Genomic DNA, 72,089 nt, shown 5'->3' with positions numbered 1-72,089 from the left:
ATATGTAACTGAGAGCATACAGTATTTGGTTTTCCATTCCTGAAGTTAGTTCATTTAGAATAATGGCCTTCAGCTTCATCCAGGTTGCTGCAAAATACATTATTTCATTATTTTTTATGGTTGAGTAGTATTCTATGGTTTATATACACCACATTTTCTTTATTCACTCACAGTTGATGGACACTGACATTAACCCTGTATCTTTGCAATTGTTAGTTGTGCTGCAATTAACATACATGGGCAGATATCTTTTTTATATAATAATTTCTTTTCCTTTGGGTAGATACCCAGTAATGCAATTGCTGGATCAAGTGGTTGATCTACTTTTAGTTCTTTTAAGAAATCTCCAAACTGTTTTCCATAGAAGTTGTACTAATTTACATCCTATCAGCAGCGTATAAGCATTTCCTTTTCCCTATGTCCACGCCAACATCTATTGTTTTTTGACTTTTAAAATAATGGTCATTCTGGGATAATGCGGTATCTTATTGTGGTTTTAATTTGCATTTCTCTGATAATTAGTGATGCTGAGCATTTGTATATCTTCTTGTGAGAATTGTATATTCATGTCATTTGCCCACTTTTTGATGGAATTATTTGTTTTTATCTTACTGATTTGTTTTAGTTTCTTGTAGATTCTGGATATTTTGGATTCTTTGTTGGATTCATAGTTTTCAAATATTTCCTCCCATTCTATGGGTTGTCTGTTTATTCTGCTAACCATTTTGTTTTGCAGAAGCTTCTTAGTTTAATTAGGTCCAATTTATTTGTTTTTGTTGTGTTTGTTTTTGGGGTCTTAGTCATAAATTCTTTACCTAGGCCGATGTCCAGAAGAGTTTCTCCTAGGTTTTCTTCTAGGATTTTTATGGTTTCAGATTTAAGTCTTTAATCTATCTTGAGTTCATTTTTGCATATGGTGAGAGAGAGGGATCCAGGTTCATTCTTCTACCTGTGGCTATACAGTTTTCTTAGCACCATTTATTGAGTAGAGTGTCCTTCCCCAATTTATGTTTTTGTATTTTTTGTCAAGGTCAGTTGATTGTTAAGTATTTGACTTTATTTCTGTTTTCTCTATTTTATTCTATCTGTGTATGTATCTACATTTATGCCAGTACCATGCTATTTTGGATACTGTAGCCTTGCAGTATAGTTTGAATTCAGATAATGTGATGCCTCCAGATTTGTTCTTTTTGCTTAGGATTACTTTGGCTATTCCACCCATTTTGGTTCCATATGAATTTCAAGATTTTTTTCCCCTAATTCTATGAAAAATGGTGTTGGTATTTTGATAGTAATTGGATTGAATCTGTAGACTGCTTTGGGCAGTACGGTCATTTTCATGATACTGATTCTTCCAATTCATGGGCGTGGAATGTGTTTGCATTACTGCCAGTTTCATAATTTCTGTAAACTGTGGCTCTTGTACCATTCATTCATTTAAAAGACCATTAGACCTTTGTCAACATAGGTGTATTATTGATTATCTCTTTATTAGCCAGTGTTTAAGTGGAGACCCTCTTTATTGGATGGGACATCATTGGACAAAGCCATATCCAGGTAAGAGGTAGAGGATAGGCATGTATGTGGGCAACTATCTAGTAAATAGACAAGGGAAATGTTTGCATGACAGACAGCACTTCCTCCTCTGGCCTGAAACCAGGGGAAACATGCATGATCAAATCCAAGTGCAAGAGTACCTGTGCCTTCACAAGTGTTGAACCCCACAGATAAGACACTTCTTTGAATAATTCTATATCCAACTATTGATGGCAGTCCTGAAGAAGAACATTTAGGAGTTGCCTAAATGTTTTGTAGGCATACTAGAATTGTTTTGTAGGTGCTGCTAGGAAAATGAAAGTTAGCTCTTAGAAAAGTCTAGTGCTAAAAATGTCAAAGTTAGAAGCACCCATTTTGCAGAAAGTACCTGTTACTCACAGAAGAGAGAGAAGACACCTAAGTGAACGAAATCACCATAATGACAGAAATATTAAACTAATGAGAAAGCCTCTAGCCTAATGCACATAATAAACTAACTTCAGGATTTCCAAATCTGTGCAGATAGGCTCTCTTCTGGGTAGATGGAAATGTTATTTGTTTATTTGGGTTTAATTCTGGGGAAAACAGGCCCTAAAACTGCCCATCTCAAAGAAAAGAAGAGAGCTTCAGCCTTTTGCTTAGCTGAATGAAGATTTTACCAAACACCAAAGAATATGCCACAGAAGAACAATAATATATCAGATATAAGGTGATATAACTGGATTAAAGCATTTATATCAGCATAGAAGACTGAAACAAAGGCAAAGTCAGGGTCAGAGACTCATACAGTAAATTAGCCTCCAAGAGTGAATGTGATGTTAATAAGAGGGCTATAATAAAATGAAGGATAATGGAGTGAGAAAAAATAAGCTATATTTTTCCAAATGAAACCAAAACTGTGTCTGTTTAGGAAATTATCCATTGAATAAACACTGCCAAACTGAGAAATTTACTTTTTAAAAAAGGAATACCAAATATTAACACCCAAATAAATTGTTTAAGTTCACTTGACTGACACATAAACTGAAAAACTGTTACTATGGCACTTTATTGCATGTTAATTAGACACAGCTAAGTAACAAAGACACAGTCAGTCATGGTATTCGGAATCATCTGGTATCTTTTGCATCCTATCCTGGGCTCTGGAGGGCAGACAGGGTTAAGTTCTGGGAACACTTGCTCTTTCATGCCCCATATAGCAAAATTCTTGGATCACTAATTTATAATGATTTTATAGTATAACTGAGCACAAGCAATTGACTGGAGACAGCATTAGCTAAGGGTTTCTTTACTGCTTCCTTTAAAAATATTTTCTCAACATAGAATTAAATTGCTTCTGCATGGAGAGAATCTTACATACAAAGTGAGCAAATCAGTTGTACAAGTGAAAGAAGATATTTCAGGATTTCATGATATCCAAGTCCTTGAGTCATAATTAGGAGTGACAGTTAATTATATTTGTTGTTAGAGATGCAGTGCTTTGTGGGTTAGATTTGAGTTAATCTGGGTACTGTATATGGCTGATTGATTTACCTTTCAAGTTGGTAATTAAATCAATTAATCCCTGAGTCTCAATTACTGAACATTCCATCCACCATAAACATGGATAAAGAATGCCAATGTTCTCAATCAAAGATCTACTTTTGTGCCATCAACCAACTGGCCAGGCTTTCAGGCATTTAAAATATTTAAGCAACTTAGAAGTAAGAAACGCTCAATATATTGTTCAGCCTGGAGACATACTGCCCTCTAGTTAAATGGGATAGTTCCTGGAAAACATCTTTGTTGGAACATGTAAATAAATATTCTGTTTCTGTAACAGACCATTACTCTTATACATCATAAATTACAAAATTCTGGCTTACCAGCTTGTCTCTCTCTTTGTCCAGATCTAGCAAAGGTTATGGATATACTCTTTCTTTTCATTTATTTCTCCTCTACTTTCTTCTCTATTTTCCATTTGTTTCTGGTTCTTCTAGTTTATCATTTATCTTTAGTATGGGAACTTCAATAAATGAGATTTTTTTTGCTTTTTAAATTTGTTTAAGGCAGTTTATACAGCAGAAGAACTTAATGAAAAAAATGAACCTGTGACATGCTACCATTTTCAGTAAAACTACATCTAATTTCAAGGAAAGGTAATTTTAATAAATGTTACATCTGACACACACAAATACACACATATACACATGCATACACATGATGGTATATATTTCCAAAATAAATACAATGATATTCTTTTGATGCATATTGTATAAATAGAACTAAAATGGAAGAAATAAACTATGTAATATAAGAAGTTGTTTAATTGTTCAAGTTAGAAACAAAGGTAGTATTTAGTTGTGGTGACTGTTTTTCAAGGCTTGACTTTGAAATCTGAAAATCCAAAATTTGACTAAATAATATTCCAGGACAACATAATATTTCCAATTAGGAGCAAACTTTTATGCTGACATAATAATACTTTATCTTATGAAGATCTCCTGGACCTAATACTTTAGAACTTAGGAAACCATGCTTGCAACCACATAAAGAGCAAGTATGCTGATTATAGAAATAGTCAGGTTATGACAAAGCCTAGTTAAACAATGCTCCCTTCTCAATAGAGAATACCTCTCTGAATACTTGTGTTCCTACATTACAGTGTGTCTCACTATTATTCATAGATGGGATCAATGAGTGAACAAATGATGACTCTGAAAGAACAAAATAGAAACTCTAAAAGTAAAATTCCTATTATCCAACTTGTGTTCTCCATGAATACTGTAAGATGTTTATCCATTATTATATTAGATATATTTCTATATAATTGATAAGATTACAGCTTTCTTTGGTTAAATAATTCTGTTCATCTTAATTTTACTAAAGGGATTCAAAAGTTCGTACAGATGCTTACACATAAGTCTTCTGTGTGTTTTGAAATTTTAGAAGATGACTTTATGATTTCTAAGGTCATGCAATTCTTTTACTAAATACAATGGTTAGAAATTTGTAATTAAGATATCAAAGCATTAGTTTAACTTGGACTGGAATGTAATTATATTAAAGTTATGTAGAATTTGTTTTTTAATTGATAAACATTGTCATTACGAAATGCTTTTAGAGCTCTTTTACTCAATAAGTCTTCTCAGGTAATGCAAATGTAACATTCCACTGGATACTTAATACAATTCTCACAAATTCTGAACTAATGAAGTGTTCAGAAGTAAGATTTAAATATATCATTTTCATTTTTCTCTAACAAACATAACTATATTTGAATTTTAACCATTTGGCTGTGCTCATCCTGGCTAAACAGCTTGAAAGAGGAATAAAGGCTGAAAAACTATAAGGCAATATATAGGTAAGAGTACAAAATACTAGTTCTTTGCAACAGATCAGTAGAATCTGGTGAAAAAGAAAAGCAGCAATCCATTTTGTATTTGCTGTGCAAGCTAAAATAAGGAAAGGGGCTAAAATACAGGATGGGCTCAGAATCAGCTATAGAAAAGAAATTACATCATGATTTACTAAACATGAAATGTAAAGAAAGGTAGAAATTTAGTAGGATCACCGCTTATCTATTTTAATTTTTTAATAAAAATTAACTGGCTAATCAAATAATGTATCTATAATTTGAGGTTAAAAATGGCAGCATCTTTAAAAAATGGAGAAAATTTGTTAGAACAGTTAAATATGTTCAAGTCCTATTGCATTAAGAATAATTAAACATAACTCCAAAAATAAAATCATTGTTGATTATAGGAAAATATTTGGAGAAGTTGAATGCAAATTAGGTAGCTGCAAATTAAATGGGCCCTATTTGTTTCAACTGCTACTATTTTGGATCTACAACTATGTTCTGGCCAAGGTCAACTTCACTTTGACTGCTCCTTGCCAATGACTGAAAATGGGAAGGTACTAGTGCCTTCTCATTCCAGCATTTCAAAGAATTCCTCAAACAGCATTTTTTTCTTGAGTTTACCCATTCTGCCTGGATGAGAGTTTCTTAAAGCCACTGATTCGGTTTGGATTGCTTCTATTGGCCTACCATTAAACAAACATATCATCTTTTTTCATTAGTGTCCAAGCTGCTATTAACCTTATCCAACAAAGTATTCATATCTGAATGTTTTATTTTTATTTCTATTTTTTCTATAGAAATTTTTCATTAAGTATACAAGAAACTTGAAGAATTTAGATAGTATAATTTCTTACTCCCTTATTACGATAATAGTGAAACTACTGTGTGTGTGTTTGTGTGTGTGTGTGTATCAGCAGCTTGTTTCTTTTTATTATTGAGGAGCATTCCATTACATGAATGCTTTATACTTTTTTTATAATTTCAACTTTTATTTTAGATTCATGGGACACATGTTCAGATTTGCTGCAAAGATAATAGTACATGATGCTGAGGTTTGAGGCATGAATGAGGTAGTGAGCATAGTATCCAAAAGGTAGTTTTTCAGCCTTTGCCCTCCTCCCTCTCTCTCACCTCTAGAAGTCCCCAGTGTCTATTGTTTCCATGTCTGTGTCCATGAGTATCCAATGTTTAGCTCTCACTTAAAAACGACAACAGGTAGTAGTTTGTTTTCTGTTCCTGCATTAATTCACTTGGAATGATGGCCTCTGGCTGCATTCATGATGCTCCAAAGGACATTATTGGCTTCTTTTTTATGGCTGTATAGCATTCCATGGTGTATATGTACCACATTTTCTTTATCCAATTCACCATTGATGGGCACCTGGGTTGATTCTGTGACTTTGTTATTGTGAATGGTGCTGTGATGAACATACAACTGCTGTATCTTCTTGGTAGAACAATTGATTTTCCTTTGGGTATATACCTAGTAATTGAATTGCTGGGTTTAGAATTTTCACATTTAGAATTTTCCACTTACTTCTTTTTGGAATTTCCATTTTGTTTTTTGAGATTCACTATCTATTCACTCACTGGTTTCTCTATTCCTTTAAGTAATTGAACATATTTACATTAAATTCTTTGTATCTTTATCAGCTAAATTGCAACATTAATCATTTCTGAATCAGTTTTATTGACATTTTTTTAGATCAACTTTTCCTGTTCTTTTCATGACTGAGTAACTTTCAAATTTTATTCTTAACATTGGAAATGCAGAATTGTTGAAAGTCTCTAATTTGTTGTCCTTCTTATATTGGGGTGGCAAATTTGTTAGTTACTACCTTTTTGTTTTATGCATTCATCGTGTTTCAACTTCACAAAGATAATCTTCATATTTTCTTTAAAAGCTTCTAAAGCTTTCTTCCCCTACATTTCACCTGAATTTGTTAAGTGTATATTGTGAAATAAGAATCTAAATTTATTTTATAAGTAAAATCATTTGCCAAGCAAAATTTATTCTATTAAAAACAATGTTAAAAATTAAGCAATTAAGCAAAAGACTGTGAGAAGATACTTGTAGTATATATAAGCACAAGCTTCACTATATTTAATTTAAAAACCCTCAATAATTGGGGACTTCAGCACCCAACTTTCAGCATTGGACAGATCATCTAGAACAGGGGTTCCCAAGCCCCAGGCTGCAGACCCTGGCCAGTTATGGTCCATGGCCTGTTTGTAATCCAGCTGCACAGCAGGAGGAGAGTGGCAGGGCAAGCAAGCATTATGGCCTGAGTTCCACCTCCTGTCAGATCAGCAGAAGCATTTGATTCTCACAGGAGCATGAACCTTACTGTGAACTGTGCATGCGAAGGATCTAGGTTGTGTTCTCCTTATGAGAATCTAACTGATATGTTTAGGCTTTGTGTCCCCACCCAAATCTCATCTTGAGTTACAGTCCCCATAATCACCACATATCAAGGGAGAGACCAGCTGGAGGTGACTGAATCATGGAGGCAGTTTCCGGCATGCTATTCTCATGATAGTGGGTGAGTTCTCATGAGATCTGATGGTTTTGTAAGTGTTCGATAGCTCCTCCTGTGTTCATTCTCCATCCTGCCACCTTGTAAAGAAGGTACCTTGCTTCTCCTTTGCCTTCCCCCATGATTGTAAGTTTTCTGAGGTCTCCCCAGCCATACTGAACTGTGAGTCAATTAAACCTCTTTCCTTTACAAATTTTCCAGTCTTGGGTAGCTCTTTGTAGCAGTGTGAAAATGGACTAATATACTAACTAATGCCCGATGATCTGAGATGGAACCATTTCATCCCAGAACCATCCTTTTCTGACTCCCTGGTCCATGGAAAAATTGTCTTCCATGAAACCAGTCCCTGGCACCAAAAAGGCTGAGTACCACTGATCTGGACAGAAAATCAACCAAGAAACACTGAAGTTAAATTGCACTGTAGATCAAATGAACCTTACAGACATTTACAGAACATTTAATCCAACAGCTACAGAATACACATTCTTCTCTTGATCACATGAATCATTGTTTAGGATAGACCACATGTTAGACCACATAGCAGGTCTCTACAAATATACAAAAATCATAATCATATCAAGTATGTTATCTGACCACAATTGAATAAAACTAACCATCAACAACAAAAGGAATATTAAAAAATATGCAAGTATATAAACATTAAACAACATGCAACTGAATGATCAGTGGGTAAAGGAAGAAATTAAAACTGAAATTTAAAAAATTCATTGAAACAAATGAAAATAGAAACATAACACACAAATGTCTATGGGACACAGCAATAGCAGTATTAAGAGGTGAGCTTAAAGCAATAAATGCCTATGCCCAAAAAGGAGAAAGATTTCAGTAAGTAACTTAAAGATGAATCTCAAAAAACTAGAGACACAAGAACAAACCACACCTAAAATTAGTTGAGGAAAAGAATTAATAAAGATGGCCAACCAGATGCAGCCAGGAAGCACTGCTCCCACCGGAGTCCAAAAATTTGAGTAAACAACATAATTTTAACAGATCTGCAAAGAGAAAATGTTAGGAATGGAGACATGATGCAGACACTAAGACTAAAGAGGGAGGAAGCTGGCAACCCTTCACGGGGTACCTGAATGCTAAAGCTAGTTCCTGGCTCCAAACAGCTCCTAGGGAAGTGGTGAGTTAAGGGACTGTCCACTCATGACACGGACCTCGGACAGATGGGCTACAGAGGACCTGATTTCCCCCATGTATGTTTGAACTGGCAGGAGGCTCCGCCTGGAGAGTAGACAGAGACATGGTTTCACCCGGCATGAAACTGAGGTACTCTCTGCCAATAGGTGCCCATCCCCCAGAGCTCCATATCTCCCTCTGGGAAGCTCTAGCCCCAGCTAAGCACTGGGTCAGGAGAAAACAGGGACAGCTCCCCTGTAGGACTGGGGTATCACTGTTCTGCAGGCCCTCCTGTCCGTCACTTCCTTCCAGGGCCCCTGCCTGGCCACTCCACAGGAACATGTGCACAGTGCAGCTTCTGCTGGCCAGTCTGGGTGCTTCTCTCCACCTGGTTACATTCCTCGTGGCCTGGCAGCACATCAGGGCACCTGGAACCTGATCTTGAGGGTCTGAAAGATGGAGCCACAAGCTGGTCCTGATTCTGTAGGACTGTGACACGTGTCTCAGGAGTGCTGAGCTGAGATCTGTGACTGGTACACAAACTGTAGAGTACACCATGCTTTCAGACACTGACAGAGGTGAGACATGTGGGTCCATGATCTGGCATGGAAGCAGGACATGCCTCTCCCTACAGGGCCAGTCCAGAAAGGGTGTGTCCTATCTGCTTGCCATGGCTGCTGCCCAAGGTCACCCTGTGGCCCAGAACACTTAACAAAAGAAATACCAGCTCAGTGCCAGTTATAGAAGGTGACTCTGCCAAGTCCCAGGAGCAGGCTTGGTGAAGGAGTCACCTCTCTTCCTCTTAAACCGAAGAGCATGGCTGAAAATCTGAGGAAATACAAAGGAGCTGCAAGGCTAAGAGCCTATCTACTGCCCATGACTCTTATGTGCCATCTACTGGATAGTAATACAAACTACAACACCAAAATATTTTGCTAACCCTCCCCTGTGAAACCAAGGGCATAATTCAGCCACAAATAAAGACCATGGACATACAGAGCCTTGGCCCTCTTAAAACATTTCAAAAATGAAGCCAACTGACTATACTCAACTTATAGCTGAGTTAAAGGAACACAAACCTACTGAGATGAGAATCAACACAAGAACTCTGGCAATTCAAAAACCCACAGTGTCCCCTTACCTCCAAATGAGTCCACTAGCTCCCAGCAATGATTTCTTTACTAGTTTAAAAATCTCAGAAACGACAGACACAGAATTCAGAATCCGGATGGCAAGGAAGCTCATCAGTACTCACTAGAAAGTTGAAACTCAATCAAAGGATATCAAGGAATGTAGTAAAATGATTCAAGAGCTGAAAGACAAAACAGTCATTTCAAGAAAGAACCAAATTGAACTTCTAGAGCTGAAAAATTCGCTACAAGAATTTCATAATACAATCAGCAGTATTAACAGCAGAATAGACCAAGCTGAGAAAATAATCTCAGTGCTTGAAGGTTACTTATTTGAATCAACTCAGTCAGACAAAAATAAGGTTAAAAAAAAATTTTAAAAATGAACAAATCCTCTCAAATCTATGGGATTATATTAAAAGACCAAATAAATAACTCATCGGAATTACTGGGAGAGGGGATAGAATAAACAACTTGGAAAATATATTTGTGGGTATATCCATGAAAATTTCTCTAATATCACTAGAGAGGTTAACATGCAAGTTTAAGAAATACAGAGAACCCCTGCTAGAAACTATAAAATAATGACCACCCCAAGGCACACAGTCATCAGCTTCACCAAGGTCAATGCAAAATAAAAAATCTTAGAGGCAGCTGGAAAGAAAGGTCAGGTCACCTACAGGGAAATCCCATCAGGTTAGCAGTGAACCTCTCAGTAGAAACCTTATAAGCCAGAAGAAATTGGGGGCCTACTTTTAGCATCCTTAAGATAAAGAAATTTCAACCCATAATTTCATGTGCCACCAAACAAAGCTGTATAAATGAAGGAGAAATAAAATCTTTTTCAGACACTCAAACACTGAAGGAATTTGTTTCAATTAGATCAGCCTTATAAGAGGGCCTTATTAGGATGCTAAATATGGAATTGGAAGAATGACATCTGCTACCATGAAAACATACCTAAGTACATAGCCCACAGGCACTATAAAACAACTAGACAATCAAGTCTATATAACAACCAGCTAAGAGCACAATGACAGATTCAAAATCTCACATATCAATACTAAGCCTGAATGTAAATGGGCTAAACACCCCAATTAAAATACATAACAATGGCAAGCTGGATAAAGACAATACCCAACTGTTTGCTGTCTTCAAGAGACCCACTTCACATGTAACGACACCCACAGGCTGAAAGAAAGGAAAGGAGAAAGATCTATCATGCAAATGGGAAACAAAAATGATCATGAGTCACTATTCTATATCATATAAAACCATTTAAAACAATAACAAAAAGGACAAAGAATACCATTTAAACCAATAACAAAGAAGAGCATTGGATAATGAAGAGTAAAATCCAACAAGAAGACTTAAATATCCTAAATATATACAAAGCCAGCATTGGAGCACACAGATTCATATAACACGTTTTTCTTGACCTACAAAAAAGAATTAAACAGACACATAACAATAGTGGGATAACTATGAAAACTCTCCACCCAAATTAGAAAATCTAGAGGAAATGAAAAAATTCCTAAAAATACTAAATCTCCCAAGATTGAACTGGGAAAAAAAAGGTGAAAACCTAAACAGACCAATAATGAGTTCCAAAATTGAATCAATAAAAAAATACCAACCCCAAACAACCTTGGACCAGTGAATTCATAGTCAATTTCTACCAGTTGTACAAAGAAGAACTGGTACGAATCCTACTGAAATCATTCCAAAATATAAAAACAGAAGGGGCTCCTCCCTAATTCACTCTGTAAAGCCAGCATCAGCCTGATACCAAAATCTGACAAAGATATAATGAAAAAAAAAATTTGGCCAACATACTTAATGAACCATAAACATAGACACAAAAATTCTGAATAAACTACTAACAAACCAAATTCAGCAGCACATCAAAAAGTTAATACACTATGATCAAATAGGCATTATTACTGGGCTGCAAGGCTGGTTCAACATAGGCAAATTAATAAGTTGATTCACCACATAAAGAGAATTAAAAGCAAAAGCCATCCGATTATCTCAATAGACACAAAAAAGAATTTCAACAAAATCCAACAAACGTTCAATAAAAGCTCTCAAAAGACCAGGCATCAAAGAAAAATATCTCAAAATAATGAGACATCCATGACAAATGCACAACCAATATCATATTGAATAGGCAAAAGCTGGAAATATTCCCCTTTGTAAACTGGAATAAGATAAGGATCCCCACTCTCACCACTCTTGTTTAACATCTTACTAGAAGTCCTAGCCAGAGTAATCAGGCAAGACAAAGAAATAAAAGGCAACCAAATAGGAAAATAAGAAGTCAAACTATTTATCTTCACTGACAATATGATTAAATATCTAGAAAACCGTAAATACTCTGCCAAAATCCTACAACTGATAAATGATTTTAGTAACGTTTCAGGATATAAAATCAATGTATAATAATTAGTAGCATTTTTATACACCAATGATGTCTAGGGTGAGAGTCAAAATTAAGTACACAGTTCCATTTGCAATACCCATAGAGATAATGAAATACTTGGGAATACAGCCACCCAAAAACATGAAAGATATCTGCAAGGAGAACTATAAAACACTGCTGAAAGATCAGAGAAAACACAAAGAAATGAAAAACAAACAAAACAAAACCATTTCATGCTCATGCATTGGAAGAATATTGTTAAAATGGCCATACAGCCCAAAACCATTTATATATTCAACATTACTCCTATTGAACTACCAATGTCATTCTTCACATAATTATAATAAACTATTCTAAAATTCTTATGCAAAAAAAATCCTCAATAACCAAAACAATCTTAAGTGAAAAGAACAAAGCTGGAGGCATCACACAACCCAACTTTGACTATACTATAGGGCTACTGTAACCAAAACAGCATGGTACTGGTACAAAAATAGTCACAGAAACCAATGGAACAGAATAGAAAACTTGGAAATAAAGAACTTAAAACAGTGCTACCATTTGACCTAGCAATCCCATTATTGTATACATACCTAAAGGAAAATATATCATTCTACCAAAAAGACACACGCAGTCATGTGTTCATTGCCACCTCATTCACTATAGCAAAGACATGGAAGCAACTTAGGTGACCATAAATGATGGATTGGATAAAGAAAATATGGCACATATATACCATGAAATACAATGCAGCCATAAGAAAGAAGAAAACCTTGTCCTCTTACAGCAACATGAGTAGAACTGGAGGCCATTATCCTAAGAGAATTAATGCAGACATGGAAAACCAAATACTGCATGTTCTCACTTATAAGTGAGAGCTAAACACTGAGCACACATGGATGTGAGCATGGGAACAATAGACACTGTGGACTAGTAGATGGGGAGGAAGACAGGGGGACATAGTTTGAAAAACTACCTATTGGGCACTATGCTGACTACCTGGGTGACGGGATCCATACTCCAAACCTCAACATCATGCAATATACCCATTTAACAAACTTGCATATATACCCTTTGTTTTTAAAATAAAAGTTGAAATTTGAAAGGAAAGAAATAATAAAGATCAAATAACTAAATAAATATAAGTAAAAAAATGGAAAAGATTAACAAAAAGTTGTTTTATTTGAAGACATAAACAAAATTGAAAAACTATGAGCTAGATGAATTAAGAAGACCAAAATAAACAAAATTGGATATGAAGAAGGAGACATTACAACTGATACTATAGAAATACAAAGGATAATTAGAGACTATTATACACCAACAAATTGGAAACCCTGGAGGGAATGGGTAAATTCTTGGGCCCATAAAATATACCAAGATTGAACTAGGAAGAAATAGAAAACTTGAACAAGCAATGACAAGTAATGAGTTTGAATCAGTAACAGAAAGTCACTCAACAAAAGAAAGCCCAGGACTGATGGCTTTACGGCTGAATTTTACCAATCTTTTTAAAAAAGAAGTAACACAAATTATTCTCAAACAATTTTCAAAAATTGAATAAGGAGGAATTATTCCTAACTCATTCCATGAGACTAGCATTACCCTGATACCTAAACCAGATAAGAACAGGACAAAAAAATAAATAAATAAATAAAAGGAAACTATAAGACAATATCCTTGATGAACATAGATGAAAATATCTATGCTACAAAATACAAACAAAACAACACATCAAAAAGATAATACACCATAATCAAATGGGATTTATCTCAGAGATGCAAGGATGGTTCAACATAAGAAAATCAATAAATGTGATAGATTGCATCAACAGAATGAAAAACAAAAACTATATGATCATCTCAATAGAGACAAAAAGCATTCAATAAAATTCAACATCCCTTCATGATAAAAACTCTCAACAAATTAGTTATTAAAGAAATATACCTCAACACAATAAAGGCCATATATGAGAAACTGACAGCTAAGTCACATTGAATGGAGAAAAGCGAAAACCTTTCCCCTAGTAACTGAAACAAGGATTCTCACTTTCACCACTGTTATTCAACATCGTATGAGAAATCCTAGCCAGAACAATTAGACCAGAGAAAGAAATAAAGGGCTAAGAATTTGGAAAAGATGTAGTCAAATTGTCCCTCTTCAAAAACTACATAATCTTATACATAGAAAAACCTTGAGACTCAACTAAAATACTCATAGAATGGTAAACAAATTCAGTAAAGATGCAGAATGCAAAATCAACATACAAAAATTAGTAGCATTTCTATACATCAATATTAACTAGCTAAAATATCAAGAAAGCAATCTCATTCACAACAGCTGCCAAAAAAAAAAAAAAAAAAAAATGAACCTAGAAATAGATATAACTAAGGAGATAAAAGATCTCTACAAGGTAAACTACAAAACACTGATAACAGAAGTTGAAGAGGACACAATATGGAAATATATCTCATGCTCATGAATTGGAAGAATTAAGATGGTTAAAGTCACTATACTTCCCAAAGTAATCTATAGATTCAAGGCAATTCCTGTTAAAATAGCATTGATATTCTTCACAGAAATAGGAAAACAAATGCTAAAATTCATATGGAACCATGAAAGATCCCAAATAGCCAAAGCAGTCCTGAGCAAAAGAACAAAACTGGAGGGATCACACTACCAGACTTCAAAATATGCTACAAAGCTCTAGTAATCAAACAGCATGGTGTTTGTATAAAAACAGACACATAGAGAAATGGAATACAATGAATAACCTGGAAATAAATTATTTTATTTACAGCCAACTGACATTTCACAATGGGGCCAAAAACATTAACTGGGAAAATTAACATTATCTCTTCAATAAATCGTTCTTGTAAAACTGGATATCCATATGCAGAAGAATAAAATGATACCCCTACCTCCCACCATATACAAAAATGAACTCAAAATTGGTTAAAGACTTAAATGTAAAATCCCAAAATATAAAACTATTAGAAGAAAGCATAGGAGAAATTCTTTAGGGTGTTGGTCTAGGCAAACATTTTATAATGAAGACTTCAAAAGCACAGGCAACAAAATTAAATTATACCAATGGGACCATATCAAAGTAAAAAGCTTCCTGACAAGCAAAGGAAACAGTCAATAGAGTGAAGAGACAACCTGTAGAATGGAAGAAAATACTTATAAACTAATTACCCAACAAGGAGCTAACATCTAGAATATGCAAGGACCTAAAAAAACCCCTAACAGCAAGGAAACAAATGGATTTAAAAACAGTCAAACCTTGTAGGGACATGGATGCAGCTGGAAACTATCATTCTCAGCAAACTATCACAAGAACAGAAAACCAAATACCGCATGTTCTCATTCATAGGTGGGAACTGAACAATGAGATCACTTGGACACAAGAAGAGGAACATCACACACCGGGTCCTATTGTGGGGAGTGGGGAGGGGGGAAGGATAGCATTAGGAGATATACCTTATGTAAATGACGAGTTAATGGATGCAGCACACCAACATGGCACATGTATACATATGTAACAAGCCTGCATGTTGTGCCCATGTACCCAAGAACTTAAAGTATAATTATTAAAAAATAGTCAAACAAAACACAAAAACTGCATACAAACATCCAACAAGTATATACTTTTTAAAAAGCTCAACATCACTAATAATCAGTGAAAGACAAATGAAAAGTACAATGAAATATCATCTCACTTGAGTTATAATGGCTATCATTAAAAAGACAAAAATATTCTTGTCAAAAAGGACAAAACTAACAAATGCTGGTTAGGATGTGAAGAAAAAGGGTATTCTTATAAACTGTTGGTGGAAGCACAAACTAGTATGCCATTATGGGAAACAGTATAAACATTCCTCAAAAAAAACAAAAATTGAACTACCACATGAACCAGCAATCCTACTACTGAATATTTATCCAAAGGAAGGGAAATTGGTATATTGAGGAGATAGCTGCATCTCCATGTTTATTGCAACTCTAGTCATAACTGCCAAGACATAGAATGAAACCAAACGTTCATCAACAGATGAATGGATAAAGAAATTGTTGTGTATATACAGAGGGGAATATTATTTAGCCAGAAAAAAATATAAAATACTGTTATTTGCAGCAACATGGTTAAGCCTGGAGGACAATATGTTAAGTGGAATAAGTCAAGTGCAGAAAGAGAAATGTTGCATGTTCTCTGATATATGTGGGAGGAGAGAGAGAGAGAGAGAGAGAAGGAAGGAAGGAAAGAGAGAGAGAATGAAGAAAGAAAGAGAAAGAAAGAAAAGAAGGAAAGAAAGAAAGAGAAGGAAAGAGAGAAAGAAAAAGAAAGAGAACAAAAGAAAGAGAAGAAAGAAAGAAAGAGAAGAAAGAAAACACGGAAGAAAAAGAATGAAAAAAGGTGGTCACAGAAATTGAGAGTAGAATAGTGGTTATTAGAGACTGCAAAGTGTAGGGAAGAGAGGACGATGGAAACAGGTTGGTTAATAAATATAAAATTACAGCTAGACAGGAGAAATAAGTTCTAGTGTTTTATAGCACTATAGGGTAATTATGGTTAGCCACAATTTAGCGTATATTTTCACAAAGCTGAACAAATGTTCGTAACAACAAAATGATAAATATTCAAGGTGATGGATATGCTAACTACCGTAATTTTATCATCACACGCTGTATATACAGGTATTAAAATATCAACCCTGGGCTGGTTGCAGTGGCTCACATCTGTAATCCCAGCACTTTGGTAGGCCAAGGTGGGCAGATCACTTGAAGTTAGGAGTTTGAGACCAACCTGGCCAACATGACAAAACCCAGTCTCTACTAAAAGTACAAAAATTAGCCAGACGTGGTGGTGCATGCCTGTAATCCCAACTTCCAGGAAAGCTGAAGCAGGAGAAACTCTTGAACCCAGGAGGCAGAGGTTGCAGTGAGCCAAGATCGCACCACTGCACTCCAGTCTGGGCGACAGAGTAAGACTCTGTCTCAAAAATGAAATAAATAAAATAAAATATTACTCTGTATCTCATAAATCAGTACAATTATTATGTGTCAATTAAAAATAAAAGGAATAGAAAAGGAAGTCTCAAAACAATAAAAATAATTTGCAATAGAACAATGTACAAAAGTTATAAAAGGCAGGCTATGTAAGAACATAACTCAATGCCAAGTCATAAAAATATGCTCAATCTCACTAGTAATCAGGAAAGTACACATTCCGACAATAATAAGCTATTTTATACATATGGTTGATTGGCATTAATTACAAGTCTGACAATCCTAAATGTTGATGAGAATATAGAGCAATTGCTGCTGATAAGAGGACACATTATATAAACAATTTGAAAATTAATGTTTCACAGTGTAATGAATTTGGAAATGAGAAGCCTCTATAACTGACCAATGTCTTTTCTAGCATCTGCTCTAGAAAAAATTCTCCACATGTGTACAAGGAGGCACAGATAAGAATGTTCTTTGTTTAGAGTAACAAAATATTGGATGCAACCTAAAAACCAGAGAATGGTAAGAAACATAATTTGTATTCTAGTTAGCAATACACAGCAGTTAAATTAACTGGAGCTATATGTATTGTCATAATTTTGAGCAATAAAGGAAGTACTGGATTCTGTGTATTATTTGGTATTCTATATATGCATGTGAGAGTATTTAAATGTGTAGAGCATCTGGTTTTCTAAGTATATATGTAGTAAAATTACAAAAATATACTAAGGAATGATAAAACTCAAAATGAGAATAGTGGTAACTTCTAGAGAGGGGGAAGGAAAGGAAATATGGACCAGTCATGGTACACCTGGAAAAAAAAGACAAAAAATTCCATCATTGCGAGGAAATTATTTTTGGTGATGAGTTTTTACTTATGTCACTGGGGGGTATGGTGTATTATAACTCTGTGCAAAACTAATATTGATTAAAACAGTTTTAAAATTGTTTTTCAAGTGATATTTGAGTGATACTTGGAAGATGTATGTATTCCAAAACATACCCCCATTGCCACAGTATCTAGGATGCTGTCCACTTTCTTTTCTCCTAAAGGCATCCTGTGGAAAATATGGAGTTTAAACTTGAAATATGAATATTTGAAGAGAAACTTCAGCTTATAGAAGGAAAATCCTATTTCCCAGTTTACCTCAGGTTAGTCTCTGAAATGGAGGTGAACTCATAACAAGCCCAGGCTGTGTTATTTAGCTCCTATCTGAAACACAAGGCAAATGACTTCCCCCGTGGCTCATCTGCTCCCATGGGACAAAGAATTGGTTCCTATATGTAGTTAGAGAAAGTTAAGAGTTTTATATGTCATCCCCCACTTCTGTGATTACTCATTCAACCTGTATTTTGAAGACAAAAATGATTCCATGTTTAAAAGCTAAATCTTTCTGTTGCCCCATGAATTTGTTCACTTGTCTATGCTGTCTCTGACTAAAATTGAGCTGTAATTTTTGAGTAAGAGAGTCATATAAAATCAATATGACAACATACCACAACAACAAGGGAGCTCACTCAGTGGATGTGATGTGGTGGATGCTGGCTCAGGAAGTTCTGTGCATGTGTGGCACCATTTCCTGTGAACACTCGTGGGAGGTCATGCCTGATCCCTACTTCAACAGAGATCCTGAAAAAACTTAAAAAGAAGAGCAGGCTCTTGCCGAAAAGGCTGTGACCAAGGAGGACTTTTAGCATGAATGGACTGCTCCAGCTCCTGAGTTCACTGCTACTCAGCCTGAGGTTGCAGACTGGTCTGAAGGCATGCAGGTGCCCTCTGTGCCTATTCAGCAGTTCCCTACTGAAGATTGGAGGGCTCAGCTTGCCATGGAAGACTGGTCTGCAGCTCCCACTGCTCAGGCCACTGAATGGGTAGGAGCAACCACTGAATGGTCTTAAGCTGTTCTTGGATGGGCTCTTAAGCAACATGGAAATAAAGTTGATGGAAAATAAACATCAGTTTCTAAAACAAAAAAGAAAAAGAAATATGACATGGTCACCCACTTTTACTTTTCAGAAAATGTTTTAGGTTTCTGGAAGCAACCTTTGTCCCACAAATAGTGGGAACTTTACAGTTAATAATTTATACCTTGGCTGGGCGCGTTGGCTCATGCCTGTAATCCCAGGACTTTGGGAGTTCGAGGCGGGTGCATCGTCTGAGGTCAGGAGTTTGAGACCAGGCTGGCCAACATGGTGAAACCCCGTCTCTACTAAAAGTACAAAAATTAGCTGGATGTGGTGGCCTGCACCTGTAGTCCCAGCTACTCGGGAGGTTGAGGCAGGAGAATCGCTTGAACCCAAGAGACAGAGGTTTCAGTGAGCTGAGACTGTGCCATTGCACTCCAGCCTGGGCAAAAAAGTGAGACTCTGCCTCAAAATAACAACAATAATAATAATTTATATCTCCACTTCGTATTTACATCTCTTTCCTTGAATGATTCAAGGCAAGAAATATTCTTTCTTTTTCCTTTTAGTTCCTGGAAAATCTTCAGATAGATAGATCTTGTGGATTATGCACCAATCAACTGGTCTATAGATGTTCATCATTTATTTGCTGTCACATAGCAACAATTTGAGCAATTGTTATCTTCAGGGTAGAAGGTGGGCAATTATCTTTCAAGAAAATGGTGCCTTCTACCGTAAAATATTATAAGATATATGATACTTCTATCATGGCTTGGCTTATTAATCGTGTGGATATTCCATAGGTAAAAGCATCTCCCCCAAAGTATAGATATGTTAAAAGCTTCATAGAAAAGGTTTAATCAGTAGTGTGCCTGAGCCATCACATATCATGAGAGCCTATTTTTAGCATCTCTTCCTTATTCCATGGTCAGTGATATCACATTATAGCTTAAAATTAACCAAAACTACATGGAAACCATCAAACACTAAAATTTAAGGCTTCATATCCTCCCTAAGAATGCTGGTTGTTAAATGGGTATTTATCTTGTAATCAGTAGTACCATGCATATCATATCCACCATTATTTTTCTCATTCACAATATTTTCAGTGATAAATGTGAGTGGTCTCTCATTGCAGCAAATAACTCCTTCCAAAACATAATCATTAATGAAAATTTAAGAAACCATATTACAGAAAGAGAGTCTGTAGTCATATTTTCTAGAGACCCTATTCTTAGCTCAGGGCCACACTCATTTAAGAAAAAAAATGGTATAGGATAATTTTAGTGGTTCCCATATAAAATATGTAGCTTAGTTCTCAAATGTAGCCTAAATTTTGTTTGTTTACCTTACTAGTTAGGAATATGTGTAGGCAGGGTGAGAGAAACAACTATGGGTCTTCATACATAAAGAATTAAACTTTGTTCTGGAACAAATCGTTCTAGAGAAAAAGAGAGTCACTTTTGTTTTCAAGAACAGTGGCCAAGGATGGAGGGATCAACTGGTTCTTAAGGTGGTATAGCATTCATTGTTATAGTTTGTATTCCCATACAGCTTTCTTAGAATCAATTTTGAGTACTAGGGTGTGCAGTCAAATAGAACTGCTATGCATTAAGAATTAAATGCATTCAAGAGCTTTAAAGAATAGCATTAGTGATATTGGGACTTGCAGCTTTGGCTATAATTGAAGACAAGTCACATGCTGACTCTGTTCAGAGGAGATGTTATACAAACAGCTTCAGCAACAACAGGCAAGTGTTCTCTATGGGTAAACCTCAACATCCTCAGTAACAGATATCAGAAGCCTCAATGCAGACAATAGCAAGCACCAATATCACTAACATGTTTGTCAGGAAGTGACACCTTAACCATTATAGATCCTGGCATCAGTGGTGGGATATCAGACTCACCATAGAGAGCTGAAATGGGATCATGAGAGGAGGACATCTGAGGGAACTTGTTTGTAAAGTAGATGCGAGACATCTGGAGATTCCCAAAACTATTTGGGAGGAATCTGAGTGGAGCTGAGATTCTTCTAGTTCATGAAAGCTTGCAACTGGAGAAATATTAGTTTCAGTTTTGACCCTATTTTGACTTTCAGGTTACTGTGATCTTAAAAGTGTAAATTCTATTTATATAATGTAACAAGGCATTGTAGGGCCTTGGAAGTCATTCAATACAGAGGGGAACCTTGTTTGTCTTACTCTTAGGCATTTCCTCATGAGGCTAATTGTCCTCTGTAATCCTAGCTATTTATATAAGTCCTTGATAAATATATATTACTCTCAATTTTTGATATAGTTGATTCAAATGTCCCATGACAGTTAAGTCTAATATTCAAGAAGGGCACTATATGTGAAGTGAAATTATAAGGTAGATGTAGTGCCCAAATTTCATTGGTTTTTGCTCTAAAATAGATCTGTTAGCTATATTCTATTAATGTATTCCTATGTAATGTCTTGATGCCTTTAAGGGGCACCAGGACCTTATAAGAAATATATGTATATATTTATACATAAAATATGTTGAGTGAGAAGCAACTACATCTGCTTAGGACTGCTGACTTAGCTAACAAAGTGAGATAGTGAAAGAGCTACTTCGAATAGCTAGGTGAATTGTACTATCACTTACCAAATCTTCAAACCAAAAACCCAGCAGTTTGTTTTAGCTGTCTTACACTCCCTGCCCCCACACCATCTCATCAAATACAAGCCTTGCCAATTCTAAATTCTTAAAATTTCCAGTTTCTTTGTTCCTTTCCATCAACACTGCCACCCCTAGTTGAAGTATCCATACCTCTTTTGCCTGAACAGGTGCTTCTTTGCTATTCTTCCTGCCTCCAGGCTTTTCTCTCTAAGCCTGCCCTTCCATGTGCTATCAAACTAAGATGCAAACCTCATTTCCTTGCTCAAATTTCTTTAATGGTTCCTTCTTCATCTGAGTCTTCATCTTCCTTCACTTCCTTCTATAGTCCAGAAATAAACATGTATTTGCAGTGCCCGATTCATATAAAACTTTCTCTTTCTCCTGCTTCCATGTTTTTGATCAGGATCTTCATTAGACTTTGAATTCCTATTCTTTGCCCATTAGTTACATATTTATATTTCTCTTAAGACTCTCAGAATTCTGTTTCCAGTATACTATACACACACTCTTTGTTATAATTATATTTATATTTTTTGACATTGTTGGCTTACGTATTTTTGTTTTCTATGAATCTATAAGCTCATGGAGAAATAAGATGTAGTCTTCATCTATGTATTGCTCATATATGGATCAAGTCCATATTTTTAACTGTAAAAGGGAAGAAAACAGTATTTGTTTTAAGGTTGTTTAAAGATTAAATGCATTAAAAGAAAGGAAACTTAGAAAAGTGCCTGATACATGTTATATACTCATACATAGGAAGGCTTAATATTGTGAAGATGTAGATTTAAAAGAATTAAAAAAAAAAAACTCAGAGTGATACTAGTAAGATGACTAACTAGAGGTTCCCAGTGCTCATCCTTCCCACAAGAAAGGACTAAGACAACAACAGATAAACACCTAAGATTTGACTATCGTATTGAAGGGAGAAAGCTGGGTTGCATTGAGGGATTGGAGAGGCACCTGTGGTGAATGAAAGCCCAAGAGGGAAGTGTGGAGGCACCTGGACTCTGCAACCTCAACTCTCCTGTCTGGATCAGATTGGATAAGAGATAGGAGGGGCTTCCACTTGTGGAATAAAGAAGGTAAGCAAAAGAATCCCACCAGCCCCCACCGCCACTGCAAATACATACAGTCCTTACTAAAAGAGAATTCTGCAGTCTTTGCAATCCCCAAGCCCAGTTTGGAGAGCTGTCAGGAATTTAAGCAGCTTCATTGCCCTGGATTGGTAGCGCAAGGCGTTCGTTCACTCACCAAACCCTAACCAGCCCCTCTGGGCCAAGCCATTGCAGCATAACACCACAGCACTATCCTGAGACTAGATGTACGCACCGTGCTCTGGGGGCCAGTATCCCCTGCACCTCTCTAGCACTAGGGCTCCATCTTTATTTCATCAAGTCCACACAGGTGATTAAACATCACAACCCCAGCAGTGTGAAGGCTGGACCCAGGATCAACTGTGACTGTGATCTTGCACAGCAAGAAAACCAAACCTCACTGCCTACACTTCCAGCTAGAGGAACAATCTGGCAGTGCCATCCAGGGCAAACCCACCCTTAAGCCAGACAAACTTCTGTACACTCTCCCCTGAGTAGGAGAGGTTCCTCAGCCACAAAATAGCTGAAACACCCCAAGGCTGGCAGAGCAGCTATGCACCTATGCCCATGGCCTGAGAAACAAGGCCCCCCAGAGGATACCCTCCTGGCCTACCCAATAGCCCTGCACTCGTCATCAGAGCCTGATAAAGAGCCCCACAGGCTGCCCTTGGCAGATATGCCCCCAGTCCAGTTGAGCAGTTGGGTGCCTGCATTCTGAACATGAGAAACAGCCCTGCAGGACACACCTTGGCCCGCAAGCCCCCAGACTTACGTGCCCATGTTCTGAACTTGAGAAATAACCCTATGGGCCACTAATATTAGACATATCCCCTGGCCAGTCAAGCAGCATGTGCCTGTGTCCCAAGTTGAGAAACAGTTATATGTGTTTCCACCAGTAGACAGGCTACCAGGCCAACCAAACATCCTTGTATGTGTGTCCTGGTCCTGAGAAACAGCCACTGGCAAACATATCCCAAAGGTGGCAAAGCAGCTGGGTGAGCACATCCCAGGCTGGAGAAACAGAACCAATGGCTAGGAGGCATGCCTCGAGGCCGGACAAGTAACCATGGGCTTATGTCCCAAGCCAGGCTAATGACCACAAGAAGAATAATGACCACAAGACCCCAACCCCAGTGAATCAGACCCCAAGTTAGGTGATTCATCATGTACATTCATGCACCCCTGACCTGGAAAACAGCCAGATGAGCCCAACACCCATAAAGGTGTACCACCACCACCACCACAAACTCCCTTAGCGTAGGCCACTGAGACACTCACAGACATCACTAGGATGGATTACAGCTAAATAAACTACAAAGAGACTACACTCTGAGGCCACCAAGAACCAAAGCCAATGCACATTACTAAACTGATACCCTAAGACCCATCTAAATCCATAAGCCTTTAACTGTGAAACCTCCATAAAATCAGAAAAGGTGACTGTCCTACCACATGTGTAGAAATCAACATAGGGCTACCTCAAATATAAAAAAACAAGGAGATCTATCACCTTCAAAGAAACACAATAATTCTCCAGTAGCAGACCCCAATCATAAGGAAATATTCAAAATGCCAGAAAAACACTTAAAGTTTTAATCTTAAGGAAACTCAGTGAGATATATGAGAATGCAGATAGATAATTCAATGAAATCAGAAAAACAGTTCATGATTTGAATGAGAAATTCAACAAAGAGATAACTATTATAATAAAAGCACCAAACAGAAACTTTATAGCTGAATAACTCAATGAATACAATTAAAAAATGCAATCAAGAACTTCAACAATAGACTAGACCAAGCAAAATAAAGAATTTCTGAATTTGAAGACAGGTCTTTAGAAATAGCACAGGCAAACAAACAAACAGAAAAATGAAAAAAGCCTATGGGCCGGGCGCGGTGGCTCAAGCCTGTAATCCCAGCACTTTGGGAGGCCGAGGCAGGCGGATCACAAGGTCAGGAGATCGAGACCACAGTGAAACCCCGTCTCTACTAAAAATACAAAAAATTAGCCGGGCGCGGTGGCGGGCGCCTGTAGTCCCAGCTACTCAGGAGGCTGAGGCAGGAGAATGGCGGGAACCCGGGAGGCGGAGCTTGCAGTGAGCCGAGATCAGCCTGGGCGACAGCGTGAGACTCCTTCTCAAAAAAAAAAAAAAAAAGCCTATAAGATTTATGGTACACCATTAAATGCAGCAAATACATTGTGGGCATTCCAAAAGGATAAGAGAAAGGAAAAGGCATAGAAAACATATTTAATGAGATAATTTTGAATGGAAATGGATTAAATTTAGTATTTAAAATATAAAGACTGGTAGAATGTATTTTTTAAGAAGTTACCAAACTACTTGTTGCCTAAAAGTAATGAGATAAAAAAAAATTCCACACAAACAGAAATCACAAGCAAGCATGAGTAGCTATACTTATATCAGACAAAACAGAACAAAGTCATAATCTATAAAAAGAGACAAAGAAAGATATTAAATAATAATAAAGGGATCAATCCAGTGAGAATAATAAAATTATTATATGCACCCAACACTACAATATCTAGATATATGAAGCAAATATTATTAGATTTAGAGGGAGAAATAGACCCCAATACAATAAAATTTGTAGACTTTAAAACCCCACTGTCAGCATTTCACATATTACCTACATAGAAAGTCTACAATGAGGCACTGGATTTAAGCTGCACCATAGACCAAATGGGCCTAACAAACACTTACAGAACATTTCACCACACAGATGCAGAATAAACGTTCTTTACATCAGCACATGGAACATTCTCCAGGATTAAATATGTGTTAGGACACAAAACAAGTCTTGAAAATTTTTAAAAATCAAAATAATATCAAGTGTCTTATCTGACCACTAGGGAATAAAACTAGACATAAATAATGAGAGAAATATTTGAAACTATGACAATAGGTGAAAATTAAACAACATGCTCCTGAATAAGCAATGAATGAAGAAATAAATTAAGAAGAAAATCTAAGAATTCCTTGAAATAAATGAAAATAAAAACACAATGTACCAAAACCTATGGGAAATAGGAAAATAAGTACTATGAGGCAAGTTTATAGCAACACATATCTACATCAAAGAACTAAAAATATTTCAAACAAACAACTTATTAATGCATCTTAGGGAACTAGAAATATAAGAACAAACCAAATGCAAACTTTGTAGAAGGAAAAAAATGAAAAAGATTAAGAGGAGAACTAAACAAAAAGACTAAAACATTTGAAGAATCAATAAAACAAAAAGCTGCTTTTTTGAAAAAATAAATAAAACTGACAAATCATTAGCTGACTAAGAAAAAAAGAGAAGACAGAAGTTCCAATAAGTAAAATCAGAAACAAAAAAAGGAGACATCAAAACACGGAAATACAAAGGATCATCAAAGACTGCTGTGGACAACTGCACTCCAATAAATACAAAAACCTAGAGTCAATGGATAAATTCCTGAATAAATAGAACCTATCAAGAAGGAACCAAGAAAAACAAGTAACATGATTGAATCAGTAAGAAAAAGTCTACCAACAAGGAAAAACCCAGGACCAGATGCCTTCACCACTGAATCTTACCATAACCTTTAAAGATAATTAATGCCAATTATTCTCAAACTTAAAAAAAAAAAAGGAATGAAAAGGCAAAAACTCTTCCTAACTCATTTTATGAGTCCAGCATATCCCTGATGCCAAAAACATACCAGGACATAACAACAGCAAAAAAGGAAATAACAGGCCAATATCCCCAATGAACACAAGCACAAAATCCTCAACAAAATACTAGCCAATTGAATCCAACAATACTTCAAAAGGGTAATGCACAATGATCACGTGGGATTCATCCCCAGAATACAAGAATGGTTCAACATACACAAATAAATAAATGTGACACATCGACAAAATGAAGGAAAAAATGACAAATGATCACCATAATAGATTCAGAAAATGCTCTTGGTAAAATTCTGCATATTTTATGATAAAACTTCTCAAAGAATGAAGTATAGAAGGCAATATCTGAACACAATAAACATCATATATGACAACCCCACAGCTATCATCATACCACAAAGGGAATACAGAAAGCTTTTTCAGTAGGAACTGGAACAAGGCAAGGATGCCCACTTTCACCACTCTTATTCAACACAGTACGGGAAGTTCTGGCCAGAGCAATCAGCCAATACAAGGAAGGAAAGAGCATCTAAATTGGACAGGAGAAAGTAAAATTGTTCCACTTTGCAGACAACATGATCATATTTTTGTAGTAAAACCTAAAGACTCTACCAATAAACTCTTAGAACAAATAAACCAATTCAGTAAAGTTGCAGGATACCAAATTAACATACAAAAATCAGTAGCATTTATATGCATTAAAAAAAAAAACTGAAGAAGAAATCATGAAGATAATTGCATTTTTAATGGCCAAAAATAAAATAATAGACCTAGGAATAAATTTAACCAAGGAGGTTAAAGACCTCCACAGGAAAATTGTAGAACACTGAAGAAAGGAATTGAAGAAGATACATACAAATAACAAGATATCCCATGTGCATTGAATGGATGATTTAATATTGTTAAAATGACCATCCTATCTAAAGTAATTTACAGATTCAACGCAATTTCTACCAATCCAGTGACATTCTTCACAGAAATAGAAAATAAATGCTAAAATCTACATGGACCCATAAAAGATCCCAAATAACCAAAGCAATCTTGAGCAAAATACACAAAGGTGGAGACATCACACTACCAAAATATACTACATAGCTGTAGTAACCAAACAGCATGGTACTGGCATAAAAACAGACATACAAACCAATGAGACAGAATAGAGATTTCAGAAATTAATCTGTTTATCCATAACCAACTGATTTTTGACAAAGGTGGCAAGAACACTCACTGGGGAAACAATGATCTTTTCGATAAATGATGCTGGGAATACTAGAAGGAGGATATCAAATGTTCCCAACACACGCAAAAAGATAAATGTTTGAGATGGATATGCTAATTACTCTCATTTCATCACTATATGTTATATGTGTGGAAATGTCTCAATGTATCCCATAAACATGTATAATTATATGTTAAAAAAGAAAAAAAAAAGCTGCTTTCCCCCCAAAAAGCAACAAATGAAAAGGCAAGCAATCTACAGAATGTGAGAAAATATTTGTAAACACTATTTCTGCTAAGAGATTCATATCCAAAATATATAAGAAACTCATACAACTTAACAGCATAAAAACAAAATAAACTGGTGAAAAAATGGGCAAAAGACCTGAATTGACATTTTTCTAAAAAAGACATACTAATGGCCAACAGGTATATGAAAAAGTACTCAACATAATCAATTATTAGGAAAATGCAAATCATAACCACAATAAACTATCACCTCATACCTGTTAGCATGGCTTTAATAAAAAAGACAGAAGACTCCATAACGATGTATAATTATTATAAACAAACAAACAAAAGAAGACAGAAAATAACAAACGTTGGTAAAGGTGTGAGAAAACGGAACCCTGGTATACTGTTGGTGGAAATGTAAGGGTGCAGCAATAATGGAAAACAGGATAAACATTCCTCAAAAAATTTAAAAATAGAACTACCACACGATCCAGTAAGTCCCTACTGGGTATGTATCCAAAGGATAGAAAATCTGTATGTCAAAGATGTAGCCACCTGTACCCCCACGTTGATTGCAGCACTATTCACCTTAGCCAAAATATAAAAACAACCTTTATATCCTTGGAATAAAGAAGTATTTCTTTAATGGTAATACTATGAATAATACTGCTACTACTAATAACTATAAAAACCACTAATACTCTGAATGTATCTGTCTCAGGCCTTCTTTTAAGCACTTGATTTGTGCTAAGTAATTAAATCCTTACAGCAACCTTAGAAGTAAATTATATTTCCACCCCTATATTCAGATGAGGAAACAACATTTAATTTGCAATACACATACCTCTTGTATATGGTAAGGTGGATTTTTATTTTTGATAGGCTGCTCCTGAGTCTAATTCTTTCTAATCACTATTATATACAAATTATAAGACATAAAAAAAAACAATTTTACTTCATTAAAATTAAATCTTTTAATGACTACGACCATAACAAGCCACAGATTGGAAAAGATAAACAAAATGTCACACATATTAAATAAAAATCTTACTTTAAATAAGAAAAAATGACCAAAAACAAGAATATGAACATGAAAATAACACAAAAGTAAACTCAAATATTCAATAAACATATGATGAACTTCCCTAATGTTGGAAATATGTAAATTAAAACTACAATGAGATACCACCCTCATGCTATGTAATACCATGTTTTGGCAAAGACAAGGTGAAGTGGTGAATTAATGTGCCATGCTACTGAGAATGTAAATTGATAGAACCACTTTAAAGAATAATTGTCAGTACATAGTGAAATCAAAGATATGCACAATACACAACCCAGAAATTGTTTTGTAATTTTTATTATAGAGTGAGAGATAAGTGTGCAGATTTGTTACCTGAGCCTATCGTGTGATGCTGAGGTTTGGCGAATGACTGATCCTGTCACCCAGGTACTGAGCATAGTACCTAAAAGTTAATTTTTCAAACCTTGACCCTTTCCCTCCCTCTCTGCTCTAGTAGTGTCCAGTGTCTCTTGTTGCCATCTTTATGTCGATGAGTGCCCAATGTTTAGCTCCCACTTATAAGTGAGAACATGCAGTATTTGGTTTTCTGATCTTATATTAATTTGCTTAGGTTAATGGCCTCCAGCTCCATCCATGTTGCTGCAAAGGACAAAATTTCATTCTTTTGATGACTGCATAATATTCCACAGTGTATATGTCCCACATTTCTTTATCCAAACCTTCACTACTGGACACCTAGGTTGATTCCATGTCTTTGCTATTGTGAATAGTGATGTGATGAACATACATGTGCTGTGTCTTTTTGGTAGAACAATTTGCTTTCTTTTGGATTTATACCCAGTAATGAGATTGCTGTGTCAAATGGTAGTTCTGTTTTAAGTTCTTTGAGAAATCTCCAAGCTGATTTCTGTAGTGACTGAACTACTTTTACATTTTCACCAACAGTGTATAAGTGTTCCATTTGCTCTGCAGCATCACCAACACCTGTTATTTTTTGAATTTCTAGTAATAGCCATTCAGACTAGTATGCGATGGTACCCCATTGTGATTTTGATTAGCATTTCTCTGATGACTAGTCATGTGGACAATTTTTCATAGGTTTGTTGGCTGCTTGTATGTCTTTTTTCAAGAAGTGTCTGTTCATATCTTTTGCCCATTTTTAATGGGGTTGTGTTTTGCTTGTTGAATTAAATTCCTTATAGATTCTGGATTTTAGACCTTTGTTAGATGCATAGTTTGTGAAAATTTTCTCCCTTTCTGTATGTTGTCTGTTTATTCTGTTGAGAGTTTCTTTTGGTGTGCAGAATCTCTTTAGTTTAATTAGTTTCCATTTGTTAATTTTTGTTTTTGTTGCAATTGCTTTTGAACACTTAGTCATAAATTATTTCCCAAGGATAATGTCCAGAATGTCATTTTCTCAATTTTCTTATAGTATTCTTATAGTTTGAGATCTTCCATTTAAATCTTTAATCCATCTTGGGTTAATTTTTGTATATGGTGAAAGGTATGAGTCCAGTTTCATTGTTCTGCATATGGCTAGACAGCTATCCTAGTGCCATTTATTAAAGTCAAATTGTCTCTCTTCATGGATTATATGATTCTGTATGTAAAACATTCTAAAAACTCTGCCAAAAGGCTCCTGGAACTGATTAAAAAAAAAAAAAAAAACTTTATTAAAGTTTCAGGACACAAAATCAGTGTATAAAAATCAGTAGCATTTTTATATATCCATAACATTCAAGCTGAGATATAAATTAAGAACACAATCCCATTTACAGTAGTCACACACACAAAAATACCTAGACATATGTCTAACCAAGAAGGTAAAAGCTCTCTATAAGAAGAACTACAAAACATTGCTGAAAGAAATCATAAATGATACAAACAAATGGAAAAATATTCCATGCTAATGGATTGGAAGAATGAATATTGTTAAAATAACCACATTGCCCATAGTAATCTAAAGATTCAGTGCTACTTCTATCAATATACCAATGTCATTTTGCATAGAATTGGAAAAGAAATATTCTAAATTTTATATGAAACTGAAAAATAACCCAAATAGCCAAATCAATCCTAAGCAAAAAGAACAAAGCTGGAGACATCACGTTACCCAACTTCAATCTATAGTATAAAGTTACATTAATCAAAATAGAATGGTACTGGTACAAAAAGACACATATACAAATGAAATGGAATAGAGAACCCAGAGATAAAACCACAAACTTACAGCCATCTAATCTTTGACAAAGTTGACAAAAAGAAGCAATAGGGAAAAGACTCCCTATTCATTAATTTTATTTATAAGCGTCCTCAGTTCTCTCTGCAATGTGTATAAATGTTCCATAAATCAGTATTTGTAAGGACCTTAAAAGTATAAGCAACCCAATGATCCCTTAGTAGAATGAATCAACTAATTTACTCATATTAGGATGAATACGAATTAATAAATATTAGCAGCTGGGTGCGGAGGCTCACTCCTGTAATCCTAGCACTTTGGGAGGCCGAGGCGAGTGGATTGCCTGAGCTCAGGAGTTCGAGATAAGCCTGCAACACGGTAAAACCGCGTCTCTACTAAAATACAAAAAATTAGCTGGGCATGGCGGCATGTGCCTGTAATCCCAGCTAGCTGGGAGGCTGAGGCAAGAGAATTGCTGGAACCCAGGAGGCAGAGGTTGCAGTGAGCCGAGAGTGCACCACTGCACTCCATCCTGGGTGACAGAGCGAGACTCCATCTCTAAAAAAATTTAAAATAAATAAATAAATAAAAATTAACTACATATTCTAAAAATAAATGGCCACATATATGTACATGATAAAAGAACTAACTGCAAAAAAGATGAATATAGTGTGATATTATACTTGTACATTTAAAAGATACATGTTTTAAAACATAAAACATTCAATGAGCATTACATACACAATTCAAAACACAATAGTCTCCCTTATCCACCATTTCTCTCTTTGTGGTTTCAGTTATACTAGGTCCACCATGGTCTGAATATATTAAATGGAAAATTACAGAACAAACAATTCATTGGCTTTAAATTGCTTCCCTTTTGGAGTTGTGTGATAAAATCTCACACATACAGGCTCTGTTTCACTGAGTTGTGAACCACCCCTTTGTCCAGAATAACCCCAACGTACACGCTACCCATCCATAAGTCATTTAGTAGTGGTCTTGGTTATCAGATATGAAAAAAACATGGTATTTACAAAGTGGTGTTATTATGCACACTTTCAAGCATCCACTGGTGGTTTTGGAGTGTATCCCCTCCAGATAAGGGAGGACTACTCTAATGTTTTCTTTTGCTGAGTGAAGGGGTAAAAGAAAGAAAAGAGTGTGGTTTTAGCTATATCTGTTATATTTATTGCTGTAAAAACGTTCTGAAGCAAATATTGCAAACTTCATCTGTTAACTCTGAGTGATAGATACAAGGGAGTTTATTATTTTATGAAGTTTTGTGATGTTTACATTATTTAATGAATCTTGGTGTATAATATAATGTGCTTTCAATGTTAATTATTAAATACTTAGAAACAACATCAGCTTAAATGACATTAACAACAAAAGAAACTATTCCAGTTGGCAAAGGCAAATTTTCTCCTACTCCTCTAGGACAGAGGTAGTCAGGCTGAGAAAGTGTTGCTTTACCACTACTAGTTCTTTCTCCTAGCCCCTCTACACTTCATAGGAACCATCATTCATTCATTTTTTAAGCAGTACATGTTAACAGTCTGCTATTGTCCAGGAATTAGGGTAGTCTGTGGTGTTTGACTTGCCAGAATTTCAATGTTTTATTCATGTGAATATCCTGCAATCTCAGGGGAAGAATCTGACTAGGTGTAGCTTAAAGGTAAGATATTTTCCTCTAAGTTTTTGCATTGTCTTTGGAGTCTTGAAGACAATCTGTGACTACATTACAAATTCCATAAGCTCCTTCCATAGACTGTCACAAAAACCCAGATTTGTTGTCCCCAAACTCAAGGAGATCTTCTCCTCTTAACACATTTTCCTGTGTCAGATTTTTATGAGTTTCCATTATATATACAATAAGAAATTATTTTTATTGAAATCTGATGCAATATTTGAAATGTTGAACATTTAGCAGTGAGAAAGGACTAAACCATAGCAAAAATAACTTCTTGTCATCCTTCTACCATCTCATCCTTGCCTTCATACAACATATAAGTCAAATAAGATATAAGTAAACTAAAATCAGAATTACTAGATAAATATAAATGAAGATAAAATCTAGTATGCTTTCAAATTAAAAAGAAAAACCTACAATGTACCATTATTACATAGAAAATCAATTTCTTAATGGAATGGTAAAGGAGACGTTAGAGAATTTGAGTTTCAGACCCTTCAAAATTCAAGCAATATCTTAGAGCTGATTCCCTGGAAATAGCCTCTGAGATGCATGGTTGCATACAAAAGGGTATTGGGAAGTCATCTCAGGCAGTACATATTTAAGAAATTGAGGAAGATAGGACATGGCAGAGAAAGAAGCTGACCAGTCACTCGTTTGCTCTGAGGCCTCAGCCAATCTTATAAGTTTGCTCTGGGGCTGGTATGGTCTATCAAAGATGTCTCAAATCTATGTATTTCCTCATTATTCAGGAGATAATTGACAATGGCTACCTTCTCTGAGGAATCATAGTCTTGTGAAAGGTGCTTCCCTTTGGCCCATGGCAAATTCAATGAGGCTCTTGAGCCATCAGTAGGAATACTCCCACTAGCTGGTGTTGCATATATTGGCTCCGAACTGGGGGTCTGAGTGGAGCACAGTTTTTTCTTGTTTTGTTTTGTTTTTAACTGTAATCATATCCATGCCCAAACACACATCCTACGTTTGAGCTCCCTTCAATAAGTAGGAATCCGGTTGAGTGAGAGATTTAGCAATGAAGCAACATAAGAAGAGATAAGGTAAGATGTAGGAGATCAGTTAGGGTGGTGGGAAAAATTATAGGAAAGATGCAAACCTTCTTGGAAAGCTGGGAGGTTTTGCAAACGCTTCAGAAGAGAATTGTGGCTGAAGAAAGCCAAATTCTTTAATCTGAAGGCTGAGAGCAAAGGGCAGATAACAAGGGAATGTAAAGGAACTTATCTAGAGAAATTTGTTTACTCCTGTCTCCAGAAATCAACCTTTGATCATTCGCAGGTGGGACTGCTTTCTACCTGAGGGGTCGACAGTGTTTATTACCCACAAATTGTGTTTGCTTCAAGACTTTATCATTAAATCTGTACTCAATAAATGCAAGCAGGGGCAGCTTATGGGGGTGGCACTCTCGTCGGTGGTGCTAAGCTGTATGGTCCAGCAGCCACACTGTCAGGTAAAATACCTGTATCAGCATACTTTTTTTTATCCGTCACTCAGCCAGAGTCTGTGGGACAGACTTGGCAGCAGATGGTGCCTTGTGTGAGGAACACTGCAATGGATCACGATGGAACCCTCAAAAACGAAGGTGAAGAGACTGTGCAGTCAGTAAGTCATTGGTGCCCCCTCAGGATTTCCAAGTTTGCAGGTATTGTTCAGGCTAGGGTTTCATCATGGGACAACAGTTATCAGCTCAACAGCAACAGAATATAAAAGTATTGAAACAGCTTCTTAAAGCTAGCCTGGGTTTTGCAGGTCTCAAGTAAGAGACCTGATGCAAACTGTTGTTTCCCATAACCTATGGTTCCCAGAAGAAGGCACACTAGAAGCAGAACTCTGGGAACAAGTGGGGAGAAATCTTAAACAACATCATGCACAAGGGCAACGGGTCCCAGTAACATCTTTAATGTTATGGGCCTTAGTTAGGACTGCTTTGGTCCCGCTCTACACAGAAGAGCCTAAAAAGGGAAGGGAGGAGGAACTGTCACCTACCTTATAGCTTCCTCCTTCTCCTCAGCCCCACCATTATCAGACAAAAATACCTAAGAGGAAATGGAGGCTTTCCCTGAGTCCCTTCCTCCAATAAATTGGAAAAAAGACAAAGGATGTGCTACAGCTGTGGGATCCTGTCTTAGGAAGTGGCATTAAAAGGGGAGCTCTTGGCCTGCCCAGTAATGCAAGTTCGACAAGGCAATCAGGTGTATGAACTCATTTCTTTTGATGCCTATAATGAGATAAGAAAAAGCGTTAAAGAAAATGGAGCTGCTAGTCCATTTACGAAAGGAAGAATTAAAGCCATAGCAGACAACTTCCATATGACTCCATGGGACTGGTCAGTGCTAGCTAAAAGAACTTTAGAGCCCAGTCAATACTTCCTGCGGGAGGCAGAATATGATGAGTTGTGTGAACAACAAGAAAACCAGAATAAATTGGCGGGGCAAGGCATAACAGCTGCTGTGTTCCAGGGGAGGGGTCTCCATTCCAATGTACAACAACTAAGTTTTGTTCTCCAAGCCTATGCACAAGTGTCTTGGTACACTCTCAGGGCTTGCGACCAAACTCCAGAAAGTGGAGTTCAACAGGGATCTTTTATAAATGTTCAACAAGGGCTTCAGGAGCCATTTGTTGAATTTATCAATCAGTTAACCCAGGCAATTAAGATATGAAGTAGTCATGCCCATACCGCTGATATTTTATTGTTGTAATTGACTTATGAAAATGCTAACATTGACTCCCAGCAAGCAATACAGCAATCAAAGGAAAGGCAGCCACAGTTGGGGAACTTATACGGGCATGTCAACTGGTGGGGAATTAAACACACAAAGCCAAAATATTGCCTATGGCTTTAAGGCCTCCTAAAGGGAGAAGTGAGATAAACCCAAACAGTTTTCTATGTGGAGAGCCAGGTCATATGAAGAGGGAATGCCCCAATAGTAGAGACCAAGATAACTCAGGAAAAGAACCCCCTTCTCTATGATCCCGATGTAAAAACGGGAAACATTGGGCAAATCAATACAAGTCCAAATTTGATAAAAATGGCAACCCCCTAAGTAATCAGATGGGAAACTTCATGAGGGGCTGGTCCCAGACCCGCTCCAAACTGGGGCAATGTCAGTGGCTTTTCTTGGTCAGATGGAAAGCCCACAGTCCTCTCTCTCAGAGTGACCACCTTTGGCAGCACAGGAATGGACTTACTCTGCCCCATCGAATTAGTGCTAAAAGAAGGAGGAGATCCTAAAAGGGTTGCAACAGGGATCTGGGGTCTCCTGCCTCTGGGAACAGTGGGATTAGTCCTAGGGTGATCAAACCTATCCAGTAAAGGAATCAGTGTGCTCACAAGGGTAATTGATAGTGAATATCAAGGTGCAATATTAGTTATGATGGAATGTAAAGTCTTCCCCCTGGATTAAAGAGAGCTCCATTACTACTCTTACCATACTGGGTCCCCAATGCCCAGGGAAAGGAAAGGGGAAAGGGAACCTTTGGAAGCACGGGAGCCATAGAAATATATTGGAACGAATTACTCATTGATCAGAGACCCATGATTAACTTTAAAATCGGAAATGAAAATTTTACTGACTTATTGGACACAGGGGCAGACATTTCAATCATTAGTGATCAAAACCGGACAGAAACTTGGCCTTGGGTCACTCAGAAACAAAAATTTGTTAGCATCAGGGAAGCACACACAGCTAAGCAGAGCATGCGTCCCCTAACATGTGATTCAGAGGGAAGAAAGCAGTTACAGAGTCTCTAATCATGCCCATCCCTGTTAATTTTGGCAGATGGGACCTATTAGCCCAATGGGGGGGGGGGATCACTCTGCACACCCCTTTCTAATTTTGGCGACTGTTACTCTCCCTCCCCTACCCCTGACATGGATCTCTCAAGATCCAATTTGGGTGGAACAGTGGCCTTTAAAGGGAGAGAAATTACAAAGCGCCCATAAATTAGTTGAGGAGCAGTTAAAAACCAGCCATACAGAATCATCAAACAGCCCTTGGAATTTGCTCATTTTTGTCATTCCCAAAAAGTCTGGCAAATGGAAACTTTTGCATGACTTATGGGCTATTAATGCTAATCTGCAACCTATGGGGCCCCTTCAACAGGGGCTGCAATCCCCCGCAGTGATTCCTCAAGATTGGCCTATAGTTGTTATTGACTTAAAAGACTGCTTTCATACTATTCCCCTTGCAGAACAGGACAGAGAAAAATTTGTGTTTACAATAACAGCTATCTATAATGAAAGACCAGCTCACCGATTTCATTGGGAAGTACTTCCTCAAGGAATGCTGAACAGTCCTACCATGTGTCAGTATCATGTAAATCAGGCTTTGCTCTCCAGTAGAAAAGAATTTCCTAATTGCAAGATTATTCATTTTATGGATGATATTTTACCAGCAGCCCCAATGGAGCCAGTACTTTTAAGTTTATATGCCTCTATCATAAAGAATACACAGTTAAGAGGTTTAATCATAGTGCCTAAAAAAGTGCAATTGTCCTCTCCTTCAAAATATGTTGGATACATACTAACTTCCCAATCAGTAAGACCTCAAAAGTTTAAATTAAATATTGGCAACTTACATGCTTTAAATGATTATCAAAAATTACTAGGTGATATTAATTGGCTTCACCCCACTTTGGGCATAACTACTGATAAGTAACAAAACCTGTTTTCTATCCTAAAGGACAATGCAGCCCTAGACTCTCCCAGGTATTTAAACCCTGAGGCAAAAAGGAAAATTGAAGAAATAGAGCAAGCTATTTATCAGGGACAACTAGATCGCATAGAGCCACAATATTCAGTTCAAGTATCTGTTTTTCCTACTATACATTCCCTAACAGATTAATAGAACAGATGGCCCTAGTGCTCTGCTTTCTAGAATGGGTTTTTTGCTCACATACTGGGACTAAAACACTGTCTCCCTATATCCAGCTAGTTAGTGAAGTCTTCTATACAGGCTGCAGACCATGTAGTCAGTTGCTAGGTTATGACTCTGAAGTCATAAGAATTCCTTTGAGTAAAAAGCAATTAGAAGCAGTATTGCCCCTATCTGTAGATCTTCAGATAGCACTCTGATTATGCAGGCCATATACAGAGTGTCATTCCTGATGACAAACTACTTCAGTTCTTATCTAGTACTCCTGTAGTTGTGCCTGCAAAAGTAGTTCACTCCCCAATACATAACACTTTAAGGTTTTTTTTTTTACTGATGGCTCAGGTAAAAATGGAAAAATAGCTATTTAGGGGAGACTGTGTAATTCCCTCATTCATTCTTGATTTACTAGCACTCAGAGAACTGAGGTTGGAACCTTAATATTGGCCCTGGAGGCCTTCTCACCTCAGCCCAGCCCATCAATATTGTTAGTGACTCTGCTTGCTCTGTTTATTTGTTGCAGAACCTTGAAACAGCCCTCATTAAGTCTACTCTCGAGCCCACCCTGTGTGCACTGTTTCTTCGACTTCAGCAATTCCTGGATCAATGTACATATCCTATTTTTATCACACATATTTGAGCCCACAGCTCCCTGCCTGACCCATCAGCTTATGGCAATGATCAAGCAGACTGCAAGTTATAATGTCACTGCTTGACCAAGTCACCCAATCACATCAATTTTTCCACCAAAATTGGAGAAACTTAACTGAACAATTTCAACTTACCCAAAAACTAGCTAAACAAGTTATCCTGCAATGCCCAGATTGCCAGCTCACGGGCATGTCCCCTCCTTCAACAGATGTTATGGCAAACAGATGTTACACACATCCCTAAATTTGGAAAACTAAGATATGTACATGGCAAGCACAGAGGTGGGCAGAACAAGGATACATTATTGAATGTAGAGGTTCAATTTAAGTAAGTTGTCTTCCTTGATATAAATGGCTCTATCTTGAACTACCTGAACTTTTTGATAGAATTCTTCCCACCTTAATTATCAGAGGGAAATTTTTAAAACAGGTTTTGGCAATTTTTTTTGTTATTTTGGTTTATTTTTGAAATGAATTAAACATTTATGGAATGGATAAATGAGTCTTTATGTATGACAAGTCCAAGTGTCTAGATTTATTTGAAATTGCAAATTTTCAAATACTAGTCATACACTAATATTTTGACTATGAAAGCTTTACTGGAATCAATATCTACTCAGATGAAATACACATAAGCACTTACATTTGATGAATTGGTATAAATTTCTAAAAAGTAATCTTACTTTAAGTTAGCTTGTTCAAGTTAATGATTCTGTGATTCTAAGGCTAGAATATGATCTAATAGAAAAAGTGTTCATACTTAAGACACACAGGTCTGTGTTAGATTTTGAGTATATTGTTTATTAGCTTTGTGACATTTCACAAGTCATTTGACCTCCTTAAGCCACATTTTCCTCATCTGTAAAATGTGGATATGATAGAGCCTACATTAGAGTTTTTAATTATACATAATACCCAGCGAAGAAAAATCCTCAATCAATGCCAATTGTTTTCCTTTCTTTAGAAAATATTTGGTTAAAAATCAGTTGGGATTTCACCATCAATATCTGATAATACTAAGTGGCACTTTGCTATTTAATATTTCACATGTTTATGATCTCTTTAATAATCCTCATGATAGTGTTAGATATGAGTTCTAAATTTCTTTTCAAAGAATCAATACATCAGTATGTTCAAATCTTTGCCTTCTACTTTTAAACTTAACATCCTCCTAAAGCAACATTTTTCAATTACCTGCTCCACCCTGACTTATTCCAATGACCTGCTCTGTCATAATCATTTTTCCTGCAAAACCACTCACCCCGTCACTCTCTTTAAATTAGCCAATCGGAATTAGTTTAGCCTGTGCGGTCTAACCCTAGCCAATAGGAGAAGGACACAGCAGCAGGGGCCAAGTGCGTCAGGGATAAGAACCCTTTCCCCTCCCTTGTCCAAGTGTGCACTCATCATTGCTCCATCTGTAAGGGCACACCCTTCAATAGAAGTAACTTGCCTTTGCTAAGAATTAAAAAGAAAATTTTATATTCCAGTGCTATTTCTTTGGTGGCACCAAAAACTTATTTATAGCAATTTGAGAGCTTACCTGTGATTACATTCCCCTCCGGGGGCAGTCTCTGGTTCTCTGTCATGGGGAGGCATGCCCTGTCCCCTTGTGGCAGCCTCAGGGGTGAGAAATCAAGACCCACGCAGTACGAGGAATAACCTGAGCTCTGGGCAATGCAGGGGAAAAAAAAAAAAAAAGCTGGCCAGCAACTGGCCAATTTCACATACTGAGGCGAAGACTCTGTGAACAGACAAAGGAAGGTGAAGCTGTGGGAGCCAGTAAAGTACTTCCTTGATGGTCAAATTCTGGAGGTCTAATGTGTGTGTGCATGAACAATCACAAACAACCCTGCTTGCCATGTTGTTCATGTGGATGGTGACAAGTCCTACTGTTGGACAGAGTGAGTGGGTCCTCTCTGCGGTTCCATAGCTACCTCATATGACTTAGGGCAGATGTTGCTGTGGGATTTACAGTGGCACACCAAAACTAAGAGCGGCCTAATTCTCCCTTCAGGGAGCAGCCAGAGAAGACAACACGAGTGGAAAGTGTGCAAGGGACCTTCAGAGGGGGAAAAGGAGGAAACAGTTCAACCTTCCAGAGCAGCAAGGCAAGACATCCCCTGGTGTGAGGATTTGAGCCTTCTGGGATGGACAAGGTGAGACATCCCTGCTGTGAGGGGTTGAGCCTTCCACTTATTTGAAGGGTTGAACCTCACACAAAGGCTCTCTTTCCTTTCTTCTCGGGAAGAAAGGACAGCTGCACTACCACAGGTCCCTTCCCTAGGGGAAGGAGAAAGAAAGGGGAGAACAGCAGCATAAGTGGCTGGCAGAGAGAGATGAGAGAGAGAGACAGACAGACAGAGAAAAAGAGACAGAGAGACAAAGAGGGAGTCAAAGAGAGAGAGAGAGAGAGAGAGAAATAGAGAGACAGAAAGTCAAAGAGAGAAAGTGAGAGATAGAAGTAGTAACGAAAACAGTGTACCCTATTCCTTTAAAAGAGAGGGTAAATTTAAAACCTTTAATTGATAATTGAAGGTCTTGTCCATGACCCTGTAACATCCAATACCACCTTGTTGTCAGTGTGAACAAGGGCATAGCCTGAGAGCACCGAGGCCACTGACAACCCACAGCCTCCCTAATCAAAAATCCTTAACCCAGTAACCCATGAATGGCCCAAATACATTCAATCTGTAGCAACAACTGCTTTGCTCACAGAAGAAAGCAGAAAAATAACTTTTAGAGGAAACCTCATTGTGAGCACAATGCACCAGTTCAGAACTATCCGAAGTCAAAAAAAAAAAAAAAAAAAGCAGAAAGATAGCTTACTAACTCAAAAATCTTAAAGTATGGGGCTATTCTGTTAGAAAAAAGATGATTTAACATTAACCACTGATAATTCCCTTAACCCAGCAGGCTCCTAAAAGGGAATCTAAATCTTAATTAATTACCATACAAAGGTCCAACCAGACCTAGAAAGATCTTTCAGGGTAGGACAATAGATCCTTCCTCCCAGGTGACTGAGGGGAAAAAGACACAATGGGTATTTGGTAAGTGATAAGGAAACTCTTGTAGAAACAGAGTCAGGGAGATTGTCTAACAATTGGTCTGCTCAAATTTGCGAACTGTTTGCACTCAGCCAAACCTTAACAGAAGCAAGAAGGAATCTATACCAATTCTAAGTTAATATGGACTGAACGAGGTCTTAGTAGCAAAGAATAATTGAAATCCCAAACTCACAAGGTTTTCAACAAAAGTAAAGTTTGCGGAAAGTTAACAGTGTAACATGTATTATCCTAACTTCTTATCTTGTGGCCTTAGACAATCTAGTTCACAGACATGAAGGAAGTTTGCTTTTGAAAAGAATGGTTATCATCTTTGGGGAAAAAAAGGGGGAGGGAGGGGAGAATTTATGTAAAAAGAATGTTATATGGTAAATTCTCATCTTAAAATAAATTAACTGGTTGTTTAAAGAAAGGGATGTTTGCAATAAGTTAGAAAGTTGAGGCATGTCAAAGAATTGTCTGTAAAAGTTGTGGGAAAAAAACTTACAGAAGGGAATTTATGCAAGAAATACTGTGTACTTTAAAAGTAACTAGGCCTCCTGAATGTAAAACTATTAAAGAAACAGTTTATGTGCAAGGTGTGTAAGGAAAGTAAAATATACTTTTGGTGAAAGGATTATAATGTAACACCAAAGGTTCTTGCCTTAGTCACACCAAAGATTTGGTGTGGCGGCAGCCCACGGTGAGAGAGAGACTGAGAGAAAAAAAGCTGTAGGCTTTATTGAGCAGAGGGACAGTACAAAGCTTCCACAGTGTGGAAGGGGTTCCCGGAGGGTAGCCAGTGTTAGATTTTTTGATCACCTTTAAGCTCTTTAAGGTGGGAAATAGGTGCGGCAGGAAGATGTTACCAGAGCAAGAAACAAAGACAATTAACATGTCTCAGATCTTGAGGAAAACCGGAATTGTAACTTAAGTTTTATGTACTCTATAACCTTGCAGCAGCATGGCAAAGGAGACAGGATCTCACAGGATTTTACATATTGTGTGGAATTGGGAGCATAGATAAGGTCTGCTGGTCACAGAAAAATGACTTTTAACATTCCTTTTAGTTTCCGGGGAGGGGGAAGGGAGAGAGGGAGAGAGGACACAGAGAAGCTTACAGCAAAATTTTTCGTGTTTATAGCTTTCTTGGGGAAGAAAACACATGAACAAATTCTGATGTTAGGAATATTTAAGCATATATCTTCACTATTATTTATCCAGGACCAAAGTAAGTCCTGTTGCAGGAAAGGAGTGAGTTTCACAGCTTTCTGAGCCCCTACGTGACCCAGGAAGCCCAGCTGGCACCTCCTCTCAATAAGAAGGCCTAAGAATGTGGATTTTTACCTGCATTAAAAGGTTAAAAAATATTTTGTTGTAAAGGCTTAAGCAAGTTTTAAAGTGTTATTTGTAAAGGAAATTCTGTGTGTAAACATATTGGCTAAAGTTAAAGGGGTATCATTCAGTCTTTCGGTGAACTGGACATTAAAATAAAAGCATAACAGGTTTTTCTTAAAGCACTAACCTGCTTTTTAACAAAAATTATAAAAGGTTAAAAAGAGTCTATAATAATCTTACCTTATGGTCAGATGTTAAAATTGGATGAATATGTCTACAAGATTTTATTGAAATTGAGTTTAACATTAATAACACATTAATATAAAGGTAAAATTTAGCTTGTCTGGTATAAAAATCATACAGGAAGCATTGTCAAATATAAAATGGTGTTTGGCTTTCTTTGGTCTAAAAACTAATAAAAATAGGTGCTAAAGGAAATTTCTCAGTAAGAAGGCACCAAGGACTATGAAGTCCACTGCTGATGTCCCCACATTTAAAACAAAAGGTCAGTTTCTTAGAAATTATATACTTGGTTTATCTTCCACTTTCCTTTCCCTCAAAACCGAGAGTCTTTTAGCACAGGTACCACCCCTATAATTTCCTGTAAACCAGCACCAGCCTGAGGATCACATTCCCATCAATGGGTGGAAAGAAGGAAAACTCAAGCCAGCCTTGGAAGAACCCTACCTTGTGCTCCTAACCACCAAAACCACTGTTCATATAGCGAAAAGGGGATGGACTCATCACACCTGAATCAAGAAAGCACTGCCCCCTCCAGAGTCTTGGGCCATAGTCCCAGGGAAAACCCTACCAAACTAAAGCTAAGAAAAATTTAACTCTCTTTCTTGCATCTATTCTATTACTCTTTCTTCTTTCCTAGCTTTATTGCTGACCATCTAGTTATTAACATAACCAAGTCAACTTTGCCACAACGATTGCATTTAATGCCTGCCTTGTTATACCCTGTGGGGACTTGCCAAGTCAAAGACAGCTCTCTACTTCAGAAAAGTACCTCTGTCCCTCCTGACTCTCCCCAGACTGTGCATTAGTGAATTGGGAACATTTAATCTGGGGAGATTTCGATAAACACCCCAGTGTCAACCAGGAGTCTTGCTCCCTCATGTAGAGCTTTTATGCCATAGTTGGTCCAACGTTCTGTGGACCACTAAAGAGGCAGGATGGACTGCCCCAACTAGTTTTTGTAATTTCCTAAAGCCATATATCCATTTTACTAGAGGAACAGCACCCACCCCCCAACAACTGTCAGCTAAACCAGTGCAGTCCTATACAGGTTATTATCTCAAACCGTCAAAATTCTTCCCCTTTTCTAAGCTGGTTCCCTTCTTTAAGCTGGTTTTATGGTATAGGGGCTGGGGTTTCAGGGGCAGACCCTACTGGATTCTTGGAAATGCATTTATTTGATCGCTTGCCGCCTGCACCTTTCCCTAAGCCTTCTTACAAAACTTCTCACAACGGAACAATTGCTCTTCCTCCATCTAACGGCAAGACTAAGATAGCTATCATAGAAGTTAAAGACTTAAATAAAACTTTGGCAATTAAGATAGGATATCAAGATGCAAATTACTGGTTGGAATGGATTAAATATTCCATTTGCATGTTAAACAAAAGCAATTGTTATGCTCGTGTGTGCAGCAGGCCAGAGGCCCAGATTGCCCCCTTTCCACTAGGATCATCCTCTAGTAGACCAGGTGTGGGCTGCATGGTAGCTCTTTTCCAGGCTTCTACAGCCTGGAGTAACAAGTCATGCCACATTCTCTCTCTGCTATATCCCGAAGTCTGGCACCCTGCGGGTCAACCCTTGAGGGCCATCCAGCTTCTGTCTCCCAACACTAATTTCACTTCTTATCTCTCATGACAGGGAAGAGATTTAGCATTCCTTGGAGACCTGAAGGGATGCAGTGAGCTTAAGAATTTTCAAGAGCTTATCAATCAGTCAGCCCTTGTTCATGCCCGAGTGGATGTGTGGTGGTATTGTGGTGGACCTTTACTGGACACTCTGCCAGATAACTGGAGTGGCACTTGTGCTTTAATCCAATTGGCTATCCCTTTCACCCTGGCATTTCATTAACCAGAGGAAGGAAAAATAAGACATAGTAAAGCGAGAGAAGCCCCTTATGGGTCTTTCGACTCTAATGTCTATTTAAACACAACTGGAGTCCCACAGGGACTCCTGTTACCTGTCACCTGACAGGTAACAGGTCCTAAAAGGAAATCAAACAGTTTTACCCTAAAATATATTTCTCTGATGTATTTAGAACTAGCCCTGTAAAGCTGTCTGTTGTGGGGGAAATTTGCATTCTGTAAAGCATCTCCTTCCTTAGGAGAATCTGACAGCTTGATGAGGCATTCACACCTATTCTCTCTGAAGCCTGCTCTCTAGAGGCTTCATCTACATGAGAAGAATCTTGACTTCCATGACCCACCCCTTTATCTTAACTCAAGCTGATTTAGACTATTCAGGAAGAGCTTAACCCTTTCAACCAATTGCCAATAAGGGAATTTTTAAATCCACCTATGACATAGAAGATCTCTCAAGATGTCCTCCCTTTCTGTACTGAACCAAAGTATACCTTACATGTATTGATTTATATCTTTGCTTGTAACTTCTGTCTCCCTAAAATGTGCAAAACCAAACTGTAACCCAACCATCTTGGGCACATGTTTGCAGGAACTCCTGATGCTGTGTCACAAGTCATGATCCTTAACCTTGACAAAATAAGCTTCTAAATTGATTGAAATCTGTCTTGGATACTTCTCTGTTTACAACATCAACAATATGATAAACTATGAATTGTAATAACAACAAATTAGAAAACTTAGAACTTTGAGACTGTTGATGCATCAAAAATAAATGAATTCTGTAGTGCTAAATAGGTTGTTATAAAAAGTTCTTATCCTTTTGCATTCTTAGAAAAGGCAAGAATCACTTCAAAATAGTTTAGTTATTGATTTTAAAATTACAGAACTTACCCTTTTCAGGCTGAAATGATGATGAATTGAAAATTCTTCGCAAATAATTTAAGATCAAATAGTGATATAGTTAAGAGTGGAACCTGGGAACTATGGGATTTCAGCAGGCAGAAAGGAATCAGGACCATGAGAGGTACTGCCATAATGTCTACTCTATACACTGGGTGATAAAATGCAAGCCGAGAACTTACTAGAGGGCCATGGATCCTTCACTATTAACATTTTTCTGAGATCTATTTGCCTTTTCTTTCTTTTGGTCCTGACTCTTCACCTATCTCATTAAACCTTTATTGACTGCTTATTAACTTACTCTTCTCCCTAAAGCACATGCTGGATTCTTGCCATCAGTTGACTGTTCTTTTGACAGTCATAGGCATTTCTTTACAAAGAAAATAAATTTGGAGAAGAAAAAGAGATTTAAGTAAATCTGCCATTATAAATTTAGAAAAATACAGATGTATTTATAGAATATCACCAATTAAAGACATTGGAAATACTGACAAATTTATTTATGCTATGAAAAAATTGTATTGAATTATGGTAACATGCATCATTTTTTTACAATGTGAACATACCCATATAGACAGTATTCAAATAAAGAAACAAACAAACAAACAAAAAAACTCCACTCCCAAGAAACTTCCTATGTGAACCTTTTATTACCTCCTGAATTTCTGATAGAATACATTAGTTTTACTCCTTTTTGTATTTTATATAAATGGAATGCAGTTTATATTTATCAGTGTCTGACTTACTTCACTCAATGTACTACTGTGGAGTTCATCCACACTGTATAATGTAGTTGTGCATCATGTATTCCCTGTTCTGTATACTGTCCAATTGTGTGAATGCCAAAATGTATGTATTTATTTATTTACTGATGAACATTTAGATGTTGCTAGTACGGACCATTACACAAGCATTGCTATGAACATTTTTGTACATGTCTTTTGGTTTATGTATTCCTTTGGTCTGAATGTTCATGTCCCCCCAAATTTATATGTTGAAATCCTAATCCCCAAGATGGTGATATTGGGAAATGTGCCTTTAGGAGCTGATTGAGTCACGGGAATGGAGCCCTCCTAGGTGAGATTGTTGCCCTTACAAGAGAGGCCCTAGAGAGTTCCCTCCCACCATGTGAGGGCACAGTGAGAAGGTGCGCCATCTGTGAACCAGAAAGCAGGCCCTCACTAGACACCAAAGCTGCTGGTAACTTGATCTTGGACTTCCCAGACCCTAGAACTGTGAGAAATAAATTTCTGTTCTTTATAAGCCAGTTAGTTTATGTTATTTTGTTATAACAGCCCAAATGACCAAAATACATGTGTACTCATTTCTGCTATACACTGCATTGGGTCATAGCATAAGCTTATCTTCAGCAATAGTAGACAAAAGGTTTTCCAAAGCAGTTTTTCTGGTTTATATTTATACGAGAATCCATGAGGATTTCAGTATTCCAAATTTTGTGAGACTTATGTTTTCTTCTTATAAAATTTTAGCCTGTATTGAAATGTGTAGTGATACGTCATTTTGATTTCCCAATTCATTTCCGTGATAACTACCTTTTCCCATGTACACTAGCCATTTGAATATATTCTTTTGTAAAATATCTTTCAGTCTTTTGTCCAATTTTCTACTGGGTTGTTCATCTTATTAATTTATAGATATTTGTTAGGTATTACGGATATGAGTTATCAGTTGAATATACAAATTATAAGTATCTTTTATCTTCTCCTAGTCTTTGGGTTTACTTTTCCTTCTCTTAATGCTGTCATTTATGTAGTTTATCAATATTTTAAATCCCTTTTTAATATTTTTTTGCATCCTCTTGAAGAAATATTCACCTGCTCTGAAGTCACAAAGTAGTCTTCCTCTATTCTTCTCTAGAAGCTTTGCTGTTTAACTTTCACATTTGTACCTACAATCCACCTGGGCCAGATAGTGGTTCAGATGATTTTCCCCAATGTATATTGAAATGGTTTAGGGCCATTTTTAAAAAAGAGTAGAGTTTTCCCTGCACTCTACTCTTAAGTTTACCTTTATCATACAATCAGGTGTTAGGGATGGAATGTTCACATCCCCCGAAATTTATATGTTAAGTCCAATTACTTTTAACTTAATTACTGTTGTATTTAGGTGTATATCACTGTCTTACTAATATTCTGTATTTGGCCCATTTCTTTTATGTTCCTTCCCAATTTCCTCTTTCTTTCTTTTAGGTAACCAGATGTATATTTTTAAATATTCCCTTTTTTATTTAATTAACCTGTTATACATTCTGTCACTGTTCTTTTATGCCAACTCTAGAAATTATAACTTTATCCTTGTCTTATTATAATCTAATACTGAATATGCTTTTATAATTTCCCCAATAGTGCTAGAATTTTAGAACTTTTGAGCTTCATTTATTCCTCTCCAGTTCTTTGTGGCTGCTTAACACAATTTTGGTGTCCCTTTTCCCTATTGAGAACTTTCTGCTTGGGATATCCAGAAGGTTTAGACAAGCACAGTCATCCTACACACAAGATAGCCCAGTTCCCTGCAGAGAAATAAACAGCTGGTAATCATCAGCTTATCTTGAAAACTTATACCTTTCTAGAAGTTTAGTTAATTGAATAATCTTCCTTGCTTTTAGAAATCCCTGAAGTCTTTTAAAATACGAATTTTAATTTCTGCAGTTTTCTTCAGTTGTGGTAGTAAGAGTTGACCTCACTGTGATCTACTGCATCTGATTTGGAGGTGAAGGTCTTTTGTGTGTGTGTGCTGTTTTAACACCATAAAACAAGTAAGTCAACATCTCTTATCAATGTCTCCAATTTTAGTCTCTTATTATTTATATTCTATGCCAATGAGGATTTCTGTAGACATACACAAAGGTTATAAGCTGGGATTTGATTAATATCTTTAGGATGTATACAGTAAAGAGCAATAGTTGCCTTAAAATCGCCCCACTATCTCTATAACTGTTTTTAAAGCAAACTGCTTTTGCTGTTAGTTAACAAATCTTCAGTGTGTATAAGTGTGTAAAATGCATTTAATTTTGCACATTAGAAAATTGTATATGAGAAATCAATTCAAAATGGCTAAAACATAGCAGTGCTATTTGACCTCAAAATTGTTAAACGACCGTGTTTGGTGGCTTACGCCTGTAATCCCAGCATTTTGGGAGGCTGAGGGGGGTGGATCACGAGGTTGGGAGATCGAGACCATCCTGGCTAACATGGTGAAACCCCGTCTCTACTAAAAATACAAAAAATTAGCCAGGCATGATGGCCTGTGCCTGTGGTCCCCGCTGCTCAGGAGCCTGAGGCAGGAGAATGGCGGGAACCCAGGAGGCGGAGCTTGCAATGAGCTGAGATTGTGCCACTTCACTCCAGCCTGGGCGACAGAGCGAGACTCTGTCTCAAAACAACAACAACAACAAAAATTGTTAAACGGACTCCAGTAATCAGTAATGCAAACCGTAGGCTTTCAAACAAAGTGAACGGGTAAACTAGTTTATTTTCCTGGTCATTCTACTTCAGAGTTTAAAACAAGGATTAATCATAATCAAATTTCCTCTTTAGAGACATTATTTTAGATTACTTTGGGTGCTTGTGTTCCAGACAGGTCGAGCATCCCTGCATATGGCTATATTGGGGGAAACTTGGAATTAGCAGAAAATGAAGTTTTGAGCAGTATAAACAATGTGATGTGTGTAGTATGTAGGGATGTGACAGTCTTTGTTTTCTTGCCATAACAGGGACTGTAGTATTCCAGCGTGTTAGGAAAAGATTTATATTGCTTTTTTCCCTGTTGCAAAAGTAAAAGTTAATTTAAAAGTAATAACAGAAAATAATGGTGCTACCGGAACTAAATAACAGGAAGCAAGGAATTATTATTGCTCAATATGACTCCTTCTTCAGTTTCCAGAGTGTGCTGGAAAGATATATTGTGGTATAAAATTAAATTTGAGGTCCCAAGCTTTTCTCAAATATGTATGTATTTAAAAAATTTTAAGATATTAAGATACTAGGATTAAATGAGAAAATCTGTATGTGTCTGCATGAGGGTGTGACTGTGCATTGAGGAGATTTTGCCAAGTTTGACTTCTCCCTTTATGGGAAAATTTGGGAATCTGCACTAGGCAAGGCATCTTTACTTTTAAGCAAATCTAGAAGTCCTTTGAGGTGCTGCATTCTGGCACAGAAAGACACACTTCATCCTGTACTTCTGAAATAGGCTCCCAAGATGTACCAACTGAGAAGCACTGACAGCTCTAGTAGGAGGGCTTCCTTATACTCTGCATTCTTGCCAAAACTCAAACTGCCAAACACTACTTTCAGAGCCTACTTTTCTCACAGTGAATTTTTCTACAATGATTTTTGACTTAAGGAATATCAAATGCATGGAATAGAAGTGGAAGTCACTACTCAAAGCTTAAACATTCATCTCTGAGTACTGCAATGCTCTAATGTAATGAAAATGGTGATGTTGTGGCTTTTACCCAGTGTTTATCATGTGCCAAGCTATGTATCAGGTACTTTATTTATTCCATCTCATTGCCTCTTTATTACTAGCCCTATCTGAAGGGTTTTAATTAAGATTAGGTTCAATTACAAAAAATCCAAAACACAGGGCAACAATGGCTTAAACGAGTAGACTCTTTTCCCTCACTTACGTTTCTTATGGTAGAAGGTTGTGGTCATCATTAGCAGTCCTCCTTGATATTTCTGATTTCTCCCCTTTCAGATATAGTGTAGGATTATATTTCTGCATATTCTTGGTGATAGACATGCTCATATGATTTCTCTTAACCAATTAAATATGAGTGGAAATAATGTGTCATTTCTGGGAAGAAGCCTTGATGAACTAATGCACAGTACACTCTGTTCGCCTTCTGTCATCTTTGATGATGCTGTTCTAATGTGGTAAAGGCGTAATCAGCCTTGACTTCTGATGAGAGCTTTCCTATATCCCACATGGTTCCTGATTCAGATCAATGTGGAGCAGAGGCTTGTGCTTTCTCAAAATGGAAAGTAGCATGAGCAGAAAATGAATCTTTTTATTTAAAGCCACTGGGTTTGCCCTCTCTGATAGAGACACCACGGGCTGGAATAATGTTCCATAGTGTCAGGGACCTAGGATCCACATATCTCATTGTTTTGGTGGATGTGACTTCTATTTCCAAGAACACCTCAAGGTCCAAATTGGTGCTTTAGCTGAAACCATAAGGTCTGCATTCCACCCAGTAGAAGTATAGAAGAGTACTCTTTTTGCTCTTTAGGGATGTTTCTGGAAAATTTCATGCATCACTTCCACTTACATCTCATTTACTATAACTTATTGACTTGACCATATCTAGAGAGAGGAGTCTGAGAGATTCTTTTCCCCCAGAACTGACCACACATTCAGCTAAATATTAGGTTTGTTACTTCAAGAGAGTGGGATAATTTATATTGAGAGGCAACTAGCTGTCTCTACAAAGGCAGTTCCTACAATTATCCTCATTTTGTAAATAAGAAATGGAGGGGTTAATTTAGTCAAGATTATACAGCTAATAATTGGTGGTGCATAATTAAGAACACGAGCAATGTGACTATAAAACCTTTGTGTTAACTACAACTTTATATAACTTCTATTGTTCACCTGTAGAAAATGATTTTTTTATTTAATATTTCAAGAAAAATGCTCTACGACATCAAATTGTTTGACATTTCTGTTTTCTTCCCTTATGCTCAGACTGGTAGTTAGGATTTAGATGTGCCTGTAGCTGCCAGTACTGATACTAACCAGGCACATTTTTGAAATTCACATGTTAGGAGCAGAAGTTCTCTCAGGTCAATCTATCTTTCTCCTTGGTTACACCAATTTTGAAATGCTAGTTTCAGTGCCAACCTGTAAGCAATGGATAGGCTTAACGGTTAAGGAAGAATATAAGCATAAAACACAATTTTGAATCTTAGAGATCATATTTTAAAACCGTTTAAATAAAATCTCCATTTCAGAAATAGATATATTTTAAATAAAAATTTAACTTGACTAACAAGACTTTAAAATCTTTTAACCAGTTTTAATAGAGTGTGGCTCATACTCATAATTTTTTATAACTATCTCTGAACATTTCTTACATTAATTCAATTCATTTTCTATTTATATGCTATATTTATCAGTTGTTTCCAAATGTAGCAAAGGAGTTTTTCTCACTATTCAGCAAATAATCAGGAAAACTTTAATGAAAGATCATATTAGTCACATTAAAATGTACTAAATGATTTTTCTAATTGCCATTTAAATTAGTCTGGCTATAGTCCATTTCCTGGACTGAGAATTCTATTATTGGGTGTAAATTTTGAATATGTTTTATATATTTAAATATAAAATTATGAAAATCAGTGTCAACATGTAAACACAGCTCATTTCTTACTGAAGAGCTTGGCCCTACTATATTGTAGTACATAAAAATACAGGTAGATTATGGAGACAAGACAGGAAATATATGCAGAGAGAAAAATTACTATTTTTTCTTAGCTTCTGAAAAGTGTCTGAAGCTATGTCAGTAATTATATTCACTAATGTATATTCACTAATATTGTCATATTTTGATTCTAAGAGTCATATGGAGGTTGGTAGAAATTTTGCACCTTTTTAGCTTGTCCTTGGTGACCCTCTCTCAACTAGCAGAACATGAAGCTGTTAGTGACTATACAGTGTAAGTTGATTTATGACATTAGAAGGTACACGAATTCCTCAGCTCAGCCAATTGCAAAGTAGCTTTCTTTAATCTTCATTTACAGGAAATTTGCTGCAGCTTGGGCTAATATTTATGGCATACTGCCTGATGCAGCAGCCATTGTAGGCCCTATGGTGGCAGGAGTATTAAGCTGGCAGTCTAGAATTCCAAAGCAGATGTAAATGGGAAAGGCATTTAGGAAGTGGCAGTGAACCAAAGAGTTGTCACACTGAGATTTCTTCTCTGAGTACAGTTCAGTGATTGCTCTGGTACTGGGAAGTATAAAGTGTTTTAAGAAACATAAGGGGTTTGTGATTCATTTTAAAGTTTGTTGAATAGTTCCAATGAATATCCCCTAGAGTCGTATTATTGAAGTATGGTGTTTAAACCAGAATTCTCTTTTTAAAATAATTTAAACATTTATTTTAGATTTGGAGTACATGTGTAAATTTGTTACATAGATATATTGCTGATGCTGAGGTGTGGGGTACAAATGATCCAGTCACCTTGGTAGTGAACATAGTACTCGATAAGCAGTTGGGTACTACTAAAGATTAGGTTCAACTACTTGTTGGGTACTATGTTCACTACAAGGATCCCACTTGTAGTGAACACAGAGGAGAACAAGTCAGTCCTTGTTTCCTTGTCTTTCTGCCTCCTCTTAGTAGTCCCAAGTGTTTATTGTTTCCATCTTTATGTCCACATGTACCCAATGATTAGCTCCCACTTATATGTGAGAACATGAGTAAACCAAAATTCTAATCTTTAAGTTAAAACTAACGTGCTAATTTGCATCAAGCATCAAAATAATTTGATAAAGGACAATACATCTTTGAAATAATCACATAAATTTAATCACATAAATTAAAAAACAGACTGGGCGCTGTGGCTCACACCTATAATCCCAGCACTTTGGGAGGCCGAGGTGGGTGGATCACAAGGTTAGGAGATTGAGACTATCCTGTCTAACACCATGAAATCCTGTCTCTACTAAAAATACAAAGAATTAGCCAGGTGTAGTGGCATGTGCCTGTAATCCCAACTACTCAGGAGGCCAAGGCAGAGAATTGCTTGAATCAGAGAGGTGGAGGTTGCAGTGAGCCGAGATCACGCCACTGCAATCCAGCCTGGGTGATAGAACGAGACTCCATCTCAAAAACAAACAAACAAACAAACAAACAAACAAACAACAACAACAAAAACCCAGAGTGAGCCAATTTTTCATTTGATAAGTTGGAGCCGTCATGTTCCTCTATACAGTATGTTAGAAGTACCAAAACTAGAAGAAACAAAGCTCTGTTTGACCTTTCTTTTTTCTACTGTGTCACCTTATTTTATGCAATCATCACAAAACACTATTTGGAAAGTAGGTTTGCAAGAGAAAATATTCTTTCTTTCCTCCAATATGGAAACTGCATCTCAGAGATTATGTGGCAACATGAGGGTTCAAATACAGAACCTCAAATTTCTAAATTGATAAGGGCATGACCTCCAAAATGTGTGATAGTGGTGCAAGGGTGTGCAAACAACACTGTCAAGCAAGAAAACCATAAACATGTTTTTACATTTTCCCCTTTCTGATCTATGTCCTTCTCCTTTCTTTTACTGCCTTTTACTCTTTTCTTCCTTGTAATTTAAGTTCATACCCTATAAAAAATTTAGATTCTGAGGAGTTAAATAATATAAAAAATTATTGTTTGTATTACATTTATATGAAATTATATGTTTGACTTCCATAATTATCTGCATTTTAACAGTGTCCTAGACTTCAGGTTGTATTAATCTCAATGTATGAAGGATAAAAATAAGAATTGCATAGTTTGTAGCTAATATACTTTCCATCATTTTGTTATTTTGTTTCAAGATATTTCCACTATCATACTTACTTGCTCTAGCATCACTTTTCTTAAGTAAATGATGCTACTTTGATATCCAGTCTCCCTCCAGCTATCATTCCTTCAGAATAAAACTTCTTAAAAGAGTTTTTGTAGTCACTGTGTCTACTTAGTCTCCTCCTGGTCTCTCCTCAGCCCACTGTACTCTGGTTTTTGCCCTGTTATACCACTGAGACTGTTATTGTCAAGGTCAATAGGGACATCCATGCTGCTAAATTCAGGGTCATTTACTTATCTGACCTCCACCCCTATCAGCATTTGACTTAATTAACCAGCTCCTCCTTGAAAGAATTTCTTCTCATCTTGTCTTTCATGATCTACCCTTTTTTCCCCGGCTCTGATTTCTCTTGCCTGTTTAACCTTTATTCTATGATCTCTTCTCCTTTTCATATACGTTGTATGAAAATCTTGAGAGAGTTAGTATGTATAATCTCTCAAGGTTTGACAGTCTCTCAGTAGGTAGACGAATTTATTTCTATATCTCTCAATATCTTTCTATGTACTCATGATTCCCAAATCCATATTTTCATTTATAATATTTTCCTGGTCATTCTATTCATATCCAACTTCCTACTGGACATTTCCACATGGATGTCTTACAGGAATCTGAGAATAACCATAGCCAAAAAAAAAAAAACCTCTTGATCCCTACTTCACTACACTAATCTGCTACCTTTATTCTTTCCTATACCCAAAAAAAAAAAATGGCCCCTTAATTTATCTAGTAGCTCAAGCAAATAATTTAAAAGTTAACCTCAGTTCCTCTCTTCAGCCTGTTCATATCAAAACAAATAAGGTTTCCTCTATCTTCAAAACATATATTCCTGTTTTTTCCATTAATTTTTTTTTAGTTTCATCCACACAATTATATTTTATGTCAACTAAAATAATAGTTCTCTTTGGTCTTCTTGCTTCTACCCTTTCACTCATATAATCCACTCTTTACACAGTAACCTGAGTGACTTTTTATTTTTTTATTTATTTTGAGATGGAGTCTCACTCTGTCGCCCAGGTTGGAGTGTAATGGCATGATCTCGGCTCACTACAACCTCTGTCTTCCAGGTTCAAGAGATTCTCCTGCCCCAACCTCCTGAGTAGCTGGGATGACAAGCACCTGCCATCATGCCCGGCTAATTTTTGTATTTTTAGTAGAGATGGGGTTTCACCATGTTGTCCAGAGTGGTCTCGAACTCTTGACCTCAGGTGATCCATCTGCTTCAACCTCCTAAACTACTGAGATTACAGGCATGAGTCACCACGTGACTTTTTTTATAATTAATCTACTTTTCAAAAATCTGACTAAAGAGAATACCAGAGAGAAAATTTAAATTTCTCTCATTTAACTTTCTGGAAAATCAAGTCATTTAGACATCTGTCCCCACCCTCTTCTGTTGTCAAATCCCATGGTTTGTCCCTAGACATCACTATTTTGCCAGAGCAATGGCATTTGACATCCTTAATCATTCCCTCTTAAATTCCCTAGCACTTCCTGCCTGCCACAATTGTAGGCAAGCTGATTACCAGAGAAAACCCTGAAGCTGAGTCACAGGTACTGACAGTTGGAAGTTGGACAAATGCAAGTGAAATGGTAGATATGAGAGGATGTGGTAAGACATCAACAATGTCCGCCACAACTGCTGTGTCTTCAGTTTGGTCCTTTTCAATGAACTCAACCGCCTGTCCAACATCTTGCACATCTAACAGGCACATTAAACTAGCACCCTAAAAACAAAACAGCTGATTCCTATTTCTCCAAACTGGTTCTCCCCTAAAATTCCCCCATTTCTGTCATTTGAAATTCCATTCTTCAAGTTGCTGAGTTATAAACCTTGAATTTCATCCTAACACTCTCTTTTCCTTCTTTCTTTCATACTGCACTTCTAGATCGTCAGCTCATCAAGATTGTTTCTCAACACTTCCACCGCCACCATGCTTTCTCACATGGATTATTACATTTGCCTTCTAGCAGGTCTTCTCCTGTTTCCATTCTTGCAGTTGCCCTTGCAATCTTTTATGTATATACCAACCAAAGTGATATTTTAAATTTAAAGCATACTATACCAAATTTTCTAATTATGACCTACAATGTTCTAAATAATTTTACCCCCAGTCTCCAGTCTGACCTCATATTTGACCACACTCCTTTTTGTTCACTCCACTCCAGCCACACTAACCTCCTAGCATTTCCTCAAATATATCAACTGTGTTCTTAGGGCTTAACATTGTTGTTCATTCTTTTTGTATTACTTTTACACCAGGTGGACTGTACAACCAGCTTGTTCACTTATACTCTTCAGGTCTCTGTGTCAATTTCATATTATCAGAGAGGCTTACTAATGTTGCACCCCATGCATTATCATTTTTTCTCTTATTGACCTGATACTCTCTTCATTGCTTTTCTCACCACTGGACATGAGATATGTATATATGTGTGTGTATATATATGTGTATATATGTGTATATATATGTGTATATATATAAAATTTGGTCTATTTATATATGCCTATGTCTATGTCTATATTGCTGACCCTATATCTATGTGTACATCTATATTTATGCCTCTAGCTATGTCTATGTCTTTATATGTCTATGTCTATCTCTATGTCTATTTATGAGAATAGAGAGGCTTTTCCGTTTTGTTCTTTGCTGCCTCCCTAGACCTAGAAAAATTCCTGGCACTGATGAATTCTGAAACAGGAAAAAAAGCCATGTTAGAACAAAAGGAACTATTTTCTAACACTGTAAATAATGTATTTGCCATTTGTGGCTTTTCCGGATAATTTATTCATACTGCCCTCAAGTTAGAATCGATGAGTGGAAGATATGTAAAGAAAATATATAAGTAATTCACATACAAAATTATGTCTTCTATGGTATAGCTTATATATCCATAGAAGAAAATTAATTAGTGAAATAGGTTGATAGGTTTTGGTTTTGTGTCCACACCCAAAGCTCATCTTGAATTGTACTCCCATAATTCCCACATGTTGTGGGAGGCACCTGGTGGGAGGTAATTTGAATCATGCGGGCAGTTTCCCCTTTACTGTTTTCGTGGTAGTGAATAAGTCCCATGAGAGCTAATGGGTTTATCAGGGGTTTCCGCTTTCGCATCTTCCTCATTTTCTCTTGCTGCTGCCATGTAAGAAGTGCCTTTCACCTCCTGCTATGATTCTGAGGCCTCTCAAGCCATGTGGAACTGTAAGTTCAATTAAACATCTTTTTCTTCACAGTCTGAGGTATGTCTTGATCAGTAATGTGAAAACAGACTAATACACAGGTTTTACAATTTGGCCTTTTATTTTTATAATTTATGAATAAGAAAAATATTCATTTGAAAGAAAAGGAGAGTAGAATATATTTATTTTGTAATGAAAATATCACAACATATATAACGTATTACATTGGAATATACTGGAAATATTGGAAAATGTGTGGAAGATCCTACAATAATAATTAATACTTAGTATCTGCTTAGAAATATAGTAGTAAATGTATTAAAAGAAGGGAGCATGCTGCTCAGTCAACTTTCACAAAAATATAGCAGGTGTTATGTATAGTAGTTTCACAATATGCTGAAATGTAAGAGAATAGAAAACCAGAAAGAAAAATACAAGAAAAATTCAATGACCAGAATCACAATAATTTGTCCTATTTATTATATTTCTTTTTGCATTTTAGACTAGTGAGTCTTGATAGAAGAAAAAGTTCTGGAAGAGTTTTCCTGGGTATTTGAATGAAGTCAGATTATCATTATTTAAAAAATTAATTACTGGCACTTAATTACTGGTATTGTATTAGGTACTGGTGACATAAAGTCCAGTGTAAGAAATTACTTGTCTTACCAACTGTTGAAGACTGCAAAAAGTAATGGTAATAGTACAGTACAACAAACACTACAGAGGTGAGGATTGAGTGTTTCTAAAGAAGCAAGCATATCATGCCTGTTGGTATGATGGAAAAGGTTTCCCAGAAGATGTGACCTTAGAACTGAGTGTTGGAAGACAAATGTCAGTCAACTCTGTGAAGAGGAGGGCAGGGTCAGTTTCTGGAAGATACACAACATTGTGTGAAGTTACCAACACATAAACCTGAAAGGTTCATTCAGGAAATTGCCTATTGGAGCCCAGAATAAATATAGCAAGGGGGAGCAAGAAAATCACTGCTATGACCACGAAGGGCTTTTTTATCTGAATAGGTGTTTAAATTTATACTAAAATTTATGAGGATTTATGAAGAAGAGTGATATATCTGCATTTTAGAAATATCCTTGCAGGAGCAGTTTGGAAGCTAGATTAGAAGAGAGGGCATACTGGAGGAAAGTCAGGAAAAATGTGTGATTTGTGGTGGTAGTGATGAATATCAAAGCTATGGCATTATTACTGAAATGTTGAGGTGGGTAATTAACACATACGTAGAAAGATGGAATGTTCAAGATGTATACTGGTTGGATGTGAGGAGTTAGTGATAAATAGGCATCTAGGATAATTTTTAGCCTTCTGACTTGGATGACTTTTGAATAGTACTGCTATCTACTGTGATGAGCAATTTCAGATGTGGAGAGATTGGGGAGTGAGGGAGGGAAAGGGATGATAAAATGATAAGCTCAATTGTGGAAATGTTCAATTAAATGCACCAAGGAACATTTAAGTGGAAATTCAATAAGCAGTTATCTATTTCTGGAGCTCATTGGAAATGAAGGTGCTGGGTAAATGTAAATTTGCATGTCATCAGAAAGTTACTGAATGTGTAGGCCTGGGCTTAAAGAAGTTTACTGTGATAAAGCATGTGACACTAACATTTAATGATGATTACAGGAAGATTAACTCACAAATAAGACTGATAATTAGCAGAAGTCAGACAAAGTACCACCAGGAGAGACTGTGGAGAAAGTTAAATGTGCATGCATATAAATGTGTTTAAGTGTTTTGGCCTGTGATTTTATGTTACTCAGAATTATCCAGAGAAACAGACTAATAGATTATACATTTATATAATAGGAATTATCTCAGGTGGTTGTAGAGGCCAGAACTATCATGTTCTGCCATTTGCAAGTTGGAGAAACATGAACAGTCAGTGTCATTCACTGAGAATCTGAAAACCTGAGAATAGGGCCTGGTGGTGGTATCAGTCCTAGTCTGAGTCCAGGAATACTTATGTCTTGGGACAGGAGAAAAGATGGATAGTCTCAGCTCAAGCAGAGGGAGTGAATTCACCCTTCTGCCTTTTCACTCTATTTCGATCTTCAATGGATTGGCCCACCCACATTGGTGAAGACTAAAAATGGATCTTCTTTACTTATTCTACTGATTCAAATGCTAATCTCTTTCAAAAACACCCTCATAGACATATCTTGAAACAATATTTTACCAGCTATCTGGACATCCCTTAGCCTACTCAAGCTGACCTATAAAGTTGACAATTACAGATTTGCTTTAGCTAATGCTTTTTATAATGTTGAAAAGATTTTGAGGCTTTAATAAAATGATGATTATGAGCTATATAAGTTATCTTCTTAGAATAGTGATTCTTAATAGTTGAGGTATTTGATAATCTGATAATAGATGTGAAGTTTCCACCCAGGGAAAAATCTACATATTGAATTGTATCTGTCAGAGTTATTGGCTCTTTGATTTGGAGAATATATTCATTTTCATCCTTAGTTCAGAAAATAATCTATATTCTTGTGGGATAGGCAGCACTATACATTTATGGTCTTCTTTAAGGGCTAACTTGTTAAGGCTAACTTTTTTGCTCTCTGTCATAATGCAGTCCAAAAAAAAATGGGCTGTCTGGACATTCCTCAGAATATTATGTTCGGACCAGATGAAAAGAAGTGACAAGAATATTGGAGCATATGTGCTTCAGCAGGTGTGAGATAAATCTTATGAAAATTCATGGGCCTGACACGTCAGTGAAATTTTTAGGGATCCAGTGATCTGAAGCATGCTGAGACATCCCTTCCAATGTAAAGCCTAAATGATTGCATCTTACACCTCCCACTATGAAGAAGGAAGTACAATGACTGGTAGGTCATTTTGGGCTCTGGAGGCAGCATAATCTTATATTTGGAAATTCTTTGGCCACTCTACTGAGTGACAAGAAAAGCCACAGACTTTGAGTGAGGCTAATAGAATAAAGGAGCATGAAGTCGGTCTAAGTTGTGGTGCAGACAGCCCTTACATTGTGCTATACTTCCCAGCAGACCTTGTGCTATTAGTAGTACCTGTGTTGGGAAAAGATGCCATATGAAGTTTATGTCAAACCTGCTTGGAGAATTACAACAAAGACCTTTAGACTTCTGGAGCGGTGCTGTGCCATCTATAGCAGTATGTTCTACACTAGTCAAACAGTGCTGAGCATCCTACTGGGCCTGGGTAGATGTGGCACACTTTGATATCAAATGACAAAGTTGCCAGATCTTTCCATCGTGAACTGGGTTGTCCCAGGCGAATCAGTTCACAAAGTTAAAAGTTGAGGGACGGGTGTGCAGCACCAATTGATAAGATGGAAGTGGTATGTCTGTGATGGGGCATGAGGATCGTCAGGGGCACAGGTAAGTTACATGAACAACTGGCTCAATCCCTCATGTCATTCACCAGTACAGCACTCTCTCATTTCATACTAAGGTTCTTAGTATGAAGAAAAAGTCCAAACTTAACTGAAATACAAGTTGGCTTGATATATGGATGTGAACTGAAAAGGGACTGCTGATAAGTTACGGCCTCACTCAGGCATGGTGCTGAAAGACAGTGATGAGGAAACTGAAGGACATTATACTAAGTGAAGCAAGGCATAGAAAGACAAATGCTGCATGTGCTCACATATATGTGAAATCTAAAAAAGTTGAACTCATGGAAATAGGGTGGCTACCAGGGGAAATGTTGATCAAAAGATATAAACTAAGTTGTAAGATGAATAAATTCTGGAGACCTAACATAAATCATGGTGACTATAGCCAATAATAATATATTTTCTACTTGAGCTTCACTAACAGAATAGATCTTTAATGTTATTATGGCACACACACACACACACACAATGGTAATTACATGAAGTGATAGATATGTTAATTAGGCTGATTGTGGTATCATTTTGCAATATATAAATATATCAAAACATCACATTGTACACATCAAACATTTAAAAATTTTATTTGTTAATTTTACCTTGATAAGGCTGGAGAATAGTGACCTGGAAGAAGAAAGATTGAAAGAAGTCTGAGGAGGAGGCATGCAGATGGGCCATGGAAATGGGCACGAAGTGTCCATATAAGTAGAAACCATCCATCACAAAACAGGCCCTAGAAGCCTAATAAAGCATATGACTAGGCTAGCTAATATTAGTCAGACTCTTGTTCAGCCACCCTGGTGCTGGAATAATGGGCTTATAGTCAGAGAAACCGTGGTGGTAGTGATGGAGGCTATGTGTGGAAACAAGGGCATGGGTTTTCACTCACTAAAGTCTGATCAAGCCACTGCAGCTATTGTACAACCTGACAAATATACAAATATACTGCAGAATCCCAAGCTTATTCCTTCATATAGCACCATCCTTCAAAGAGATCAACTAGCCAGCTTGCAAACTGGTGACAAGTTGATTCCCTTCTTGCTCGTGGAGTCTTAGAAAGCACTGCTCACTGAGGGCTTTCAGAATATTTGTCCTATGGTGACAGCAGCTCACCTGGTAGAATTATTGAATGCTTTATTGAAAGCAGAACTAATGAGCTAGATTGGAGAAGATATTCTTCAGGAATGAAACATCATCCTGTAGAGTATAGTATACACCTAAATTAATAATCATATAATACTCTGTCACTAGTAGGTAGATTACACTGACTCAAGAACCAAGGGGTTGAATTATGAATGGCTATACTCTTTATGATCCACTTGGGGAAATTTGTGCATTATGGCCTCACAACTCTGGGATTTAAAGTTGATTCTCAGAAGCGGTACCCTCTAACAGGGGTCACAAGTAGATTCCCATTAAGTTTTATGCTATAGATGCCACTCAGTTATTCTGAGCTTCTTATGGCAGACTAGCAAGAAGTTAAAGAATCACTCTCATAGGACAAGGAATTGATCCTATAATCAGGAGTCAGTAGGCTTCTGGGACATAATGGGAGAAGAAAGCATTTGGAGCATTTTTGAGGCTCAGAGGAATCCTAATAGGTACCAGTAGAAAATGAGGAGAGAGATGATAAATATAGGTTGGTGAATATTACGATGTGTTATCCAGATTCAGGCAATCATTCCCAAGTTGCTGAAAATATTGTGTACAGATATTTCACAGCTGTGTCACTCTCAGGTCATTGCCATTGACTAAAGGAAGCTGCTTCATGAAGGTTCTGCCTTTTCTCTAGAGACAACTGAAATCCAATGGCTGGTTGAAGCAGAGGTGCAAAGAACCAGATCTCTCCCATCAATTTGGGACAACTCCAAAGCTTTCTATTTCTCTGCTTTTTCACTCCTTCCTAGGTGTTTTTCTCCAGTGAATTCCCGAATACATTTCTGCACTCAAATCCCCTTTCAGAGTGTTTCTTGAGGAAACTTACCTAAGACATAACAGAAAGATTAAATGGCTTTATTAGGTTTCATTTACATACAATAAATTGCACATATTTCATCTGCACAATTTAAGTTCTGACATAGGTATACATCCATGAAACAACATATTGTACTTATCCGTTCATTCCAAAAGAGTAATCATGCCTCTTTGTAGTCCCTCCCTGCTGCTCCACTCACCAAACTCCTGATCTGAATTCTGTTACTAAGCATTAGTTTGTGTTTCCTGAAATTTTATGTATGTTGAATCACACAGTAGCAATCTTTTTTGGTCTGGCTTCTTTCACTTAGCATACTTATTTTGAGATTCGTCCTACAATTTTGCACATATCAAAATGCATTTCTTTTTATTACTGAGCATCAGTAATCAGTGGAATGGATAAAGAAGATCTACCCTCACCAATGTGTGATTAGATAAGGAGTATCATCTAATCCTTTACGGGCCTGGATAGAACAAAAGGCAGAGAAAGGGCAATTTCACTCACTCTTCTGGAACTAAGACATCCATCTTTTACTGTTCTTGAACAACAGAAATCTAGGTTCTCAGGTCTTTGACTTTTGGACCTTACACCAGCAATCCCCTCGTTTCACAGGCCTTTGGACTCAGACAGAATTACACCACAGGCACGTCTGATTCTCCAGCTTATAGATGACAGATTGTGGGACATTTTGGTCTCCATAATTGCATGAGCCAATTCCTTTAACTTGTCCCCTCTTACATATTTATGTATATGCTATCATTTCTGTTTTTCTGGAGAATTCTGAATAATACAACGAGAATATGAATAGCTTCTTATACAGAGGTGGCCACAAGATGAAGACAGTAAGGGCAAGTGCAGTGTAGCGCAAGAAGAGCCTCAGAGTTAAGTTGCAATGCGGTTTGAATTTCAACTCTGGCACTTGCTAATGAGGTGGGCTCAGGCAATTATTTCACACTGATGAACCTTATTTTCTCTTCTTTCAAAAAAAAAATAGAATTGACCAGGGTGAGTCATTTTTAGGATTTAAGATTATAATCTATGTGAGATATGTCTATATCTATCTCTCTATATATGTATCTATCTACTTATTTCCCCTAGTAGCAATGGTTCAGTATTCCCCAAGTCAGTGCCCACTGACAGTTTACAGAACATAACTGTAATGATTAATTAGAATTGACTGTTATTTTTTGGTAAAGTGTCTGTTCAAATATTTTGCCCATTTTAAAAAGTCTGTCTTTTAAAAAAATATTTTAAGAATTATTTATGTGTTCTAAACACATGTCTTTTGTCGGATATATTCTTTGCAAATGCTTTCCCCTAGATTGTGGCTTATCTCTCTTAACAGTGTTTTTTTCAAGAACAGAACATTTTAATTTTGATGAAGTCCAATTTATTTGTTATTTTATTGATTGGGTTTTTAGTGTTGTATCTTATAAATTCTTGCTAATACAAGGATACAAAGATTTTTTTTTTCCCTAGGTTTTCTTCCAGAAATTTTATAGTGTAGGTTTTCTATTTGGGTCTATTGCTCATTTTGAATTAATTTTTGTCTATCATGCTGTGTATGGGTTGAAATTCATTTGTTGCATGTGAATATGCAATTGTTCCAGCACTGTAGTTGAGAGGTTATTCATTATCTACTTTGCAGCTTTTGTACCTTTGTCAAAATCAGTTGTTCATATATATGCAGGTTATTTCTTAATTTTCCATTGATTCATTCGTCCACCTGGAGGGCAATGCCACACTATCTTGATTAATGTAGCTTTACAGTAATTCTTGGAATCAGCTGGTGTTAGCCCTTTATATTTGTTCTTTTTCAAAGTTGGTTTAGTGGCCCGGCTCACGCCTGTAATCCCAGCACTTTGGGAGGCCGAAGCAGGCGGATCACAAGATCAGGACATCAAGACCATACTAGCTAACATGGTGAAACCCCGTCTCTACTAAAAATACAAAAAATTAGCCAGGCGTGGTGGTGGGCCCCTGTAGTCCCAGCTACTCGGGAGTCTGAGGCAGGAGAATGGCATGAACTTGGGAGGCGGAGCTTCCTGTGAGCCGGATCGCACCACTGCACTCCAGCCCCAGCAACAGAACGAGACTCCGTCTCAAAAAACAAAAAACAAAAAACAAAACAAAACAAAACAAAACAAAAAAGTTGGTTTAGCTCTCTTAAGTCCTTTTCATTTCTACATAAATTTTAGAATGACTTTATCAAATTAAAAGAAAAGCTTTCGGGACTTGGAATTGGGAATGCATTGAACCCATAGGTGAATTTAGGGAGAAGTCACTTTCTAACAGTATTGAGTTTTTCACTGCGTGAACACCATATATAACACCACATATCCCTCTATTTAATTAAGTCTTCTCTAATTTATCTCAGTTATGTTTTGCTATTTTCACATAAATTTATAATTTTTTAAACATATATTTTAAGGTTTGTCCTTACCATTTTATATTTTTGGTTCTGTGGAATCAAAAATGGCATGCTCTTTAAAGCAGCATCGAATCACAAAGTTAATATATTTAGTATATATATTTTTCTGAATAACCTTCCCTGTATGGCATGTTTTGAACTGGTTATAGATTTTAGTTGCCATAATAAATAAATACAAATAAGAATGTTCATAAATTCTAGTGAGTTTAGAATGATTGGACAAATGATATGGTTTGGCTTTGTGCCCCCATCCAAATCTCATCTTGTAGCTCCCATAATTCCCTGGTGGTGTGAGAGGGACCCAGTGGGAGATGATTGGATCATGAGGGCGGGTAGTTCTGGTGCTATTCTTGTGATAGTGGATGGGTCTCACGAGATTTGATGGTTTTAAAATGGGAGTTTCTCTGCACAAGCTCTCTCTTTGCCTGCTGCCATCTACATGAGATATGACTTGCTCCTCCTTGCCTTCTGCCGTGATTGTGAGGCTTCACCAGCTACGTGGAGCTCTAAGTCCAATTAAACCTCTATCTTTTGTAAATTGCCCAGTCTCGGTTATGTCTTTATTAGCAGCATCAAAGCAGACTAATACAACAGGTATTATTTGTTGTGGATATTCTGTACAGGGATAAATAAATAGAATAAGGTAAAAGCATCCAAAATTTGATAATGTTCTGTGGGTTTTGATATAATGATAATTTCTGGACACAAAATGCTTTTAGCCACTTTATTTCCTTCTCTTGAAATGCTTATCATTTTAATCCCATCATTTTTATTATGATAAGATGTCAAAATTGGCTCTAAATATGGGAACAAGTGGACATTCAAATTTTTGTTCCTTACTCATTAAAAACCACCTTTTAAATACTAAATTTACATAAATTATCAATTTTAAGAGGTGGTTTTCCTTGGTATTAAGGAAGTATATGGGTGTATATGTTTGTTTCTTGCAGGAGTACTAGATTTTGTTTTGGAAACATAGATGCAGAATTGTAACTTTAATTTACATTAAAGGAGAAGTCTATCTTTTTCTTTCACACTTCAAAATCTTAAGAAAGGTATTTTTTTTATTATGGACTATATGATCAAGCAGGAAGTGCCTGTTGGCCTTAACTGGTGAAATTATATACTTCACTTTCATTCTATGTATTTGTAAAAGATATTGGGATTCAGGACAAAAAAGTCTCTAAGTGTTCACACATAGAAATAATTGAAGAATCTTATGTTTCTTTTCATCCACAAGTTGAGGTGCTTGGCTATCTTCTTTTCTGAATCATTTCACAATGGTGGCAGCATAGGCACTCACTTTCAATGGATATAGAAAATGCAGGCAATTATTTATATAATTCCACACAAAATTCCATAAGACAATGAAAATGAGTATTCTAGGACCTGAAGTATATCAATGATGGGTACAATTCTCTCTTTGCTGTCAGTAGTCAATAGACACATTAAGACCATGGCTATGTTTTCTGAATGTCCTATTTATTCTTAGGGTTGAGCTATTCTTTAATATCTAATGCTGTAACTATGGGCTAATGCAACTGAAGAAAACGAAGTGGACTAGTTTCAGTACGTTTAATATCGTCATGCAGATAAATGATACTAATATTTGTTAGTCCAGTTAATATAATTATCCAACTGATCAAAGTAGCAAAACAGCAATTATCTCCCGTACTTCAGCCACATAAGTACGACCCTGGTCTAGCATGTAATGGGAGCTACCAGTAATGTGCTTACATTAGAGTAATGTGGATATTCACTTTGGGCTGAGAATTTCAAATAAATTGCAATCTTTAGCAGCCAAGGAAAAGAATATTTGCATTTTTGTATGAGGACCTATTTGGTCATACGATTCAATAGATTATTTTCTTTGATTGTTTACTTTTCAGTTACATTGAGAGTTTCGTAATTTAGGGTAATTGATGCCTCAGGTTTACCTTACTTGAAGAGAGGATTATATCAAGGTCAGTGATAATTACGATGACAGTTGTTTCTGAATAAGCACTGAGAAACTATAAGGGAAGTATGTGCATCTAATTATGGATAGTAGTTGATAGCATAATAGCTTATTTCTGTCACAGTAATGATTATTTTCTTTGGTTGTGTTAAATTCATGGGATAATGCAATAGTGTAATGTATAATTTAAAAAAACTCTCAGGAAATGAATTCTACAGTAAAGCACATGATGTATTACTGTATCATGCTGATAAAGGACCATTAGAGTTGATTTATTCATTAATTTAACAAATTTATTTAGTGTTGTCTCAGACACTTGAGACACTGGAGAGTTGGAGGTGGATGAAAAGAGAACCTTATTCTTTAGTTGTTTACACAGTAGAGTAAATATCACAAAGGCAGGTACCTTGTCCCTTTTGTTAACTACTGTATCTGCAGCATCTAGCACCATGTCTGGCATATAGTAGGTGTTCGTTTAAATTTTTAAATGAATGTAAAGTACAGGTGAGTATAGTTTTACATATACTATCTTCCAATTATTTGGATTCCTCATTTTATTTCTCTCATAGTGTGGGAAGAGGAAAGAATTGAGATGAAATGGAGAAACATCAAGATGAAATGCAGAGTATTTCGACAAGATTTTCCAAATTTGGTGAAATAAAGATTGTGATTCCTTGGAATACCTCTGATTTCTAACATTTCAAACTGGTGCTGATATTTAAGCAATAATCATAGTTTTCAGTGACTTACTGGCATATATACCATGGTCCAAATTACACTTGGAAAGTTGAACAAGTTTGTCATTCTGGTCTATGTAACTTTCATTCCTGAGCAATGATCACCACCTCCTTCTCTTTCACCCAAGACATGTGGTGCATATTTTTCTCTGACAGGTCAAAGTTATCACCCTGCCACTCTAACCAGATCTATTCTTGTACCCTAAATATATCCCCTTCCTCTGTAACTTGAGAATTCAGGCAGATAATATCATTTAATAAAGCTACAGCATTTCACAGAAGCCTGGAAATGAATTTAATCTTTGTAGTTATATTTTGGGGCTTGGTTGGGCTGCTATATGATATTACAGTTAGAGATAGCTTGATATATTCTGGAAATTTTAAGTAGTTCCATATTACTAAAGAACAGGGGTGAGGAGTATAATATGAACAAGTTGAAATATTTTTAATAATCCAGATTAAGATACCTGCTGGTACTCCTAAATTTCTAACTTGAAAAAAAAAAAAAAAGAATAACCATAATATCATTAACCAAAACTAGGGAAAAAAATGAAAAGTCTTTGTGATAGGGTGTCTTGAGTTGAGTTCTCCAAAAGCAGATTTTGAGTAAAAGATTTGAGTGAAAGTGGTTTACTGAGGAAGTATTGACATAGGACACTGACAAGGAAGTGGGGGAAGTAAATAAGGAAGGTGAAAAAAAGCTCAGTGAGCTTGCAATCTCGGGTAAAGTTTCTAAATGAGATTTCTGGAATATGAAGCCTCAGAGATATCCTATCTGAAGGCAAGGCAATTAGGCTTCTCTACACCCTTGCTCACAGTCATTGGTAAAAAGCTATGCAGGTGATTGGGGTGGTAATTATCCAGGAAGGTCTGTCTCCTTTCCCCTTTGGGTACAGTGGCTCAAGAATCTGCAAGTACTGGCCCCTGAAAGCCCACGTTTTTGTGAGCGGTGCACAGAAACTGTAAAAGAGAATGGATAAGATTGAAAGGAGATCTGGTGTGGTACTGATGTTATTTAAAGTAGTAAATGATAGGTTTACTTTGAGGATAGCATGGGAAATCCAAGTTAACATGTCCAATAGATATTTGTAGGTTTGAAGGTCAGGAGGGTGCAGAGGCATAGATATTTAGAACTATGAGTCATCATCATGAATTTGATGCCATGCACAAGGAGCGTGTTAAGATTGAGAAAAAAGTTGAAAGTGGTAGTTGTGGAACAGATGATATTCAAGGCGTGAATAGAAAATATTGAACCTATTAAGGAGAAGATACAGAAACCAAAGAAGGAAAGCCAGGAGAAGATGCTGTTTCTATAGCCAGGAATAGAGGAGGTGCGGTGGAGGCAGTGGTCAAAAATAGCAATTGCTTCTAATAATTTGAGCAAGGTAAATTAATATTGCCTATTTGATTTAGCAATTAAAGTAGATTCTTGAAGTGAAGGTAGATTTGTGGGTATGGTGGGAACAAAAACCTAAACACTGTTGATTTTAGAGTGAATGAGTGATGATATACAATTCTTTTAAGAAGCATGGCTATGATAGGAAGGTGAAAAATTGGGCTGTGGCTAGGGGAATAGAAGCCACTGTTTAAATGGGAAAGACTCTCAGATATGCTTAATACAAGGAACCATCATGGAAAGAAATATTAAAGATACAAGATGAAGGGCTGAGGACTGATAAAACCAGATGAGTAAACAGTTAGGAGGGTGTGTGATACGCAGCCCTGATCTGTCCAGTGCACACAAAGCATGGGAAACAGAGCACTGCGAGACAAAGGAAGGAAGAAAAAAAGAATGAAGGAAGGAAGGTAGGAAGGACAAGAAGGAAGGACAGAAAGGACAGAAGGACAGCAATAGGAAATTGAGAGAGTTATTGTGTGTTGCTTGCTATTTTCCTTGTGAGGCAGGAAGTAAGGATTTCTACTGAGAGCACAAACTGATTTACGTTGAAAGCCAGATATAATCAGCTTTCTTCTGAGAGGTTGGAACACAGATTTTTAATAATCAACATTAAACTTTTAAGGAAGTTTGATTAAAATTAAATTTAATTAAAAATTTTGAAATTAAAGTTATTTAGTAGCATATCAATATTTTCTCAAAATGGGCTGCATTCCTAAGACTACTGTGCATTTTTGTAAGAATTGTGGTGTAGAACTTCATTCAGTATCTTGGCATCTGTCTTTGAACCCAGTGAATTACATAAGAACTTAACTGGATAATGTTGAACAGAAGCATTTGATTTGTGGAGTTTCTGTGAGTTGCTTTTCCTTTTACCACTTGAGTTTGGAGGCAGTCATACTTACTCAGTTTTAGCTGTGTTTTATATTTTCAAATTACTTTTGAATGTGCCATTTCCTTCTGGCCTTGCAATGACTGACCAGGCGAGCTTAGCCGGGTGGGGATTTGAATGAGAATACAGAAGCAAACCCTAATCAATGAAAGAGAACAAGTTGAAACCAGCCCACTGAATATTAAAGAAGAAAGAGAATGCATTTGGAGAAATGATCAGTCATCATTCTGATGACTTCTTAAGGGTGAACCTTCAATTTGTAGCTTAGGGAAATGGAATAATCAGACACAGAATGGAATAACATTGTATTCATGAACTGGAAAGTACCTTAGGATATACAACACCGTGTAGTAAAATATAATTTTGCTGATGAAGAAACATTACCTAGTATGTAGTAGGTACTCAATAAGTATTTGTGGAAGGGATAAATATGGGATTGAAAGATGAAACTGAGTTCCAAATAGTGAAATTATTTTCCTGAATTAGAGAACTCTTTAGTAGAAGGATTAGAAACTTTATTTTTCCAATGGCTGGACCAATCTTCTTTCCAGTAAGTTAAGAATTGTTTCAAGAGGTTATTATGGAGGAAAATAAACATTACAAATTGAAAGTGAGCCAGTGCAATAAACCGCAAAAATAATAAACTGCATTATCAGGAGTTTATAATGCAGTACTAATGAATTAGCCAGAAACATACTGGGCTGAATCCAAAGAGTCTGGGCTGTTTTCACCCCTGATATTTCACTCTTGCCAGTGTCACTGGTTACACTAAGAAGCAGAGTGCACTTTTTAGAGCAAGGTAGAATTTACCTTCGTTGTGCTCCGTGATCTTTATGGTTGTAGAATCTGAGTGCAATGAAGATGAGTGTTTTCCCCAAGCCTGCTGAACTAATTAATGTCAAAAGTTGAATTTGAACATAGATCACCTGATAACTGTTTCTCTAAAATACTTCCTGCCAAGATTTCACTCTTTCAATATAAAAAATACATGTATTTTTTTCTTCTTTACCCTCTTCTTTATCTCATCTTAACCTTCTTTGACTAAAATGAAACAAAATAAGGGAATAAATAAAGACTTTGTCTTACTTTGTCTATTATATGATTACTGGGATAGATTCTTTGATAATGATTAATACTTGGAATAAGTTGCAACTTATCATAAAAATAAGTGAAACAAGTAGTTTCATATCATAGAATCTAAAACACCCTACAATTGCTAAAGAGAATATATGTGTGTTCTCTCTCTCTCTTTCCCCTTTCTTCCTCTTTCTCCCTCCCTTTCCCTCTACTTTCTCTGTTTCTCTTTTATTCCCTCTTGAGATGCCAAATTTCTTTTACCCTGTGTTATTTATTTATCATCCTATTTCCAAGTTCAAACAATGCTTTATACATTCTGTCCTCAATAATACTTCCCCCAAACTTACATATCAAAACACTACTGTATTCATCTGTAATTGAACAAACCATGATTTTTTTTTCCATTTATTTGTCATTTCTTCAGAATATTTCTTAAAATGTATAGACCAGTAACTGTACTAATGATGTGACACATAGATGAAAAAAAGGAGTCAAACTTCCTATTCTGAAAATGTGCATATTATATCTTGAATTAAATGATAATGCAGAAAATGTAAAATTATGGCTGTGATGACTACTATGAACACAATTATCATCTTCTTATTTGTGAGAAGATGCACAAAATAGATCATTTTCAGATAGATATAAAGCCAATACAGTTGTCCCTCAGGCTACTTATCTGGAAGTCCTCAGAGATGCAGCTCAGCTACGTGGGGCCAATGGGAGCCTTCTGTTTTGCTTCATGAT

This window comes from Macaca fascicularis, chromosome 8, assembly GCF_037993035.2.
Source record: "Macaca fascicularis isolate 582-1 chromosome 8, T2T-MFA8v1.1".
NCBI classification, from domain to species: domain Eukaryota; kingdom Metazoa; phylum Chordata; class Mammalia; order Primates; family Cercopithecidae; genus Macaca; species Macaca fascicularis.
This window is presented reverse-complemented; position numbering follows the sequence as displayed.